The sequence below is a fragment of the Oratosquilla oratoria genome, chromosome 9 (genome assembly GCF_046742065.1).
Source record: "Oratosquilla oratoria isolate Oo_2021 chromosome 9, ASM4674206v1, whole genome shotgun sequence".
NCBI classification, from domain to species: Eukaryota; Metazoa; Arthropoda; class Malacostraca; order Stomatopoda; family Squillidae; genus Oratosquilla; species Oratosquilla oratoria.
This window is the reverse complement of record NC_134785.1, coordinates 61,777,802-61,849,890: the sequence shown is the minus strand read 5'-3', so window position 1 is coordinate 61,849,890 and position 72,089 is coordinate 61,777,802. Positions and strand designations below refer to the sequence as shown.

At 39.9% G+C, this 72,089-nt stretch overlaps 10 non-coding genes across 10 annotated transcripts; 3 read left to right on the top strand and 7 right to left on the bottom strand.

The window, feature by feature from the left end:
* Nucleotides 1–11,489: 11,489 nt before the first annotated feature.
* Nucleotides 11,490–11,573, bottom strand: TRNAP-UGG (transfer RNA proline (anticodon UGG)). The gene is given in 2 exon segments: nucleotides 11,490–11,525; nucleotides 11,537–11,573. It is a non-coding gene; the product is annotated as a tRNA-Pro (tRNA).
* A 9,926-nt stretch (nucleotides 11,574–21,499) lies between these two features.
* Nucleotides 21,500–21,583, bottom strand: TRNAP-UGG (transfer RNA proline (anticodon UGG)). The gene is given in 2 exon segments: nucleotides 21,500–21,535; nucleotides 21,547–21,583. It is a non-coding gene; the product is annotated as a tRNA-Pro (tRNA).
* Nucleotides 21,584–30,600: 9,017 nt separating this feature from the next.
* TRNAP-UGG (transfer RNA proline (anticodon UGG)) lies at nucleotides 30,601–30,684 on the bottom strand. Its single transcript is given in 2 exon segments — nucleotides 30,601–30,636; nucleotides 30,648–30,684. It is a non-coding gene; the product is annotated as a tRNA-Pro (tRNA).
* A 2,606-nt stretch (nucleotides 30,685–33,290) lies between these two features.
* TRNAS-UGA (transfer RNA serine (anticodon UGA)) lies at nucleotides 33,291–33,373 on the top strand. Its single transcript is given in 2 exon segments — nucleotides 33,291–33,327; nucleotides 33,338–33,373. It is a non-coding gene; the product is annotated as a tRNA-Ser (tRNA).
* Nucleotides 33,374–42,367: 8,994 nt separating this feature from the next.
* TRNAP-UGG (transfer RNA proline (anticodon UGG)) lies at nucleotides 42,368–42,451 on the bottom strand. Its single transcript is given in 2 exon segments — nucleotides 42,368–42,403; nucleotides 42,415–42,451. It is a non-coding gene; the product is annotated as a tRNA-Pro (tRNA).
* Nucleotides 42,452–44,932: 2,481 nt separating this feature from the next.
* On the top strand, nucleotides 44,933–45,015 carry TRNAS-UGA (transfer RNA serine (anticodon UGA)). The gene is given in 2 exon segments: nucleotides 44,933–44,969; nucleotides 44,980–45,015. It is a non-coding gene; the product is annotated as a tRNA-Ser (tRNA).
* A 2,702-nt stretch (nucleotides 45,016–47,717) lies between these two features.
* Nucleotides 47,718–47,802, bottom strand: TRNAQ-CUG (transfer RNA glutamine (anticodon CUG)). The gene is given in 2 exon segments: nucleotides 47,718–47,771; nucleotides 47,775–47,802. It is a non-coding gene; the product is annotated as a tRNA-Gln (tRNA).
* A 2,720-nt stretch (nucleotides 47,803–50,522) lies between these two features.
* TRNAP-UGG (transfer RNA proline (anticodon UGG)) lies at nucleotides 50,523–50,606 on the bottom strand. Its single transcript is given in 2 exon segments — nucleotides 50,523–50,558; nucleotides 50,570–50,606. It is a non-coding gene; the product is annotated as a tRNA-Pro (tRNA).
* Nucleotides 50,607–55,580: 4,974 nt separating this feature from the next.
* On the bottom strand, nucleotides 55,581–55,665 carry TRNAQ-CUG (transfer RNA glutamine (anticodon CUG)). The gene is given in 2 exon segments: nucleotides 55,581–55,634; nucleotides 55,638–55,665. It is a non-coding gene; the product is annotated as a tRNA-Gln (tRNA).
* A 15,598-nt stretch (nucleotides 55,666–71,263) lies between these two features.
* On the top strand, nucleotides 71,264–71,347 carry TRNAS-UGA (transfer RNA serine (anticodon UGA)). The gene is given in 2 exon segments: nucleotides 71,264–71,300; nucleotides 71,312–71,347. It is a non-coding gene; the product is annotated as a tRNA-Ser (tRNA).
* Nucleotides 71,348–72,089: the final 742 nt, after the last annotated feature.

Sequence of the window (72,089 nt, the reverse complement as noted above, 5' to 3'; positions counted from 1 at the left end):
GCAGTATATAATGTTTTTGTTTTGTTTTTTGTAATTTTTGTAAAATAAAAGATGCACAAAGTAATTTTCAGATATGTTGTGTATGAAACGTGGCGGGACTAAACCTTAGACTTCCCCCTGATAACTCGGTTTGTGTGTGTGTGAGTGTACGTGTATGTGTTTTATATATATCTCGGCTTGGCGTTCCCCCTAATTGAAGATCCAAACACCAGTCTCAACTGTGCCAGCCCAAGAGAACAAACTCTGTGATATTATAACGCCTTATAATTGACATTTTCTTATCGCCTCCTGGTTTGCCAGTACTCAAATGATAATTCACAACTTTTCTCTCATGCCTGTCTGAGAGAACTCGTGAGGGAGAAATAGATAAAAAGCATTTGGATAAGAGGGGTGAAAGACGGTGTGTCTGGGACTGAAATTACAGATACTATAAAAGCTAGAGAAAGAGAGCCAGGGCGTGAGGAGTTTCGAGAGTATGTATGACTAGTACTACTACTACTACTACTACTTGTACTACTGTTTTTATTTTCTTGTTTTTTGGAAACTACATCCATCCTCATGGAATTGTGTGCTGAAAGCAGTTAAGACCTGTCACCCACATAGTTCATTGACCCCTCCCTCTCCCACCAATGGCTGTGGTCGACTGCCCTATTATGTTTTTTCCATTTCACCTTAATGAATTCTAAGACAGAAATTGATTTATCCTACTTTCTACTACCGTCTGCTCAAAACCGGAGTTTTCTTTGTGTGTTGATTTAGCAGGTGGGGACCTGGTAACTTTTAGGCATAGGAGAGCTGATTTTACGAGTAAGAATGATAGTCTACATCTCATCCACGCCACTAAACTGCTCTTTGGTTATATATATATATATATATATATATATATATATATATATATATATATATATATATATATATATATATTTTTTTTTTTTTTTTTTTTTTTTTTTTTTCTGCCATCACGTCTGCAAGACAAGCGTTGAATGGTTTTGCGTTTGGACCAATTGCGACCGAAATTGCGAAGGTTATCGAAGTAGTGAATGAGCCTTGATCTACATTCTGTAAACGCTCATCGTACACGCTGATTTTTTTTTTTTTTTTTTTTTTTTTTTTTTTTTTTTTCATTCTCAGGAGTTAGGTCATTGTAACAAGGGGCCATTAGATCAGATATTCGTATGTCAAAGAAAGTCATTTGTCCCCGTCTCCAGAAACCTTCTCCTCCTCCTCTTTTTCTTACTATTATACTACCACTACTTCTACTACCATTACTACTACTACTACTACTACTATCATTTATGTGGTTGTTCACATATAAACGACCTACATCCGAGGGTTTTCATAATCATATAGTCATCCACTTCCAATTTTGTTTTCTTTTGTTTGGAATGTTCAATTCAATTTCATCTTATGTCTGGGGGTGGAACCGATAAGTCAGGCGTTTGGAATGTAGGCAGAGACGTTTACTCAATATTTGTTTTGCGACGGTTGTATCTAAAGAGACAATGTCGATGATTTGAAATGAAAAATGAATGGTGGGAAAGAATGATGTCGCTGTGGTGTCCTCGGTCCTGTCTTGGAGTGGGTGGTCTCGAGATCACTGATCGTAATAAATAAAGGATTATAGCTCGCACAGGACTCGAACCTGCGACCTTTGCGAATTCTGAAAGGGCCAAGTGCAACACTCTGCCAACTGAGCTAGCGAGCTAACATTATTGATGGTTACTTTATTTATATTTAAAGTAGTTTACACGTGAGGTCACGTACGGAGTGAGCCGAGGGTAGAGATATCTTCCCATGTTCCCCTTTCTTTTGTTAAGAGTACTACTTAAACAGCACGCTCTCTCTTAATTCTATCTACTGAAGAGGATTGCAGTTTGCAATCGAATATATAGATTCCCCGTTTCCAGTCTTTTCTACTCCAACAGTGGTTTCGACGTGATTGACAAATGTGTGATTACATTTTTCACCTGTAATATATATACATATATATATATACATATATATATATATATACATATACATATATATACATATATATATATATATATATATGTCTGAATAAAAATATTCTTCTAAAAAACGCTGTGGAAGTCGGGGGCAGGTGGTATTACGGTGACACTTTGTCTTAAAAATATTCTTGAAAAAGCGCTTCGGTAAGTCGGGGTCAGGTGCTATTCTTCTTCCTCTTCCTCTTCTTCATCTTCGCGTTCTTCTTCTTCCTCTTCTTCTTGTTCTTGTTCCTCTTCTTCTTCTCCTTCGTCTTCTTCTTCTTCTTCTTCTTCTTCTTCTTCGCGTTCTTCTTCATCCTCTTCTTTGCGTTCTTCTTCTTCGCGTTCTTCTTCTTCGCGTTCTTCTTCGCGTTTTTCTTCACGTTCTTCTTCGCATTCTTCTTCGCGTTCTTCTTCCTCGCGTTCTTCTTCCTCGCGTTCTTCTTCCTCGCGTTCTTCTTCGCGTTCTTCTTCGTATTCTACTTCGTGTTCTTCGGGTTCTTCTTCGCGTTCTTCTTCGTGCTGGGGATCCTGTGTTGGGGTTCCGCCCCAAGGCCGAAGGGGAAAACGAGGGATTGCTGTTTGCGCAGCCAAGCCCCCGGCGAAGCCCGCGGCTTATATATATATATATATGTATATATAATATATATATATACATATATATATATATATATATGTATATATAATATATATATAATATATATATATATATATATATATACAGACATGGCAGAATTGAACAGACACAAAGAAAATGCATTTCTGCTCTTATTTAATGCTTAATGTTAAAATTTACCTAATATGTTATATTCACCTAGATTTATGTTTCAGATTACATACAAGATTAATCAAGCATGTCACAAACCCAAGGACCAGTAGACCTATCTGAATTTCAGCGAGGTCATATTGTGGGTCAACATGAAGGTGGACTTAACGCAAAATATCTGGAAATCTGTCAATACCCCTTTCTACTGTTAATAGAGTAATCGTACAATTCACCAAAGGGGGGCAGGAATGGCACAAAACCTCATTCACGTCGTCCCGGGCCCTCAGAATGAACCTTGCATCTCGTCAAAAGAAATGTCGAAGAGGATCCACGTTGCAAGGCCTCTGACTTAGCAGTACGAGCTGATGTTAGTCCCAGAACACCCGTCAGGTATCTCCATAAGCTGGGTTACTACGGCAGAGCTGGAAGAAGGAAACAACTCCTTCGTCCAGCCAATATCAAGCGCAGAAAGGATTGGGCTGTTGAGTTGGTGGAGAGACCTGTGGCTTTTTGGAGCACTGTCATTTTCTCTGATGAGTCACAATTCGCATTATTTTCTGACAGTGGAAGATTGTGGGTCTGGAGACTCTGTAGTCAAGAGTTTGACCTCAAAAGACTGCAGCCAACAGTGAAACATGGGGGCATTTCAATAATGGTGTGGGGTGCAATTTGGAGTGATGGTCGATCAGAGCTTGTGGAGTGTCAAGGAAGCATCAATTCAGGCATATATGTTTCTATATAAGAGGAAGGACTCATTCCAATATTCTCCAGTGGTAGAATGAGTAAAAATGTCTTTCTATTTATGGATGATGGACTTCCTTGTCAAACTGCTCAAGCAACACAAAATTGGTTGAGCCAAAATGGAATCAGGAAACTCCCATGGCCAAGTCAGTCCACGGATACGAACCCTATTGAACACCTCTGGGGCATATAAGACAGACAACTTCGCAAAATAAACAGGAAGCCATCTTCAAAGCCCGAACTCTTAGGATTACTACGGGAAACATGGCAAGAAATTCCTCAAGATGATATTCGTGAACTAATCACTAGCATGCCTAGAAGGGTCCTTGCATTGAAAAAAGCAAATGGGATGTCAACCAAGTATTAGTTATTCATATTGTGACCATTTATAAGCACTTTAACTATATCACTTGCTTATTTGATAAATTAAACGATTTCTCTTGGTGTCTATTCAATTCTGTCATGTCTGTGTATATATATGTATGTTTGTATATGTGTGTATATGTATGTGCATGTCTGTGTGTGTGTGTGTGTGTGTGTGTGTGTGTGTGTGTATGTGTGTGTGTGTGTGTGTGTAGATAGATCGATTTGGATGTAGGTGTCTGTAGACAGGCGGGGTTTATAAGCCCACTCACCCCAACACACACACCCTTCTGAAAGCATCGCCTCATCTTCGAATTTATGATACTTTTTCGTTGTCATCAGTCTATTGTATATTCCATTATTGTTTCAGATTATCCATTCTGGGTCGATACTTTTACATGTATTACCTCTTGTTTGCATCTATTATTAATCTTAGTTCGAACTTGTATAACACAGACACGGTGAAAGCTACTTTAAATATAATTGAATATCCTTCCTCAGGGAGAGCTCGCTAGCTCAGTAGGTAGAGCGTTGTAATTGAATCATTCAGTAATGCAAAGGTCGCAGGTTCGAGTCCTCTGCGAGCTACAAACCTTTATTTCTTTCAAATACCCATGTCGAGATTACCCACCTCAAGACAGGACCGAGAACATCACAGCAACGTCCACCCTACCCACCATTTATTTTCACTTAAAATTATCGACATTTTCTCTTTAGCTACAACAGTCGCAAAACAAATATACAGTAAAAGTTACTGTCTTCATTGCAAACGCCTGACTAATCGCTTCCTCCTCTAATGATGCAATATCCATCACCGATCATACCATAAGAGAAAATGGAATTCAACATTACTAGTTAAAGAAAACGGGATTGGAAGTGGATGACTATATGATTATTAAAACTCGGAAGTAGTCCTTTACATGTGAACAATCACGTAAAAGTTAATAGTAATAATAGAAGGAAGAGGTTTCTGGACACGAGGACAACTGGCCTTCTTTGATATATGTGATCCAATGGCTCCCTGTTACAATAATCTAACTGTTGAGGCGTCTCCTGAGAATGGAAAAGACAAAAAATAAAGATGTAGGAGGAGAATATACAGAATATGAACCAGGGCTCATTCACTCCGATAACCTTTGCGACTTGAGGTGAGATGGGTCCACGGGCAAAGGCATTCTACGCTTGACTGGCAGAGGTGATGGCAGTAGTGTAGAGTGGATAAGATGTAGACTATCATTCTTACTCCTAAGATCAGCTCTCATATGCCTAAGATGTATCAGGTCCCTACACCCTAAATCATTACACATACAAAACTCCGATTTTGAGCACACTCTAGTAGAAAGTAAGATAAAAGAACTGTGTTAGACTTCATTAAAGTGAAATAATGTAAAATATAAAGGATAGTCGACCTTAGTCATTGGCAAGAGCGGCGTCAATGAACTTTGTCTATGGAAGACAGATCCTGACTGCTCTCAACACACAATTCCACGAGGATAAAACTCGTAAAAAAAAAAAAAAAAAAAAAAAAAAAAAAAAAACACTAGTAGTAGTAGTAGTCATACTCATATACCCTTGAAACTCCTCACGCTCTGGCTCTCTTTCTCTAGCTGCCCCTCTCATAGTATCTGTGTAATTTCAGTCATGGGTATCTCCCTCTCTCGCCCCTCTTATCCAAATGCTTTTTAGCTCTTTCTCTTTTCCTCGTGTGTTCTATCAAACATGAGAGAAAAGTTGTGAGCTATCATTTGAAAATTGAGTACTGCCAAACTAGATGAACACAAAATGTTAATTGTAACGAATTATAATATCACAGAGGTTGTGCTCTAGGGCTGGCACACGTGGGGACTAGTGGTGTTAGCATCTTCAATTTAAGGAACGTAAGGACTAGGAATCTCACCCGAGGTGGCCAGCAAACCATGCTGCCTTTGCACGTCTGCGCAGCTAAATTGTAGACAATGCGCATGCGTCAATGCTGGAAGAAGGTCCACGAACTACAGAAAAAGAGAGGAGGGCAGAAATTGGAGGGAGCAACAACTTAGTTCTCGACCACAGTCTTGCATTGTCTACCAAAGGCTGAACAAGCTAAGCTGATCAGACTCAAGACATCTTCCCTGTTGTTCCAGCCCACACGTGGTTCAGAGCCGCAAGGTAGACAAAGCTATCGCCAGCATCCAGCTGTGAGCAAACACTGTGAGAAATAGATACGGGATCAAACGGGTTCTGATCTTGACAGAGGGACTTAGCTTCGCTGGGGTTTGCGACCAACCTTGCTCTTGTGTAGACCTCTACGGCGGCATCCAGGGTGTCTTGTAGTCCTTTGCCAGTGCAGCTGACAAGAGCATCAACATCAAAGTGCTGAAGATCCGTCACCATTGTCTGCGAAGTCCTCGTAATGGACTGAAGTCATGTCGCACGTTAAAGGCGCTACCATCCCCAAGGCGTGACGCTGTTACTCCCCAATACACACATATAAAAGTGCGGTGAAACCTCGTACCATGACCATACCCGATGGTCCTCCGAAGGTACTTTATACTAAAGACGTCAGAACGCCTCTCCAAGTCAGTTCATGTCTCATAGCCGTACAGAAAGACAAGGAGCAGAAACAAAAACACTGGGCAAGGAGCCAGTGAGTCAGCGTGAACAATGGAACCAGAGAAACACAATTAATAATTGGTCTGTGACGCCTGAAGCTAAACGGACAGTGTCGATAATTTGATATGAAGACAAATCATTGAAAGAGAGAATGACCTTCCTCTCGTGTCCCTCGCCCTCCCCTTGGCTGTATAATCTGGAAAAGGGGAGGAAAACTTTGCAAGAGGGAATGGCGAGGAAAAGGCAAATGGTCAAGAAAATGGTTATAGCTCGCACAGGACTCGAACCTGTGGCCTTTACGATTTTTCAGAGTCAGCATATGTAACGCTCTACCAACTGAGCTAGCGAGCTAACATATTGTGAGGTTAGTTGTATTATACTTACTCTAACTTGATTATGCATTGGCTGTGATATATATATATATATATGTATATATATGTATTATATATATATATATACATATATATATATATATATATATATATATATATATATATATGTATGTGTGTGTCTGTCTGTCTGTCTGTGTGTGTGTGTGCGTGTGTGTGTGTGTGTGAGAGAGAGAGAGAGAGAGAGAAAGAGTGTAGATTAATACTGCTGAGGGTTCTAAAATCAGATGATATTTATTAGATCATAATTACCCCCAGAAAAGGTGATCTCCAACTTTAGAACTCAGCAAAGCGTAATGACGGCGAAAAAGAACAGTTCCTTACACGTTATGGTGATAATACTGGTGAGGCAATCGACTTCCCACCACTCTTCCCCAATGCACGAGAAAACACACATGATCGGTCAAACAAATGCATCTATATCTATTCAGGCATGGTCGAACATAAACAATACGTCTATGCAGTCACGATCTATTTAGATTCGTTCAAATACACACGCGCACGCCCTCACACACATCCCCAGTAGGAGCCCGCACACACACGCACATTCAGACAAACAAACACGCTCATAATCAATACAAGCTTAGCAACTTTTGCCCTGTTATCATAACCCTCACGGGTTTCTACTCTTCGTGTGTGTGTGTGTGTGTGTGTGTGTGTGTGTGTGTGTGTGTGTGTGTGTGTGTGTGTGTGATTTAAAAAAGACAATAAGAAAAAGAAAACGACAATACGAAATGAACATCGCTGAGAAATCCAAAGAGAATCCCAAAGAATTCTATAGTTACATTAGAGATAAAAAGGTTGTTAGGAATCACATTGGTCCACTATTATCTGCTGACGGTCAACTTGAATATTCAAATGAAGGAATGTGTAATCTCTTAAACAATTATTTTAGCTCGGTATTCGTAAACGAAACACCTCAAAGTGAATTCCAAACTGAAACCTGTGAAAAGTCTGGGGTAAACTTACTCACTACGGTAAATATAACAAAAGAAACAATTAAAAGGTGTATAGACAAACTCAAAGTTAATAAAACACCAGGGCCTGACGGTTGGCATCCAAGAATCTTAAAGGAAATGAAAAATGAGATTGTTGTTCCATTAGAAATTATTTTCAAGAAATCCATCATATCCGGAGATGTCCCAAGAGAATGGAAGCTAGCTAACGTTACTCCCATATTCAAAAAAGGTGACAAAAAGAAACCAAATAACTATAGGCCTATTAATTTGACTTCGATCGTAGGAAAAATAATGGAAACTATCATCAGAGATGCTATCGAACATCATTTAGAAAGTAACCGTTTGATAAATGATAGCCAACATGGTTTCAGACGGAAACGTTCTTGCGTGACTAACTTACTCGAATTCTACAACACAGTTGTCTCGAATTATGACAAAAGAAACAATATAGATTTAATATATCTAGACTTTGCAAAAGCTTTTGATACCGTCCCACACGAAAGACTACTTACTAAATTAGCTTTGCATGGAATAAGTGGTAGCCTATTAGGTTGGACTAGTAATTGGTTGAAAGGTCGAAAACAGAGAGTTGTTTTAAATGGAAAAACTTCTGGATGGAAAAGTGTTGCAAGTGGAGTTCCTCAGGGTTCCGTTCTTGGGCCACTTTTATTCATAGTATATATAAATGATATAGACCATGGACTAAAATCTACTGTTTCCAAATTTGCTGATGATACAAAACTGTGCGGAGTGGCAAATGATCACTCAAACCAATTAGATATTCAAGAAGATTTAGATAAATTACAGCAATGGTCTGAAAAGTGGCTAATGAAATTTAACACAAGTAAATGCAAGGTAATGCACATAGGTAAAAATAACAGCAAGTACGATTACAAGTTATTTGGAAATTCGTTAACAAAAGTGGATAGTGAAAAAGATCTCGGCGTAATTATCAGTAACGACCTCAAATCATCCAAGCAGTGTATTTCAGCCTCTGAGAAAGCAAATAAGATTCTGGGATTGATTGCGCGATCTTTTGATTTCAAAAGTCCATCACTCATTAACAAGCTATATAAATCGTTAGTTCGTCCACATTTGGAATATGCTGTTTCCGTATGGTCACCGAATCTCATTAAAGACATTGACAGACTGGAAAAAGTACAACGGAGAGCCACAAAACTGATTCCAAATATCAAAAATAAATCATACGAAAATCGACTTAAGCACATGAATCTGTTTTCCCTAAAAAAGCGTAGACTCAGAGGTGACTTGATACAGGTCTTTAAGATTTTAAAGGGAATTGACAACATCAAAAGTGACCAAATTTTCACATTGAATGAGAATCAGACAAGAAACAATGGTCTCAAACTGTCCGGAAATAGATTCAATTTGGAAGTAGGTAGAAACAACTTTGCCAACCGTGTAGTTAATGAATGGAATAAACTTCCTGCACAGGTAGTGCAATGTAGTTCAGTTCGAAGCTTTAAGAATCATTTAGATAAATACCTAAGTAAGATGCTGTAATTATTATAATTTATGTTAAATTATTTGTTTTTGTTTTGTTATAATTTGTCTGTCTGATTTTCATTTATTATTAGTTATATGTCAATTTATTATCATTTACTATTTACCTGTTTGTTTGTTATTCAACTATACCAATGCATTTATTTATGTATTTTAATTGTTATTTACATTGTTATTGTTTTAATTTATTGTTAATATTATTTTTTGTTTTTTTTTTTTTGTTTTTTTTTTTTTTGCATCCGACCTAGATATGGATCAAAAGGTCTCCTGTCGGCATGCTTTGCCTTTGTAATCCTTTGTGTGTGTGTGTGTGTGTGTGTGTGTGTGTGTGTGTGTGTGTGTGTGTGTGCGCGCGTATATTCTGGTTGTTCGACATCTCTGTTGAATTTGGAAAGCAAGTGCGCTTCCCATACGTTAAACCCCGCTTAAGTCGGAACCAACTACTTCAAATATCGGATAAGTTGCACAATTTCGTGCCCTCTAATACACAACTGATATATCGGATCTATGGGAAAAGTTGGGCTCTGGGATAGATATCGGATACGTATCCGATATAGAGCATCGCATCTAGTGTTATGATTATCCGAATAATGTTATTTCATTGTGCAGTATATAATGTTTTTTTATTTTGTAATTTTTGTGGAATAAAAGATGCACAAAGTAATTTTCATATATGTTGTGGATAAAACGTGGCGGGACTAAACCTTAGACTTTCCCCTGATAACTCGGTTTGTGTGTGTGAGTGTGCGTGTATGTGTTTTATATATATCTCGGCTTGGCGTTCCCCCTAATTGAAGATCCAAACACCAGTCTCAACTGTGCCAGCCCAAGAGAACAAACTCTGTGATATTATAACGCCTTATAATTGACATTTTCTTATCGCCTCCTGGTTTGCCAGTACTCAAATGATAATTCACAACTTTTCTCTCATGCCTGTCTGAGAGAACTCGTGAGGGAGAAATAGATAAAAAGCATTTGGATAAGAGGGGTGAAAGACGGTGTGTCTGGGACTGAAATTACAGATACTATAAAAGCTAGAGAAAGAGAGCCAGGGCGTGAGGAGTTTCGAGAGTATGTATGACTAGTACTACTACTACTACTACTACTTGTACTACTGTTTTTATTTTCTTATTTTTTTAACTACATCCATCCTCATGGAATTGTGTGCTGAAAGCAGTCAAGACCTGTCACCCACATAGTTCATTGACCCCTCCCTCTCCCACCAATGGCTGTGGTCGACTGCCCTATTATGTTTTTTCCATTTCACTTTAATGAATTCTAAGACAGAAATGAATTCATCCTACTTTCTACTACCGTCTGCTCAAAACCGGAGTTTTCTTTGTGTGTTGATTTAGCAGGTGGGGACCTGGTAACTTTTAGGCATAGGAGAGCTGATTTTACGAGTAAGAATGATAGTCTACATCTCATCCACGCCACTAAGCTGCTCTTTGGTTAAATATATGTATATATATATATATATATATATATATATATATTTTTTTTTTTTTTTCTTTTTTTTTTTCTGCCATCACGTCTGCAAGACGAGCGTTGAATGGCTTTGCGTTTGGACCAATTGCGACCGAAATTGCGAAGGTTATCGAAGTTTGAATGAGCCTTGATCTACATTCTGTAAACGCTCATCGTACATCCTGATTTTTTTTTTTTTTTTTTTTCCATTCTCAGGAGTTAGGTCAATGTAACAAGGGGCCATTAGATCAGATATTCGTATGTCAAAGAAAGACACTTGTCCCCCTCTCCAGAAACCTCCTCCTCCTCTTTTTCTTACTATTATACTACCACTACTTTTACTACCATTACTACTACTACTACTACTATCATTTATGTGGTTGTTCACATATAAACGACCTACATCCGAGGGTTTTCATAATCATATAGTCATCCACTTCCAATTTTGTTTTCTTTAGTTTGGAATGTTCAATTCAATTTTATCTTATGTCTGGGGGTGGAACCGATAAGTCAGGCGTTTGGAATGTAGACAGAGACGTTTACTCAATATTTGTTTTGCGACGGTTGTATCTAAAGAGACAATGTCGATGATTTGAAATGAAAAATGAATGGTGGGAAAGAATGATGTCGCTGTGGTGTCCTCGGTCCTGTCTTGGAGTGGGTGGTCTCGAGGTCAGTGATCGTAATAAATAAAGGATTATAGCTCGCACAGGACTCGAACCTGCGACCTTTGCGAATTCTGAAAGGGCCAAGTGCAACGCTCTGCCAACTGAGCTAGCGAGCTCACATTATTGATGGTTACTTTATTTATATTTAAAGTAGTTTACACGTGAGGTCACGTACGGAGTGAGCCGAGGGTAGAGATATCTTCCCATGTTCCCCTTTCTTTTGTTAAGGGTACTACTTAAACATCACGCTCTCTCTTAATTCTATCTACTGAAGAGGATTGCAGTTTGCAATCGAAATATATAGATTCCCCGTTTCCAGTCTTTTCTACTCCAACAGTGGTTTCGACGTGATTGACAAATGTGCCATTACATTTTTCACCTGTAATATATATATATACAGTATATATATATATATATATATATATATACATATTATACACATATACATACATATACCAAGGCTTTTTCCCCCTTCCAAGGGAGGTTGCCAAAAAGGGAAAGACATAAAAACACTCCCACCTATTTCATCCCTAAATACACTCCACACCCCTCCCACCCTTCCTCTCATCTGAGCACCTCCTGGATGACGGGTCATCCCTGCACCCTGCCCACCGCCCTGGGTCAGAAGCAGTGTCGCAAGACACAGTACATCCACAGCAAGGCCGCTTCATTTAATCGGCGACCCCCCCTCTCCGTCCCCCTTTGCATATAAGGCGAGGACGGGGAGAAATCCCTTCGGGCTGCGTCAAAATTTACTCACACATACTACCCCACCCCCTCTAAAAAACGGTGTGGAAGTCGGGGACCGGTGGTATTAAGGTGACACTTTGTCCTAAAAATATTCTTGAAAAAGCGCTTCGGTAAGTCGGGGTCAGTTGCTATTCTTCTTCTTCTTCCTCTTCTTCTTCCTCTTCTTCTTCGCGTTCTTCTTCCTCTTCTTCTTCTTCTTGTTCCTCTTCTACTTCGTGTTCTTCTTCGCGTTCTTCTTCTTCTTCGCGTTCATCTTCCTCTTCTCCGCGTTCTTCTTCTTTCTCTTCTTCTTTGCGTTCTTTGCGTTCTTCTTCGCGTTCTTCGCGTTTTTCTTCACGTTCTTCGCATTCTTCTTCGCGTTCTTCTTCCTCGCGTTCTTCTTTGCGTTCTTCTTCTTCTTCTTCGCATTCTACTTCGTGTTCTTCTTCTTCTTCTTCTTCTTCTTCGTGCTGGGGATCCCGTGTTGGGGTTCCGCCCCGAGGTCGAAGGGGAAAACGAGGGTTTGCTGTTTGCGCAGCCAAGCCCCCGGCGAAGCCGGGGAGGGCGAAGCCCACGGCTTATATATATATACATATATATATATATATATATAAATATATATATATATATATATATACATATGTACACAGACATGACAGAATTCAATAGACACCAAGAAAAATGTATTTCTACTCTTATTTAATGCTTAATGTTATTCAGATTTACCTAACATGTTATATTAACCTAGATTTATGTAATGATATTCGTGAACTAATCACTAGCATGCCTAGAAGGGTCCTTCCATCAAAAAAAAGCAAATGGGATGTCAACCAAGTATCAGTTATTCACATTGTGACCATTTATAAGCATCTTAACTGTATCACTTGCTTATTTGATCAATTAAACGATTTCTCCTGGTGTCTATTCAATTCTGTCATGTCTGTATATATATATGTATGTATGTTTGTGTGTGTATATGTTTTTCCTTTTCTGCGTGTGTGTGTGTGTATGTTTGTGTGTGTGTGTGTGTGTGTGTATGTATGTGTGTGTGTGTTTGTGTGTGTGTGTGTAGATAGATCGATTTGGATGTAGGTGTCTGTAGACAGGCGGGGTTTATAAGCCCACTCACCCCAACACACACACCCTTCTGAAAGTATCGCCTCATCTTCGAATTTATGACACTTTTTTGTTGTCATCAGTCTATTGTATTCTCCATTATTGTTTCAGATTATCCATTCTGGGTCGATACTTTTACATGTATTACCTCTTGTTTGCATCTATCATTAATCTTAGTTCGAACATGTATAACACAAACACAGTGAAAGCTACTTTAAATATAATTAAATTATCCTTCATAGGGAAGAGCTCGCTAGCTCAGTAGGTAGAGCGTTATTGAATCATTCAGTAATGCAAAGGTCGCAGATTCGAGTCCTCTGCGAGCTACAAACCTTTATTTCTTTCAAACACCTATGTCAAGACCACCCACCCCAAAACAGGGCCGAGAACATCACACCAACGTTCTCCTTACCCACCATTTATTTTCACTTCAAATTATCGACATTTTCTCTTTAGCTACAACAGACGCAAAACAAATATACAGTAAAAGTTACTGCCTTCATTGCAAACGCCTGACTAATCGCTTCCTCCTCTAATGATGCAATATCCATCACCAATCATACCATAAGAGAAAATGGAATTGAACATTACTAGTTAAAGAAAACGGGATTTGAAGTGGATGACTATATGATTATTAAAACTCTCGGAAGTAGTCCTTTACATGTGAACAATAACGTAAAAGATAGTAGTAGTAATAGGAGGAAGAGGTTTCTGGACACGAGGACAACTGGCCTTCTTTGATATATGTGATCCAATGGCTCCCTGTTACAGTAATCTAAATGTTGAGGCGTCTCCTGAGAATGGAAAAGACAAAAAATCAAGATGTACGAGGAGCATATACAGAATGTGGACTAGGGATCATTCGCTCCGATAACCGTCACGACTTTAGGCGGGATGGGTCCAAGGGCAAAGGCATTCTACGCTCGACTGGCAAAAGTGATGGCTGAAAAGAAATAACAAACAAACAGCAGTAGTGTAGCATCGATATGATGTAGACTATTATTGTCACTCCTAAGATCAGCTCCCCTATGACTAAGAAGTACCAGGTCCCCACACCCTAAATCAACGCACATACAAAACTCCCATTTTGAGCACTCTGTAGTAGAAAGTAGGATAAAAGAACTGTGTTAGGCTTCATTAAAGTGAAATCATGTAAAATATAAAGGATAGTCGACCTTAGTCATTGGCAAGAGCGGGGTCAATGGACTTTGTCTGTGGAAGACAGATCCTGACTGCTCTCACCACACAATTCCATACATACATACATACATATACCAAGGCTTTTTCCCCCTTCCAAGGGAGGTAGCCAAAAAGGGAAAGGCATAAAAACACTCGCACCCATTTCATCCCTAAATACACTCCACACCCCTCCCACCCTTCCTCTCATCTGAGCACCTCCTGGATGACGGGTCATCCCTGCACCCTGCCCACCGCCCTGGGTCAGAAGCAGTGTCGCAAGACACAGTACATCCACAGCGAGGCCGTTTCATTTAATCAGCGACCCCCCCTCTCCGTCCCCCTTTGCATATAAGGCGAGGACGGGGAGAAATCCCTTCGGGCTGCGTCAAAATTTACTCACACATACTACCCCACCCCCCACTTCCCCGCCCATTCCTCCTCATGCAGTCACAACATCATCCATATACAACCATTCTCCACTCACCTCTGTCTTCCATCCTCTCCCTTCCTTCCTCAACAGACATTCCCCTCTTCCCCAAAGCCCCCTTCACCCCATCCATCCACCTCATCCTAGGACGTCCCCTCATGTTCACTCCCTCCACATCAGCCTTCCATACCTCTTTTACTAGTCTTTCTTCACTCATTCTTTCCATGTGTCCAAACCATCCTAATATTCTTTCATCAACCCTATCTCCCAAATCCTTTTTCACCCCTGTTCTCCTCCTCACCTCCTCATTTCTCACTCTATCTAGCCTAGTAACCCCCACCATACTTCTCAGACACCTCATCTCAAACACATTCAAACTCCTTCTCTCTTCTTCTCTTATGTTCCACGTTTCTGCCCCATACAGTGCTGTTGGCACAATCACTCCTTCATACAGTCTCCTCTTCGCATCCATTCCCAAATGTCTATTCCTCATTACACTCTTTAAACCACCAAGGCATTTACTCGCTTCTCTCAATCTACATTCTACCTCCACCTTCACTCCACCTTTTCCTGCTACACTTGCACCCAAGTATCTAAAACTATCCACTTCCTCCAGTCGCTCTCCCTTAATGTTCACTTCCAGTCTACTGCCACTTTCACCCCTTGTACATCTCATCACCTTACTTTTACCCACATTTATCTTTAGCTTTCTTCTATCACATACTCTCCCAAACTCTGCCACCAGCTTCCTCAATCCCTCCTCTGACCCTGCCACAAGCGCAGTGTCGTCCGCAAACAACAGCTGGCTCACCTCCCACTTTTCTCCATTTTCTTTAACCATCTCCAATCCCTGACTCACTACCCTAGCATTCACCTCTCGCACCACCCCATCCATGTATAAGTTGAACAGCCAGGGCGACATAACGCATCCTTGACGAAGTCCCACCTTTACTTCAAACCACTCACTCTCTCCATTTCTAATCCTAACACATGCTCTACTACTCTCATAAAAACTCTTGACAGCTCCCAAAAGCTTTCCTCCTATCCCATAAATCTGCATAACCTCCCACAGTGCCTTTCTGTCTACCCTATCATAAGCCTTTTCCAGATCCATGAAAGCCCAAAAAACATCCTTCCCCTTTCCTATAGCTTTCTCACATATCTGTCTTACCACAAAGATCTGATCTACACAACCTCTACCCGTCCTAAATCCACACTGTTCCTCACCAATTACTCCCTCTGTTCCTCTCCTAATCCTCTCAATTAAGATCCTCCCATAAGCCTTCCCTACTACACTCAACAGGCTAATCCCTCTTAAATTACTACATTCACACTTGTCCCCTTTTCCCTTGTAAAGAGGAACTATACAGGCACTACTCCAGTCCTCCGGTACTCTACCCTCTCTCCAGCAAACATTAAATAACCTCACCAACCAGTCCACCATCACTGCACCTCCCTTTTTCAGACATTCTGCATGACATCCATCCAGACCAGGTGCCTTACCTGCTTTCATAATCTTTACAGCTGCCTTCACCTCATCCTTCCTTATTTCTCCTCCATTCTCCTCACTCATCACTCTCATTTTCTTCGCATTTCCAACTGCAGCTATCTTTCCTTCCCTATCCTCCTTCACATTCAGCAACTCCCTAAAATATTCTGCCCATCTTCCCCTCACTGCCATCTCTTCCATTATCAACTCTCCATCTGTACCTTTTACCTTTTCTTCCCTACTTGATTCGCCTCCTCTTCCTCTCTTAATTTCTTTCCAAAACATCTTTTTATTACTTTCAAAATTTTCTGTCATACTCCTACCCCATTTCACATCTGCTCTCCTCTTTGCCTCCTTTACCTTTTGCTTTACTTCTCTTTTCTTTTCTTTGTACGTCTCATATGACTCCCCTGTCCTCTTTTGTAACCAATCTGTGAATGCTCGCTTCTTCTCTTCTACAGCCTTCTTTGTTTCCTCATCCCACCATTCACTACCCTTTCTTCTATTTCCCCCTGTCCTTCTTGTTCCACACACCATCCTTGCACACTTTAAGACTCCCTCCTTGAACCATCCCCATTCCTCCTCCACACCCATCTCTGCTCTATCCTTTACTCCCTCCCACTCCTCCTTCAGCTTCTTTTCGTACTCCTTCTCCTTTTCCTTTTCATTCAAGGAGTTCACTCTAAGAACCTCCCTTCCTTTTGTCCCTTTCCTCCTTCTCCATCTATCCTCCACTCTCAGCTTACCTTCCACCAAAAAATGATCTGATATTCCCCCACCCTCTCCCCTTAGCACATGTACATCCTTAACTCTTCCTATCATAATCCTATTTACCACTACATAATCCATTAGCGCTCTATCTACCACCCTTCCCTCCACCACCCTCTCCCATGTGTACTTATGCTTGACTTTCTTCCGAAACACTGTATTTGCTATCATCAACTCTCTTTCTAGACACATTTCCACCATCAACTCTCCACTACGATTCTTTTCTGGAACTCCACACTTCCCAACCACTCCATCGATTGGACCATTTCCCACCCTAGCATTAAGGTCTCCCAGTACTATTACATTGACATTTCTTCCTAAACCCTCTATGCACTCATTTAAATCTATCCAAAAGGCCTCCCTTTCTTCCATGTTCTTCTCACTGCCCGGCCCATATGCACTTACAAAGACCCACATCTCCTTTCCCACACAATTCCACGAGGATAAAAGTCGTTAAAAAAAACTACTACTAGTAGTAGTAGTAGTAGTAGTAATCATACTCGTATACCCTCGAAACTCCTCACGCTCTGGCTCTCTTTCTCTAGCTGCCCCTCTCATAGTATCTGTGTAATTTCAGTCATGGGTATCTCCCTCTCTCGCCCCTCTTATCCAAATGCTTTTTAGCTCTTTCTCTTTCCCTCGTGTGTTCTATAAAACATGAGAGGAAAGTTGTAAGCTATCATTTGAAAATTGAGTACTGCCAAACCAGGTGACGAACAGAAAAGGTTAATTGTAAGGAATTATAATATCACAGAGGTTGTGCTCTAGGGCCATATCACGTGGGGACGGGTGGTGTTAGCATCTTCAATTTAAGGAACGTAAGGACTAGGAATCTCACCCGAGGTGGCCAGCAAACCATGCTGCCTTTGCACGTCTGCGCAGCTAAATTGTAGACAATGCGCATGCGTCAATGCTGGAAGAAGGTCCACGAACTACAGAAAAAGAGAGGAGGGCAGAAATTGGAGGGAGCAACAACCATAGTCTTGCATTGTCTACCAAAGGCTGAACAAGCTAAGCTGATCAGACTCAAGACATCTTCCCTGTTGTTCCAGCCCACACGTGGTTCAGAGCCGCAAGGTAGACAAAGCTATCGCCAGCATCCAGCTGTGAGCAAACACTGTGAGAAATAGATACGGGATCAAACGGGTTCTGATCTTGACAGAGGGACTTAGCTTCGCTGGGGTTTGCGACCAACCTTGCTCTTGTGTAGACCTCTACGGCGGCATCCAGGGTGTCTTGTAGTCCTTTGCCAGTGCAGCTGACAAGAGCATCAACATCAAAGTGCTGAAGATCCGTCACCATTGTCTGCGAAGTCCTCGTAAGAGCCTGAAGTCGTGTCGCAAGTTAAAGGCGCTACCATCCCCAAGTGCGTGACGCTGTTACTCCCCAATACACACATATAAAAGTGCGGTGAAACCTCGTACCATGACCATACCCGATGGTCCTCCGAAAGTACTTTGTACTAAAGACGTCAGAACGCCTCTCCAAGTCAGTTCATGTCTAATAGCCGCACAGAAAGACAAGGAGCAGAAACAAAAACACTGGGCAAGGAGCCAGTGAGTCAGCGTGAACAATGGAACCAGAGAAACACAATTGATAATTGGTCTGTGACGCCTGAAGCTAAACGGACAGTGTCGATAATTTGATATGAAGACAAATCATTGAAAGAGAGAATGACCTTCCTCTCGTGTCCCTCGCCCTCCCCTTGGCCGTATAATCTGAAAAGGGGAGGAAAATTTTGCAAGAGGGAATGGTGAGGAAAAGGCAAATGGTCAAGAAAATGGTTATAGTTCGCACAGGACTCGAACCTGTGGCCTTTACGATTTTTCAGAGTCAGCATATGTAACGCTCTACCAACTGAGCTAGCGAGCTAACTTATTGTGAGGTTAGTTGTATTATACTTACTCTAACTTGATTATGCATTGGCTGTGATATATATATATATATATATATATATATATATATATATATATGTATTTATATATATATATATATATACATGTGTGTGTGTGTGTGTGTGAGAGAGAGAGAGAGAGAGTGTAAATTAATACTGCTGAGGGTTCTAAAATCAGATGATATTTATTAGATCATAATTACCCCCAGAAAAGGTGATCTCCAACTTTAGAACTCAGCAAAGCGTAATGACGGCGAAAAAGTATAGTTCCTTGCAAGTTATGGTGATAATACTTGTGAGGCAATCGACTTCCCACCACTCTTCCCCAATGCACGAGGAAACACACATCATCGGTCAAACAAATGCATCTATATCTATTCAGGCATGGTCGAACATAAACAATACGTCTATGCAGTCACGATTTATTTAGATTCGTTCAAATACACACGCGCACGCCCTCACACACATCCCCAGTAGGTGCCCGCACACACACGCACATACAAACAAACAAACACGCTCATAATCAATACAAGCTTGGCAACTTTTGCCCTGTTATCATAACCCTCACGGGTTTCTACTCTTCGTGTGTGTGTGTGTGTGTGTGTGTGTGTGTGTGTGTGTGTGTGTGTGTGTGCGCGCGCGCGCGCGTATATTCAGGTTGTTCGACATCTCTGTTGAATTTGGAAAGCAAGTGCGCTTCCCATACGTTCAACCCCGCTTAAGTCGGAACCAAATACTTCAAATATCGGATAAGTTGCACAATTTCGTGCCCTCGAATACACACCTGATATATCGGATCGTTCTCTGAGATCTATGGGAAAAGTTGGGCTCTCGGATAGATATCGGATACGTATCCGATATAGAGCATCGTATCTAGTATTATAGTTATCCGAATAATGTTATTCCATTGAGCAGTATATAATGTGTTTTTTTTTTGTAATTTTTGTAGAATAAAAGATGCACAAAGTAATTTTCAGATATGTTGTGTATTAAACGTGGCGGGACTAAACCTTAGACTTCCCCCTGATAACTCGGTTTGTGTGTGCGAGTGTGCGTGTATGTGTTTTATATATATCTCGGCTTGGCGTTCCCCCTAATTGAAGATCCAAACACCAGTCCCAACTGTGCCAGCCCAAGAGAACAAACTCTGTGATATTATAACGCCTTATAATTGACATTTTCTTATCGCCTCCTCGTTTGCCAGTACTCAAATGATAATTCACAACTTTTCTCTCATGCCCGTCTGAGAGAACTCGTGAGGGAGAAATAGATAAAAAGCATTTGGATAAGAGGGGTGAGAGACGGGGTGTCCGGGACTGAAATTACAGATACTATAAAAGCTAGAGAAAGAGAGCCAGGGCGTGAGGAGTTTCGTGAGTATGTATGACTAGTACTACTACTACTACTACTAGTACTACTGTTTTTATTTTCTTGTTTTTTGGAAACTACATCCATCCTCATGGAATTGTGTGCTGAAAGCAGTTAAGACCTGTCACCCACATAGTTCATTGACCCCTCTCCCACCAATGGCTGTGGTCGACTGCCCTTTTATATTTTTTCCATTTCACTTTAATGAATTCTAAGACAGAAATTAATTTATCCTACTTTCTACTACCGTCTGCTCAAAACCGGAGTTTTCTTTGTGTGTTGATTTAGCAGGTGGGGACCTGGTAACTTTTAGGCATAGAAGAGCTGATTTTACGAGTAAGAATGATAGTCTACATCTCATCCACGCCACTAAATTGCTCTTTGGTTATATATATATTTTTTTTTCTGCCATCACGTCTGCAAGACAAGCGTTGAATGGCTTTGCGTTTGGACCAATTGCGACCGAAATTGCCAAGGTTATCGAAGTAGTGAATGAGCCTTGATCTACATTCTGTAAACGCTCATCGTACATCCTGATTTTTTTTTTTTTTTTTTTTCCATTCTCAGGAGTTAGGTCAATGTAACAAAGGGCCATTAGATCAGATATTCGTATGTCAAAGAAAGACACTTGTCCCCGTCTCCAGAAACCTCCTCCTCCTCTTTTTCTTACTATTATACTACCACTACTTTTACTACCATTACTACTACTGCTACTACTACTACTACCACTACTGCTACTATCATTTATGTGGTTGTTCACATATAAACGACCTACATCCGAGGGTTTTCATAATCATATAGTCATCCACTTCCAATTTTGTTTTCTTTAGTTAGGAATGTTCAATTCAATTTTATCTTATGTCTGGGGGTGGAACCGATAAGTCAGGCGTTTAGAATATAGGCAGAGACGTTTACTCAATATTTGCTTTGCGACGGTTGTATCTAAAGAGACAATGTCGATGATTTGAAATGAAAAATGAATGGTGGGAAAGAATGATGTCGCTGTGGTGTCCTCGGTCCTGTCTTGGAGTGGGTGGTCTCGAGGTCAGTGATCGTAATAAACAAAGGATTATAGCTCGCACAGGACTCGAACCTGCGACCTTTGCGAATTCTGAAAGGGCCAAGTGCAACGCTCTGCCAACTGAGCTAGCGAGCTCACATTATTGATGGTTACTTTATTTATATTTAAAGTAGTTTACACGTGAGGTCACGTACGGAGTGAGCCGAGGGTAGAGATATCTTCCCATGTTCCCCTTTCTTTTGTTAAGGGTACTACTAAAACAGCACGCTCTCTCTTAATTCTATCTACTGATGAGGATTGCAGTTTGCAATCGAAACATATAGATTCCCCGTTTCCAGTCTTTTCTACTCCAACAGTGGTTTCGACGTGATTGACAAATGTGTGATTACGTTTTTCTCCTGTAATATATATATATATATATATATTTATATGTATATGTATACATATATATATATGTATAAATAAGTCTAAATAAAAATATTCCTCTAAAAAACGATGTGGAAGTCGGGGACAGGTGGTATTACGGTGACACTTTGTCCTAAAAATATTCTTGAAAAAGCGCTTCGGTAAGTCGGGGTCAGGTGCTATTCTTCTTCTTCCTCTTCTTCTTCTTCGCGTTCTTCTTCTTCCTCTTCTTCTTCTTCTTCTTCTTTTTCCTCTTCTCCTTCGTGTTCTTCTTCTTCGCGTTCTTCTTCTTCTTCTTCTTCTTCTTCCTCTTCTTCTTTGCGTTCTTCTTATTTTTCCTCGCGTTCTTCTTCGCATTCTTCTTCGCGTTCTTCTTCCTCGCGTTCTTCTTCCTCGCGTTCTTCTTCGCGTTCTTCTTCGCATTCTACTTCGTGTTCTTCGGGTTCTTCTTCGCGTTCTTCTTTGCGTTCTTCTTCGTGCTGGGGATCCTGTGTTAGGGTTCCGCCCCGAGGCCGAGGAGGAAGAGGAAAACGAGCGATTGCTGTTTGCGCAGCCAAGCCCCCGGCGAAGCCGGGGAGGGCGAAGCCCGCGGCTTATATATATATATGTATATATAATATATATATATATAAATATGTATATATATAAATATATATATATATGTATATATATAATATATATATATATATACATATACAGACATGACAGAATTCAATAGACACCAAGAAAAACGCATTTCTGCTCTTATTTAATGCTTAATGTTAAAATTTATCTAATATGTTATATTTACCTAGATTTATGTTTCACATTACATACAAGATTAATCAAGCATGCCACAAACCCAAAGACCAGTAGACCTATCTGAATTTCAGCGAGGTCGTATTGTGGGTCAACATGAAGGTGGACTTAACGCAAAATATCTGGAAATCTGTCAATACCCCTTTCTACTGTTAATAGAGTAATCGTATAATTCACCAAAGGGGGGCAGGAATGGCACAAAACCTCATTCACGTCGTCCCGGGCCCTCAGAATGAACCTTGCAGCTCGTCAAAAGAAATGTCGAAGAGGATCCACGTTGCAAGGCCTCTGACATAGCAGCACAAGCTGATGTCAGTCCCAGAACACCTGTCAGGTATCTCCACAAGCTGGGTTACTATGGCAGAGCTGCAAGAAGGAAACCACTCCTTCGTCCAGCCAATATCAAGCGCAGAAAGGAATGGGGCTGTTGAGAAGGTGGAGATCTGTAGCCTTTTGGAGCACTGTCATTTTCTCTGATGAGTCACGATTCGCATTATTTTCTGACAGTGGAAGAGTGTGGGTCTGGAGACTCTGTAGTCAAGAGTTTGACCTCAAAAGACTGCAGCCAACAGTGAAACATAGGGACATTTCAATAATGGTGTGGGGTGCAATTTGGAGTGATGGTCGATCAGAGCTTGTGGAGTGTCAAGGAAACATCAATTCAGGCAAATATGTTTCTATATAAGAGGAAGGACTCGTTCCAATATTCTACAGTGGTAGAATGAGTAAAAATGTATTCTTGTTTATGGAAGATGAAGCTGCTTGTCACACTGCTCAAGCAACACAAAATTGGTTGAGCCAAAATGGGATCAGGAAACTTCCATGACCAAGTCAGTCCCCGGATATGAACCCTATTGAACACCTCTGGGGCATATTAGACCGACAACTTCGCAAAAAGAACAGGAAGCTATCTTCAAAGTTCTCTTAGGATTACTACGGGAAACATGGCAAGAAATCTCTCAAGATGATATTCGTGAACTAATCACTAGCATGCCTAGAAGGGACCTTGCATTGAAAAAAGCAAAGAGGATGTCAACCAAGTATCAGTTATTAACATTGTGACCATTCATAAGCACTTTAACTGTATCAACTTGTTTTTAATCAATTAAACCATTTCTCTTGGTGTCTATTCAATTCTGTCATGTCTGTGTATATATATGTTTTTGTCTATGTGTGTGTGTGTGTGTGTGTGTGTGTGTGTGTGTGTGTGTGTGAGTTTGTGGTACATCGATTTAGATGTAAGTGTCTGTAGTCAGGCGGGGTTTATAAGCCCACTCACCCCAACACACACACCCTTCTGAAAGCATCGCCTCATCTTCGAATTTATGACACTTTTTCGTTGCCATCAGTCTATTGTATTCTCCATTATTGTTTCAGATGATCCATTCTGGGTCGATACTTATACATATATTACCTCTTTGCATCTATCATTAATCTTAGTTCGAACTTGTATAACACGGTGAAAGCTACTGTAAATATAATTGAATTATCCCTTCATAGTATGAACTCGCTAGCTCAGTAGGTAGAGCGTTGTAATTGAATCATTGAGTAACGCAAAGGTCGCAGGTTCGAGTCCTGTGCGAGCTACAAACCTTTATTTCTTACAAGCACCAATGTCGAGACCACCCACCTCAAGACAGGGCCGAGAACATCACAGCAACGTTCTCCTTACCCACCATTTATTTTCACTTCAAATTATCGACATTTTCTCTTTAGCTACAACAGTCGCAAAACAAATATACAGTAAAAGTTGCTGCCTTCATTGCAAACGCCTGACTAATCGCTTCCTCCTCTAATGCAAGATCTAAGGATATAAGGTCTAACCACTTCCGACCGAATTTCGAGGGAGTTGGCGCAGCGGGCCCGTGAACGTCACCTGGCTGTTCAAAGTGGGGTTGGCGGGTCCTATAGCTGTCAGTTGAAGCTGGTCCGTCGTTCGAGAATGTCGTTGTCTTCGCTCGCACCGCTCCACGCAATTAGTTATATTCTGACAAATATTATATGAAATATATATATAAATATATATAAAATATTATAGTTCCTGTCTATATATATGAATATATAATATATATGATATATAATATATATAATATATAAAATATTATAGTTCCTGTCTTCCTTGGCGTTTCACAGTTTTCTTCAGTGTTTCACAAAGAGAAAACGGACCCAGCCTAATGACGTCAGAAGCTGCGCACAATAATTTAAACGGTCTGACCTGTATATTTAGACCTTGCTCTAATGATGCAATATCCATCACCGATCATACCATAAGAGAAAATGGAATTCAACATTACTAGTTAAACAAAACGGGATTTGAAGTGGATGACTATATGATTATTAAAACTCTCGGAAGTAGTCCTTTACATATGAACAATAACGTAAAAGATAGTAGTAGGAGGAGGAGGGGGAGTAAGAAGGGGAAGAGGAGGTTTCTGGACACGAGGACAACTGGCCTTCTTTGATATATGAATATGTGATCCAATGGCTCCCTGTTACAATAATCTAACCGTTGAGGCGTCTCCTGAGAAAGGAAAATACAAAAAATCAAGATGTACGAGGAGCGTACACAGAATGTGGACCAGGGCTCATTCGCTCCGATAACCTTCACGACTTTAGGCGGGATGGGTCCAAGGGCAAAGGCATTCTACGCTCGACTGCCAGAGGTGATGGCTGAAAAGAAATAACAAACAAACAGCAGTAGTGTAGCATCCATATGATGTAGACTATCGTTGTCACTCCTAAGATCAGCTCCCCTATGACTAAGAAGTACCAAGTCCCCACACCCTAAATCAACGCACATACAAAACTCCCATTTTGAGCACTGTAGTAGAAAGTAAGATAAAAGAACTGTGTTAGGCTTCATTAAAGTGAAATCATGTAAAATATAAAGGGTAGTCGACCTTAGTCATTGGCAAGAGCGGGGTCAATGAACTTTGTCTGTGGAAGACAGATCCTGACTGCTCTCATCACACAATTCCACGAGGATAAAAGTCGTTTTCAAAAAATAAGAAAAAAAAACCACTAGTAGTAGTAGTCATACTCACCCTCGAAACTCCTCACGCTCTGGCTCTCTTTCTCTAGCTGCCCCTCTCATAGTATCTGTGTAATTTCAGTCACGGACATCTCCCTCTCTCGCCCCTCTTTTCCAAATGCTTTTTAGCTCTTTCTCTTTTCCTCACGTGTTCTATCAGACAAACATGAGAGAAAAGTTGTGAGCTATCATTTGAGAATTTAGTGCTGGCAAAACAGGGGATGCACAGAAAATGTTAATTGTAAGGAATTATAATATCACAGAGGTTGTGCTCTAGGGCTGGCACACACACACACACACATACATACACACACACACATACACACACACACACACACACACACACACACACACACACACACACACACACACACACACACACACTCACGTACGTACGTCCACCAAGTGGAATGATATTGTTATTTTGATCAACAATTTGTAAGGATACCCTGTAGTTTTATTTATACATTTTGCTGTGCTATTCTTTTACATACACTCTCTAGTCTTTATCCTCCTTCATCTTTTTAATTAAGTCATTTCCCCTTTTATAATATAGTGGTGACCTTTACACGCTTCTACTCATTCCCAGTAGGCTATGTTGTACTTCTTCGTGCTGAGATACGTTCAAGTACCTTATATCAGCGAGAGAAAGGAATTATAAGTAAACGAACGAAGAGCTGTAGGAAACAAAGTTTACTATGCCCTGTCATCTATAATGAAGAGTGGGATTAATCGCAGAAGAACTAAGGTATAGTCTGTGCGCTTTAACTAGTCCGTTCAGGGTATAGCATAGGTCATACCAAATCTACCATAGTACATGCCTCTTATTCTGTTATTTCCCATCTATGTGCTATCTTATTTTCTTATAGTCTGCATATGATACAAGATGATGAATGCTATAAGTATCAATTTGTAGGATGTATATATATATATATATACATGTGTGTGTGTGTGTGTGTGTGTGTATGTGAGAGAGAGAGAGAGAGAGAGAGTGTAGATTAATACTGCTGAGGGTTCTAAAATCAGATGATATTTATTAGATCATAATTACCCCAGAAAAGGTGATCTCCAACTTTAGAACTCAGCAAAGCGTAATGACGGCGAAAAAGTACAGTTCCTTGCAAGTTATGGTGATAATACTGGTGAGGCAATCGACTTCCCACCACTCTTCCCCAATGCACGAGAAAACACACATCATCGGTCAAACAAATGCATCTATATCTATTCAGGCATGGTCGAACATGAACAATACGTCTATGCAGTCACGATTTATTTAGATTCGTTCAAATACACACGCGCACGCCCTCACACACATCCCCAGTAGGTGCCCGCACACACACGCACATTCAGACAAACAAACACGCTCATAATCAATACAAGCTTAGCAACTTTTGCCCTGTTATCATAACCCTTACGGGTTTCTACTCTTCGTGTGTGTGTGTGTGTGTGTGTGTGTGTGTGTGTGTGTGTGTGTGTGTGTGTGTGTGCGCGCGCGCGTATATTCTGGTTGTTCGACATCTCTGTTGAATTTGGAAAGCAAGTGCGCTTCCCATACGTTAAACCCCGCTTAAGTCGGAACCAAATACTTCAAATATCGGATAAGTTGCACAATTTCGTGCCCTCGGATACACAACTGAAATATCGGATCGTTCTCTGAGATCTATGGGAAAAGTTGGGCTCTCGGATAGATATCGGATACGTATCCGATATAGAGCATCGCATCTAGTGTTATAGTTATCCGAATAATGTTATTTCATTGTGCAGTATATAATGTTTCTTTTTTGTAATTTTTGTAAAATAAAAGATGCACAAAGTAATTTTCAGATATGTCGTGTATTAAACGTGGCGGGACTAAACATTAGACTTCCCCCTGATAACTCGGTTTGTGTGTGTGAGTGTGCGTGTATGTGTTTTATATATATCTCGGCTTGGCGTTCCTCCTAATTGAAGATCCAAACACCAGTCCCAACTGTGCCAGCCCAAGAGAACAAACTATGTGATATTATAACGCCTTATAATTGACTTTTTCTTATCGCCTCCTGGTTTGCCAGTACTCAAATGATAATTCACAACTTTTCTCTCATGCCTGTCTGAGAGAACTCGTGAGGGAGAAATAGATAAAAAGCATTTGAATAAGAGGGGTGAGAGACGGGGTGTTCGGGACTGAAATTACAGATACTATAAAAGCTAGAGAAAGAGAGCCAGGGCGTGAGGGGTTTCGTGAGTATGTATGACTAGTACTACTACTACTACTATTACTACTACTAAGGATTACAAAGGATTACAAAGGCGGAGCATGCCGACAGGAGACCTTTTGATCCATATCTAGGTCGGATGCGAAAAAAAAATCATATTAATAATAAAACAATAAATAAAAACTATAATAATGTAAATAACAAACAAAATACATAAATAAATGCATAGGTATAGTTAAATAATAAACAAACAGGTAAATAGTAAATAATAATAAATTGACATATAACTAATAATAAATGAAAATCAGACAGACAAATGATAACAAAACAAAAACAATATAAGATAAATTATAATCATTACAGCATCTTACTTAGGTATTTATCTAACTGATTCTTAAAGCTTCGAACTGAACTACATTGCACTACCTGTGCAGGAAGTTTATTCCATTCATTTACTACACGGTTGGCAAAGTTGTTTCTACCTACTTCTAAATTGAATCTATTTCCGGATAGTTTGAGACCATTGTTTCTTGTCTGATTCTCATTCAATGTGAAAATTTGGTCACTTTTGATGTTGTCAATTCCCTTTAAAATCTTAAAGACCTGTATCAAGTCACCTCTGAGTCTACGCTTTTTTAGGGAAAACAGATTCATGTGTTTTAGTCGATTTTCGTATGATTTATTTTTAATATTTGGAATCAGTTTTGTGGCTCGCCGTTGTACTTTTTTCAGTCTGTCAATGTCTTTAATGAGATTCGGTGACCATACAGAAACAGCATATTCCAAATGTGGACGAACTAACGATTTATATAGCTTGTTAATGAGTGATGGACTTTTGAAATCAAAAGATCGCGCAATCAGTCCCAGAATCTTATTTGCTTTCTCAGAGGCTGAAATACACTGCTTGGATGATTTGAGGTCGTTACTGATAATTACGCCGAGATCTTTTTCACTATCCACTTTTGTTAACGAATTACCAAATAACTTGTAATCGTACTTACTGTTATTTTTACCTATGTGCATTACCTTGCATTTACTTGTGTTAAATTTCATTAGCCACTTTTCAGACCATTGCTGTAATTTATCTAAATCTACTTGAATATCTAATTGGTTTGAGTGATCATTTGCCACTCCGCACAGTTTTGTATCATCAGCAAATTTGGAAACAGTAGATTTTAGTCCATGGTCTATATCATTTAAATATACTATGAATAGAAGTGGCCCAAGAACGGAACCCTGAGGAACTCCACTTGCAACACTTTTCCATCCAGAAGTTTTTCCATTTAAAACAACTCTCTGTTTTCGACCATTCAACCAATTACTAGTCCAACCTAATAGGCTACCACTTATTCCATGCAAAGCTAATTTAGTAAGTAGTCTTTCGTGTGGGACGGTATCAAAAGCTTTTGCAAAGTCTAGATATATTAAATCTATATTGTTTCTTTTGTCATAATTCGAGATAACTGTGTTGTAGAATTCGAGTAAGTTAGTCATGCAAGAACGTTTCCGTCTGAAACCATGCTGGCTATCATTTATCAAACGGTTACTTTCTAAATGATGTTCGATAGCATCTCTGATGATAGTTTCCATTATTTTTCCTACGATTGAAGTCAAACTTATAGGCCTATAGTTATTTGGTTTCTTTTTGTCACCTTTTTTGAATATGGGAGTAACGTTAGCTAGCTTCCATTCTCTTGGGACATCTCCGTTTTTATTTTCTTATTTTTTGGAAACTACATCCATCCTCATGGAATTGTGTGCTGAAAGCAGTCAAGACCTGTCACCCACATAGTTCATTGACCCCTCCCTCTCCCACCAATGGCTGTGGTCGACTGCCCTATTATGTTTTTTCCATTTCACTTTAATGAATTCTAAGACAGAAATTAATTTAGCCTACTTTCTACTACCGTCTGCTCAAAACCGGAGTTTTCTTTGTGTGTTGATTTAGCAGGTGGGGACCTGGTAACTTTTAGGCATAGGAGAGCTGATTTTACGAGTAAGAATGATAGTCTACATCTCATCCACGCCACTAAGCTGCTCTTTTTTTTTTTCTGCCATCACGTCTGCAAGACGAGCGTTGAATGGCTTTGCGTTTGGACCATTTGCGACCGAAATTGCGAAGGTTATCGAAGTAGTGAATGAGCCCTGATCTACATTCTGTAAACGCTCATCGTACACGCTGATTTTTTTTTTTTTTTTTTTTTTTTTTTTTCATTCTCAGGAGTTAGGTCATTGTAACAAGGGGCCATTAGATCAGATATTCGTATGTCAAAGAAAGACACTTGTCCCCGTCTCCAGAAACCTCCTCCTCCTCCTCCTCTTTTTCTTACTATTTTACTACCACTACTTCTACTACCATTACTACTACTACTACTACTACTACTACTACTATCATTTATGTGGTTGTTCACATATAAACGACCTACATCCGAGGGTTTTAATAATCATATAGTCATCCACTTCCAATTTTATTTTCTTTAGTTAGGAATGTTCAATTCAATTTTATCTTATGTCTGGGGGTGGAACCGATAAGTCAGGCGTTTGGAATGTAGGCAGAGACGTTTACTCAATATTTGTTTTGCGACGGTTGTATCTAAAGAGACAATGTCGATGATTTGAAATGAAAAATGAATGGTGGGAAAGAATGATGTCGCTGTGGTGTCCTCGGTCCTGTCTTGGAGTGGGTGGTCTCGAGATCAGTGATCGTAATAAATAAAGGATTATAGCTCGCACAGGACTCGAACCTGCGACCTTTGCGAATTCTGAAAGGGCCAAGTGCAACGCTCTGCCAACTGAGCTAGCGAGCTCACATTATTGATGGTTACTATATCTATATTTAAAGTAGTTTACACGTGAGGTCACGTACGGAGTGAGCCGAGGGTAGAGATATCTTCCCATGTTCCCCTTTCTTTTGTTAAGGGTACTACTTAAACAGCACGCTCTCTCTTAATTCTATCTACTGAAGAGGATTGCAGTTTGCAATCGAAATATATAGATTCCCCGTTTCCAGTCTTTTCTACTCCAACAGTGGTTTCGACGTGATTGACAAATGTGTCATTACATTTTTCACCTGTAATATATATATATATATATATATATATATATAAGTCTAAATAAGAATATTCCTCTAAAAAACGATGTGGAAGTCGGGGACAGGTGGTATTACGGTGATACTTTGTCCTAAAAATATTCTTGAAAAAGCGCTTCGGTAAGTCGGGGTCAGTTGCTATTCTTCTTCTTCTTCCTCTTCTTCTTCTTCCTCTTCTTCTTCGCGTTCTTCTTCCTCTTCTTCTTCTTCTTGTTCCTCTTCTTCTCCTTCGTGTTCTTCTTCTTCTTCTTCTTCTTCTTCTTCTTCTTCTTCGCGTTCATCTTCCTCTTCTTCTTCGCGTTCTTCTTCTTCCTCTTCTTCTTTGCGTTCTTCTTCGCGTTCTTCGCGTTTTTCTTCACGTTCTTTTTCGCGTTCTTCTTCCTCGCGTTCTTCTTCGCGTTCTTCTTCGCATTCTACTTCGTGTTCTTCGGGTTCTTCTTCGCGTTCTTCTTCGCGTTCTTCTTCGTGCTGGGGATCCTGTGTTGGGGTTCCGCCCCGAGGCCGAGGGGGAAGGGGAAAACGAGGGATTGCTGTTTGCGCAGCCAAGCCCCCGGCGAAGCCCGCGGCTTATATATATATATATATGTATATATAATATATATATATATATATATATATATATATATATATATATACAGACATGACAGAATTCAATAGACACCAAGAAAAACGCATTTCTGCTCTTGTATAATGCTTAATATTGAAATTTACCTAATATGTTATATTTACCTAGATTTATGTTTCAGATTACATACAAGATTAATCAAGCATGCCACAAACCCAAGGACCAGTAGACCTATCTGAATTTCAGCGAGGTCGTATTGTGGGTCAACATGAAGGTGGACTTAACGCAAAATATCTGGAAATCTGTCAATACCCCCTTTCTACTGTTAATAGAGTAATCGTACAATTCACCAAAGGGGGGCAGGAATGGCACAAAACCTTATTCACGTCGTCCCGGGCCCTCAGAATGAACCTTGCATCTTGTCAAAAGAAATGTCGAAGAGGATCCACGTTGCAATGCCTCTGACATAGCAGCACAAGCTGATGTCAGTCCCAGAACACCTGTCAGGTATCTCCACAAGTTGGGTTACTATGGCAGAGCTACAAGATGGGAACCACTCCTTCGTCCAATATCAAGCGCAGAAAGGAATTGGGCTGTTGAGATGCTGGAGAGACCTGTGGCCTTTTGGAGCACTGTCATTTTCTCTGATGAGTCACAATTCGCATTATTTTCTGCGAGTGGAAGATTGTGGGTCTGGAGACTCTGTAGTCAAGAGTTTGACCTCAAAAGACTGCAGCCAACAGTGAAATATAGGGCATTTCAATAATGGTGTGGGGTGCAATTTGGAGTGCTGGTCGATCAGAGCTTGTGGAGTGTCAAGGAAGCATCAATTCAGGCAAATATGTTTCTATATAAGAGGAAGGACTCATTCCAATATTCTCCAGTGGTAGAATGAGTAAAATTGTCTTCTTATTTATGGAATATGGAGTTCCTTGTCACACTGCTCAAGCAACACAAAATTGGTTGAGCCAAAATGGAATCAGGAAACTCCCAAGGCCAAGTCAGTCCCCGGATACGAACCCTATTGAACACCTCTGGGGCATATTAGACAGACAACTTCGCAAAAAGAACAGGAAGCCATCTTCAAAGCCCGAACTCTTAGGATTACTACGGGAAACATGGCAAGAAATTCCTCAAGATGATATTCGTGAACTAATCACTAGCATGCCTAGAAGGGTCCTTGCATTGAAAAAAGCAAAAGGTATGTCAACCAAGTATCAGTTATTCATATTGTGACCATTTATACGCACTTTAACTATATCACTTGCTTATTTGATCAATCAAACGATTTCTCTTGGTGTCTATTCAATTCTGTCATGTCTGTGTATATATATATGTATGTTTGTATGTGTATGTATATGTATGTGCATGTCTATGTGTGTGTGTAAGTGTGTGTGTGTGTGTGTGTGTGTGTGTGTGCGTCTAAGTGTGTGTGTGTGTGTGTGTGTGTGTATGTGTGTGTGTGTGTAGATAGATCGATTTGGATGTAGGTGTCTGTAGACAGGCGGGGTTTATAAGCCCACTCACCCCAACACACACACCCTTCTGAAAGCATCGACTCATCTTCGAATTTATGATACTTTTTCGTTGTCATCAGTCTATTGTATATTCCATTATTGTTTCAGATTATCCATTCTGGGTCGATACTTTTACATGTATTACCTCTTGTTTGCATCTATTATTAATCTTAGTTCGAACTTGTATAACACAGACACGGTGAAAGCTACTTTAAATATAATTGAATATTCTTTTTTAAGAAGAGCTCGCTAGCTCAGTAGGTAGAGCGTTGTAATTGAATCATTCAGTAATGCAAAGGTCGCAGGTTCGAGTCCTGTGCGAGCTACAAACCTTTATTTCTTTCAAGCACCTATGTCGAGATTACCCACCTCAAGACAGGACCGAGAACATCACAGCAACGTTCTCCTTACCCACCATTTATTTTCACTTCAAATTATCGACATTTTCTCTTTAGCTACAACAGTCGCAAAACAAATATACAGTAAAAGTTACTGTCTTCATTGCAAACGCCTGACTAATCGCTTCCTCCTCTAATGATGCAATATCCATCACAGATCATATCATATAAGAGAAAATGGAATTCAACATTACTAGTTAAAGAAAACGGGATTGGAAGTGGATGACTATATGATTATTAAAACTCTCGGAAGTAGTCCTTTACATGTGAACAATCACGTAAAAGATAGTAGTAGTAATAGGAGGAAGAGGTTTCTGGACACGAGGACAACTGGCCTTCTTGATATATGTGATCCAATGGCTCCCTGTTACAGTAATCTAACTGTTGAGGCGTCTCCTGAGAATGGAAAAGACAAACAATCAAGATGTACGAGGAGCGTATACAGAATGTGGACCAGGGCTCATTCGCTCCGATAACCTTCACGACTTTAGGCGGGATGGGTCCAAGGGCAAAGGCATTCTACGTTCGACTGGCAGAGGTGATGGCTGAAAAGAAATAATAAACAAACAGCAGTAGTGTAGCATCGATATGATGTAGACTATCGTTGTCACTCCTAAGATCAGCTCCCCTATGACTAAGAAGTACCAAGTCCCCACACCCTAAATCAACGCACATACAAAACTCCGATTTTGAGCACACTGTAGTAGAAAGTAAGATAAAAGAACTGTGTTAGGCTTCATTAAAGTGAAATCATGTAAAATATAAAGGGTAGTCGACCTTAGTCATTGGCAAGAGCGGGGTCAATGAACTTTGTCTGTGGAAGACAGATCCTGACTGCTCTCATCACACAATTCCACGAGGATAAAAGTCGTTTTCAAAAAATAAGAAAAAAAACTACTAGTAGTAGTAGTCATAGTCACATACCCTCGAAACTCCTCACGCTCTGGTTCTCTTTCTCTAGCTGCCCCTCTCATAGTATCTGTGTAATTTCAGTCACGGACATCTCCCTCTCTCGCCCCTCTTTTCCAAATGCTTTTTAGCTCTTTCTCTTTTCCTCACGTGTTCTATCAGACAAACATGAGAGAAAAGTTGTGAGCTATCATTTGAGAATTTAGTGCTGGCAAAACAGGTGATGAACAGAGAATGTTAATTGTAAGGAATTATAATATCACAGAGGTTGTGCTCTAGGGCTGGCACACGTGGGGACGGGTGGTGTTAGCATCGTCAATTTAAGGAACCCAAGGACTAGGAATCCCACCCGACGTGGCCAGCAAACCATGCTGCCTTTGCACGTCTGCGCAGCTAAATTGTAGACAATACGCATTCGTCGAAGGTGGAAGAAGGTCCATGAACTGCAGAAAAGGAGAGGAACGCAGAAATTGGAGGGAGCAACAACTTAGTTCTCGACCATTGTCTTGCATTGTCTACCAAAGGCTGAGCAAGCTAAGCCGATCAGACTCAAGACATCTTCCTTGTTGTTCCAGCCCACACGTAGTTCAGAGCCGCAAGGTAGACAGTTATCGCCATCATCCAGCTGTGAGCGAACAGTGTGGAAAATAGGTACGGGATCAAACGGGTTGTGATCTTGAGATCTTTGACAGAGGGACTTAGCTTTGCTGGGGTTTGCGACCAACCCTGCTCTTGTGTAGACCTCTACGGCGGCATGCAGGGTGTCTTGTAATCCTTTGCCAGTGCAGCTGACAAGAGCATCAACATCAACGTGCTGAAGACCCGTCACCATTGTCTGTGAAGTCCTCGTAATGGACTGAAGTCATGTCGCAGGTTAAAGGCGCTACCATCCCCAAGACGTGACACTGTCACTCCCCAACACACACATATAAAAGTGTGGTGAAACCTCGTACTATGACCATACCCAATGGTCCTCCGAAGGTACTTTATACTAAAGACGTCAGAACGCCTCTCCAAGTCAGTTCATGTCTCATAGCCGTACAAAAAGACAAGGAGCAGAAACAGAAACACTGGGCAAGGAGCCAGTGAGTCAGCGTAAACAGTGGAACCAGAGAAACACAATTAATATATAGTTGGTCTGTGACGCCTAAAGCTAAACGGACAGTGTCGATAATTTGATATGAAGACAAATCATTGAAAGAGAGAATGACCTTCCTCTCGTGTCCCTCGCCCTCCCCTTGGCCGTATAATCTGGAAAAGGGGAGGAAAACTTTGCAAGAGGGAATGGCGAGGAAAAGGCAAATGGTCAAGAAAATGGTGATAGCTCGCACAGGACTCGAACCTGTGGCCTTTACGATTTTTCAGAGTCAGCATATGTAACGCTCTACCAACTGAGCTAGCGAGCTAACATATTGTTAGGTTAGTTGTATTATACTTACTCTAACTTGATTATGCATTGGCTGTGATATATATATATATATATATGTATTATATATATATATATATATATATTTTTTATATATATATATATATACATGTGTGTGTGTGTGTGTGTGTGTGTGTGTGTGTGTGTGTGTGTGTGTATGTGAGAGAGAGAGAGAGAGAGAGAGTGTAGATTAATACTGCTGAGGGTTCTAAAATCAGATGATATTTATTAGATCATAATTACCCCAGAAAAGGTGATCTCCAACTTTAGAACTCAGCAAAGCGTAATGACGGCGAAAAAGTACAGTTCCTTGCAAGTTATGGTGATAATACTGGTGAGGCAATCGACTTCCCACCACTCTTCCCCAATGTACGAGAAAACACACATGATCGGTCAAACAAATGCGTCTATATCTATTCAGGCATGGTCGAACATGAACAAAACGTCTATACAGTCATGATTATATTTAGATTCGTTCACATACACACGCGCGCGCGCTCACACACATCCCCAGTAGGTGCCCGCACACACACGCACATACAAACAAACAAACACGCTCATAATCAATACAAGCTTAGCAACTTTTGCCCTGTTATCATAACCCTCACGGGTTTCTACTCTTCGTGTGTGTGTGTGTGTGTGTGTGTGTGTGTGTGTGTGTGTGTGTGTGTGTGTGTGTGTGTGTGTGTGTGTGTGTGTGTGTGCGCGCGCGTATATTCTGGTTGTTCGACATCTCTGTTGAATTTGGAAAGCAAGTGCGCTTCCCATACGTTAAACCCCGCTTAAGTCGGAACGAAATAATTCAAATATCGGATAAATTGCACACTTTGGTGCCCTCGGATACACAACTGAAATATCGGATCGTTCTCTGAGATCTATGGGAAAAGTTGGGCTCTCGGATAGATATCGGATACGTATCCGATATAGAGCATCGCATCTAGTGTTATAGTTATCCGAATAATGTTATTTCATTGTGCAGTATATAATGTTTCTTTTTTGTAATTTTTGTAAAATAAAAGATGCACAAAGTAATTTTCAGATATGTCGTGTATTAAACGTGGCGGGACTAAACATTAGACTTCCCCCTGATAACTCGGTTTGTGTGTGTGAGTGTGCGTGTATGTGTTTTATATATATCTCGGCTTGGCGTTCCTCCTAATTGAAGATCCAAACACCAGTCCCAACTGTGCCAGCCCAAGAGAACAAACTCTGTGATATTATAACGCCTTATAATTGACTTTTTCTTATCGCCTCCTGGTTTGCCAGTACTCAAATGATAATTCACAACTTTCTCTCATGCCTGTCTGAGAGAACTCGTGAGGGAGAAATAGATAAAAAGCATTTGAATAAGAGGGGTGAGAGACGGGGTGTTCGGGACTGAAATTACAGATACTATAAAAGCTAGAGAAAGAGAGCCAGGGCGTGAGGGGTTTCGTGAGTATGTATGACTAGTACTACTACTACTACTATTACTACTACTAAGGATTACAAAGGATTACAAAGGCGGAGCATGCCGACAGGAGACCTTTTGATCCATATCTAGGTCGGATGCGAAAAAAAAAATCATATTAATAATAAAACAATAAATAAAAACTATAATAATGTAAATAACAAACAAAATACATAAATAAATGCATAGGTATAGTTAAATAATAAACAAACAGGTAAATAGTAAATAATAATAAATTGACATATAACTAATAACACTGGGGAACACTCATTTTGTTGCATTTAAAAAAAGACTTTTCTATAGTCAACTTGAGTGTGCTGATTTCAAATCTGAAGTCGGGTTTTGTCTGCAAGCTACAGATTTTATGCAATTTGACATTTTTATTTTTTAAATTTTCGTTATTATAGGAAATTGCAATATCAGCCACAATTCTTTTGTTCACTTGAATCTTAAAACAGTATGAAAGCCATTTCTGTACATTTATTAAGGCAAAAGAAACAGAACATTAACAGAACATCTATCCCAAAGTTAGATTAGCATCCTTCAGAACATCACCACAGCTGATGGAAGCTTATCAATTTCTTTATGTATTTTTTTAGGCAGGAATTTGCGTTTGTAACTTTTGCGTTTGTACATTTCATCTGGGCAATTTCGTTTAATGCTCCAGCAGTAGTCAGCCATCATACTTTTGTCCCAGCGCCCTTGGTAGCGTTCTTCCATGATCTTTAGGTCTTGGTGGAATCGTTCTCCTTGTTCGTCACTCACAGCCCCCAGGTTGTCAGGGAAGTGATCAAGGTGGCTGTTCAAAAAATGAAGCTTGATGCTCATGTTGCACCCGAGATCACGAAAAGCGAGGAGCATTCTGTTCACAAGTTCACTGTAGTTCTCCGCCTTATTGTTTCCAAGGAAGTTCTGAACGACTGGCACAAAGGATAACCATGCTGCCCTTTCTAAAGCGGTCATCTTAGCAACAAACTGATCATCACGAATTAGGGTTCGAATCTGTGGGCCATCAAACACGCCTGCTTTGATCTTCTCAAATGATAACCCTGGTAAAGCTGTGAGGATGTGTTGGAAACATTCACCTTCGGTTTCCAGTGCCTTGACAAATTGTTTCATCAAACCTAATTTGATGTGAAGAGGAGGAAAGATGATCTTATCTCTGTTTACAATTGGGTCTTGTATGATATTTGGCATGCCTGCTTCAAGGGTGTCACGAATAGGCCAGTCCTTCTGGACCCAATGTTTGTCTCGTGCTCGGCTGTCCCACATACAGAGGAAACATGGAAACTAGGTGAAAGCTTTCTGTTGTCCAAGAAGAAAGTTGACCATCTTTAAGTCTACACAAATTATCCAATTGTGCTCATGATACTTTAATAAGTCCATGACCATTCTCATATCATCATAGTCTTCCCGCAAATGCACTGAGTGACCGACAGGTACTGCTCCATAAACATTGCCATTATGTAAAAGAACACACTTTAGACTGCGTTTTGAACTGTCTAAAAAGAGTCTCCATTCAGCAGGACTATAGTAAGGTACACCCAGTTCTTTGAGAAGCCCTGGGATGTCATGGCAGTAAACAAACTGTCTGTCTTTTGAAAAGAAGGTCACAAAAAGCTGGTCACGCTTTCTGAAATATGATACTTTAACAGAGTGATCAACAAGATTTCTGCCTTGTAATCTTGATGCCAAAAGCTCTGCTGCTTTCTTTGAAAGACCTAAATCCCGCACTAAATCATTCAGTTCAGCCTGGGGAAGAGGCTTAGGGACGGGGAAAGGTTCAGTGTCTGAAGAACAGTCCTCCGATTGTGAACACTTTTCTGACAATTCACTGTCACAACTGTCTTGCTGGCTTGTATCATGTCCAATGTCTTTATCGTCCAATGAAGGCAAGCCTTTGAAAACTGGAACAGGTACTTCTTCAGAGTGCGGAACAGGCCGAATAGCTGAGGGAATGTTCGGATACGTAATCTTATGTCGGTTTTTCTTCCCAACACCCGTTGTGTTTACCATGCAGAAATAACAGTTAGTTACATGGTTGGTGGGTTCGCGCCAAATCATTGGAACTCCAAAAGGCAGACCTTTGCGTTTTCCTTTGGTCCAGTCTCGAAGCATTTCCTCACAATTGTGGCACACAACATGAGGAGCCCATTGCTTGTCTTGATCACCAAGATGAACTTCAAAATATGCCTTGTAGGCACGCTTGACGAACGAGGATATGTTACGTCTCTGACGATTGAGTGTGTAGCATCCACATATGTAGCAGAAGGCATCAGGCTTGTTTCTCCAATGATGTCTCATTCTGGAAGCCATGTTTGAACTGAAACAAAAGAAGAATGATCAAAATATTAGAAGCTATCTATATATATGGACGTTAAAATGCTTATACATGGTTTACGCAAGTTCACATATGTACAATTTCATTAACCTCAAATTGCATACAAACTAGAGCTTGTAGAGAAAAACTAATTTCAGATTTGAAATCAGCGCCTAAAACTCTTTCAAAATCCGTTAAAATATCCAATGCAACTCAAAGTTACTGAAAAAGTGTTCCCCTGTGTAATAAATGAAAATCAGACAGACAAATGATAACAAAACAAAAACAATATAAGATAAATTATAATCATTACAGCATCTTACTTAGGTATTTATCTAACTGATTCTTAAAGCTTCGAACTGAACTACATTGCACTACCTGTGCAGGAAGTTTATTCCATTCATTTACTACACGGTTGGCAAAGTTGTTTCTACCTACTTCTAAATTGAATCTATTTCCGGATAGTTTGAGACCATTGTTTCTTGTCTGATTCTCATTCAATGTGAAAATTTGGTCACTTTTGATGTTGTCAATTCCCTTTAAAATCTTAAAGACCTGTATCAAGTCACCTCTGAGTCTACGCTTATTTAGGGAAAACAGATTCATGTGTTTTAGTCGATTTTCGTATGATTTATTTTTAATATTTGGAATCAGTTTTGTGGCTCGCCGTTGTACTTTTTCCAGTCTGTCAATGTCTTTAATGAGATTCGGTGACCATACAGAAACAGCATATTCCAAATGTGGACGAACTAACGATTTATATAGCTTGTTAATGAGTGATGGACTTTTGAAATCAAAAGATCGCGCAATCAGTCCCAGAATCTTATTTGCTTTCTCAGAGGCTGAAATACACTGCTTGGATGATTTGAGGTCGTTACTGATAATTACGCCGAGATCTTTTTCACTATCCACTTTTGTTAACGAATTACCAAATAACTTGTAATCGTACTTACTGTTATTTTTACCTATGTGCATTACCTTGCATTTACTTGTGTTAGATTTTATTAGCCACTTTTCAGACCATTGCTGTAATTTATCTAAATCTACTTGAATATCTAATTGGTTTGAGTGATCATTTGCCACTCCCCACAGTTTTGTATCATCAGCAAATTTGGAAACAGTAGATTTTAGTCCATGGTCTATATCATTTATATATACTATGAATAGAAGTGGCCCAAGAACGGAACCCTGAGGAACTCCACTTGCAACACTTTTCCATCCAGAAGTTTTTCCATTTAAAACAACTCTCTGTTTTCGACCATTCAACCAATTACTAGTCCAACCTAATAGGCTACCACTTATTCCATGCAAAGCTAATTTAGTAAGTAGTCTTTCGTGTGGGACGGTATCAAAAGCTTTTGCAAAGTCTAGATATATTAAATCTATATTGTTTCTTTTGTCATAATTCGAGATAACTGTGTTGTAGAATTCGAGTAAGTTAGTCATGCAAGAACGTTTCCGTCTGAAACCATGCTGGCTATCATTTATCAAACGGTTACTTTCTAAATGATGTTCGATAGCATCTCTGATGATAGTTTCCATTATTTTTCCTACGATTGAAGTCAAACTTATAGGCCTATAGTTATTTGGTTTCTTTTTGTCACCTTTTTTGAATATGGGAGTAACGTTAGCTAGCTTCCATTCTCTTGGGACATCTCCGTTTTTATTTTCTTATTTTTTGGAAACTACATCCATCCTCATGGAATTGTGTGCTGAAAGCAGTCAAGACCTGTCACCCACATAGTTCATTGACCCCTCCCTCTCCCACCAATGGCTGTGGTCGACTGCCCTATTATGTTTTTTCCATTTCACTTTAATGAATTCTAAGACAGAAATTAATTTATCCTACTTTCTACTACCGTCTGCTCAAAACCGGAGTTTTCTTTGTGTGTTGATTTAGCAGGTAGGGACCTGGTAACTTTTAGGCATAGGAGAGCTGATTTTATGAATAAGAATGATAGTCTACATCTCATCCACGCCACTAAACTGCTCTTTGGTTATATATATAATATATATACTATATATATATATAAAATATGTATATATTTAATATATATACTATATATATATAATATGTATATATATAATATATATATATATATATAATTTTTTTTTTTTTTTTTTTTTTTTTTTTTTTTTTTTCTGCCATCACGTCTGCAAGACGAGCGTTGAATGGCTTTGCGTTTGGACCATTTGCGACCGAAATTGCGAAGGTTATCGAAGTAGTGGATGAGCCTTGATCTACATTCTGTAAACGCTCATCGTACACGCTGATTTTTTTTTTTTTTTTTTTTTTTTTTTTTCATTCTCAGGAGTTAGGTCAATGTAACAAGGGGCCATTAGATCAGATATTCGTATGTCAAAGAAAGACACTTGTCCCCGTGTCCAGAAACCTCCTCCTCCTCCTCCTCCTCCTCCTCTTTTTCTTACTATTATACTACCACTACTTTTACTACCATTACTACTACTACTACTACTACTACTATCATTTATGTGGTTGTTCACATATAAACGACCTACATCCGAGGGTTTTCATAATCATATACTCATCCACTTCCAATTTTGTTTTCTTTAGTTAGGAATGTTCAATTCAATTTTATCTTATGTCTGGGGGTGGAACCGATAAGTCAGGCGTTTGGAATGTAGGCAGAGACATTTACTCAATATTTGTTTTGCGACGGTTGTATCTAAAGAGACAATGTCGATGATTTGAAATGAAAAATGAATGGTGGGAAAGAATGATGTCGCTGTGGTGTCCTCGGTCCTGTCTTGGAGTGGGTGGTCTCGAGGTCAGTGATCGTAATAAATAAAGGATTATAGCTCGCACAGGACTCGAACCTGCGACCTTTGCGAATTCTGAAAGGGCCAAGTGCAACGCTCTGCCAACTGAGCTAGCGAGCTCACATTATTGATGGTTACTTTATTTATATTTAAAGTAGTTTACACGTGAGGTCACGTACGGAGTGAGCCGAGGGTAGAGATATCTTCCCATGTTCCCCTTTCTTTTGTTAAGGGTACTACTTAAACAGCACGCTCTCTCTTAATTCTATCTACTGAAGAGGATTGCAGTTTGCAATCGAAATATATAGATTCCCCGTTTCCAGTCTTTTCTACTCCAACAGTGGTTTCGACGTGATTGACAAATGTGTCATTACATTTTTACCTGTAATATATATATATATATATATATATATATACATATATATTTATATATATATATCTATATATATACATAAGTCTAAATAAAAATATTCCTCTAAAAAACGATGTGGAAGTCGGGGGCAGGTGGTATTACGGTGACACTTTGTCCTAAAAATATTCTTGAAAAAGCGCTTCGGTAAGTCGGGGTCAGGTGCTATTCTTCTTCTTCTTCCTCTTCTTCTTCTTCTTCGCGTTCTTCTTCTTCCTCTTCTTCTTGTTCTTGTTCCTCTTCTTCTCCTTCATGTTCTTCTTCTTCTTCTTCGCGTTCTTCTTCCTCTTCTTTGCGTTCTTCTTCGCGTTCTTCTTCGCATTCTACTTCGTGTTCTTCGGGTTCTTCTTCGCGTTCTTCTTCGTGCTGGGGATCCTATGTTGGGGTTCCGCCCCGAGGCCGAGGGGGAAGGGGAAAACGAGGGATTGCTGTTTGCGCAGCCAAGCCCCCGGCGAAGCCCGCGGCTTATATATATATATATGTATATATAATATATATATAATATATATACATATATATATATATATATACAGACATGACAGAATTCAATAGACACCAAGAAAAACGCATTTCTGCTCTTATTTAATGCTTAATGTTAAAATTTACCTAATATGTTATATTTACCTAGATTTATGTTTCAGATTACATACAAGATTAATCAAGCATGTCACAAACCCAAGGACCAGTAGACCTATCTGAATTTCAGCTAGGTCATATTGTGGGTCAACATGAAGGTGGACTTAACGCAAAATATCTGGAAATCTGTCAATACCCCTTTCTACTGTTAATAGAGTAATCGTACAATTCACCAAAGGGGGGCAGGAATGGCATAAAACCTCATTCACGTCGTCCCGGGCCCTCAGAATGAACCTTGCATCTCGTCAAAAGAAATGTCGAAGAGGATCCACGTTGCAAGGCCTTTGACATAGCAGCACAAGCTGATGTTAGTCCCAGAACAACTGTCAGGTATCTCCATAAGCTGGGTTACTATGGCAGAGCTGCAAGATGGAAACCACTCCTTCGTCCAGCCAATATCAAGCGCAGAAAGGAATGGGGTTGTTGAGATGCTGGAGAGACCTGTGGCCTTTTGGAGCACTGTCATTTTTTCTGATGAGTCACAATTCGCATTATTTTCTGAGAGTGGAAGATTGTGGGTCTGGAGACTCTGTAGTCAAGAGTTTGACCTCAAAAGACTGCAGCCAACAGTGAAACATGGGGGCATTTCAATAATGGTGTGGGGTGCAATTTGGAGTGATGGTCGATCAGAGCTTGTGGAGTGTCAAGGAAGCATCAATTCAGGCATATATGTTTCTATATAAGAGGAAGGACTCATTCCAATATTCTCCAGTGGTAGAATGAGTAAAAATGTCTTTCTATTTATGGAAGATTGACTTCCTTGTCAAACTGCTCAAGCAACACAAAATTGGTTGAGCCAAAATGGAATCAGGAAACTCCCATGGCCAAGTCAGTCCACGGATACGAACCCTATTGAACACCTCTGGGGCATATAAGACAGACAACTTCGCAAAATAAACAGGAAGCCATCTTCAAAGCCCGAACTCTTAGGATTACTACGGGAAACATGGCAAGAAATTCTTCTAGATGATATTCGTGAACTAATCACTAGCATGCCTAGAAGGGTCCTTGCATTGAAAAAAGCAAATGGGATGTCAACCAAGTATTAGTTATTCATATTGTGACCATTTATAAGCACTTTAACTATATCACTTGCTTATTTGATAAATTAAACGATTTCTCTTGGTGTCTATTCAATTCTGTCATGTCTGTGTATATATACTGTATGTATGTTTGTATATGTGTGTATATGTATGTGCATGTCTGTGTGTGTGTGTGTGCGTGTGTGTGTGTGTGTGTAAGTGTGTGTGTGTGTGTGTGTGTAGATAGATCGATTTGGATGTAGGTGTCTGTAGACAGGCGGGGTTTATAAGCCCACTCACCCCAACACACACACCCTTCTGAAAGCATCGCCTCATCTTCGAATTTATGATACCTTTTTCGTTGTCATCAGTCTATTGTATATTCCATTATTGTTTCAAATTATCCATTCTGGGTCGATACTTTTACATGTATTACCTCTTGTTTGCATCTATTATTAATCTTAGTTCGAACTTGTATAACACAGACACGGTGAAAGCTACTTTAAATATAATTGAATATCCTTCCTCAGGGAGAGCTCGCTAGCTCAGTAGGTAGAGCGTTGTAATTGAATCATTCAGTAATGCAAAGGTCGCAGGTTCGAGTCCTGTGCGAGCTACAAACCTTTATTTCTCTCAAATACCTATGTCGAGATTACCCACCTCAAGACAGGACCGAGAACATCACAGCAACGTTCTCCCTACCCACCATTTTTTTTACTTCAAATTATCGACATTTTCTCTTTAGCTACAACAGTCGCAAAACAAATATACAGTAAAAGTTACTGCCTTCATTGCAAACGCCTGACTAATCGCTTCCTCCTCTAATGATGCAATATCCATCACCGATCATACCATAAGAGAAAATGGAATTCAACATTACTAGTTAAAGAAAACGGGATTTGAAGTGGATGACTATATGATTATTAAAACTCTCGGAAGTAGTCCTTTACATGTGAACAATCACGTAAAAGATAGTAGTAGTAATAGGAGGAAGAGGTTTCTGGACACGAGGACAACTGGCCTTCTTTGATATATGTGATCCAATGGCTCCCTGTTACAATAATCTAACTGTTGGGGCGTCTCCTGAGAATGGAAAAGACAAAAAATCAAGATGTACGAGGAGTGTATAAAGAATGTGGACCAGGGCTCATTCGCTCCGATAACCTTCACGACTTTAGGCGGGATGGGTCCAAGGGCAAAGGCATTCTACGCTCGACTGGCAGAGGTGATGGCTGAAAAGAAATAACAAACAAACAGCAGAAGTGTAGCGTCGATATCATGTAGACTATCGTTGTCACTCCTAAGATCAGCTCCCCTATGACTAAGAAGTACCAGGTCCCCACACCCTAAATCAACGCACATACAAAACTCCCATTTTGAGCACACTGTAGTAGAAAGTAAGATAAAAGAACTGTGTTAGGCTTCATTAAAGTGAAATCATGTAAAATATAAAGGGTAGTCGACCTTAGTCATTGGCAAGAGCGGGGTCAATGAACTTTGTCTGTGGAAGACAGATCCTGACTGCTCTCATCACACAATTCCACGAGGATAAAAGTCGTTTTCAAAATATAAGAAAAAAAAACTAGTACCCTCGAAACTCCTCACGCTCTGGCTCTCTTTCTCTAGCTGCCCCTCTCATAGTATCTGTGTAATTTCAGTCATGGGTATCTCCCTCTCTCGCCCCTCTTATCCAAATGCTTTTTATCTCTTTCTCTTTTCCTCACGTGTTCTATTAGACCACTGGTTCTCAAACTGTGTTCCGCGGAACCCCAGGGTTCCATGAAGACCTTTCAAAGGTTCCGTGGCAAAGTAAGATATAATTATTTATTTGAACAGGAATGAATAAAATGAAATATGAAAGTGATGAAATCTTTTGCATTTTAGAAGAGAGACTGCACGAGTATATACTGTGCGTGTTGGCGACGGTTAGGCTTTAAATATTTTACGTCTGTCAAAAAAGTCTGTTAAAAAGGTAAAAATTGTGATGCTGAGTACTGTACCAATTTTTGCACTTTCATTTTGTCGTGTGTGTGTGTGTGTTGGGGAGAGTTCTATCTATATGGGAGTGGGTTCATCTATATTTGATGAGGAGGGGGTCGTTGGGGGTTCCGCCGAGTACCAGCAAATGTTAAGGGGTTCCGTTAGATAGAAAAGTTTGAGAACCACTGTATTAGACAAACATGAGAGAAAAGTTGTGAGCTATCATTTGAGAATTTAGTGCTGGCAAAACAGGTGATGAACAGAAAATGTTAATTGTAACGAATTATAATATCACAGAGGTTGTGCTCTAGGGCCATCACACGTGGGGTTGGGTGGTGTTAGCATCGTCAATTTAAGGAAGCCAAGGACTAGGAATCCCACCCGACGTGGCCAGCAAACCATGCTGCCTTTGCACGTCTGCGCAGCTAAATTGTAGACAGTACGCATTCGTCAATGCTGGAAGAAGGTCCACGAACTGCAGAAAAGGAGAGGAACACAGAAATCGGAGGGAACAACAACTTAGTTCTCGACCACTGTCTTCCATTGTCTACCAAAGGCTGAGAAAACTAAGCCGATCAGACTCAAGACATCTTCCTTGTTGTTCCAGCCCACACGTAGTTCAGAGCCGCAAGGTAGACAGTTATCGCCAGCATCCAGCTGTGAGCGAACAGTGTGGATAATAGGTACGGGATCAAACGGGTTGTCATCTTGACAGAGGGACTTAGCTTTGCTGGCGTTCGCGACCAACCCTGTTCTTGTGTAGACCTCCACGGCGGCATGCAGGGTGTCTTGTAATCCTTTGCCAGTGCAGCTGACAAGAGCATCAGCATCAACGTGCTGAAGGCCCGTCACCATTGTCTGCGAAGTCCTCGTAATGGACTGAAGTCATGTCGCACGTTAAAGGCGCTACCATCCCCAAGGCGTGACGCTGTCACTCCCCAACACACACATATAAAAGTGTGGTGAAACCTCGTACTATGACCATACCCGATGGTCCTCCGAAAGTACTTTGTACTAAAGACGTCAGAACGCCTCTCCAAGTCAGTTCATGTCTAATAGCCGCACAGAAAGACAAGGAGCAGAAACAAAAACACTGGGCAAGGAGCCAGTGAGTCAGCGTGAACAATGGAACCAGAGAAACACAATTGATAATTGGTCTGTGACGCCTGAAGCTAAACGGACAGTGTCGATAATTTGATATGAAGACAAATCATTGAAAGAGAGAATGACCTTCCTCTCGTGTCCCTCGCCCTCCCCTTGGCCGTATAATCTGAAAAGGGGAGGAAAATTTTGCAAGAGGGAATGGTGAGGAAAAGACAAATGGTCAAGAAAAAGGTTATAGCTCGCACAGGACTCGAACCTGTGGCCTTTACGATTGTTCAGAGTCGGCATATGTAACGCTCTACCAACTGAGCTAGCGAGCTAACATATTGTGTGGTTAGTTGTATTATACTTACTCTAACTTGATTATGCATTGGCTGTGATGTATATTATATACATATATATTATATATGTACTCCTTGATAATGTGAATATATCACGAAAGCGCTCGGACTACGTGTGTTTTTCCTTTTCCTAGTGGACTCTGCATATTTGTGATTCGCGTGTGACTTGTGAAATTTGTGCATATATATATATATATATATATATATATATATATATATATATATATATATATATATATATATATATATATATATATATACATGTGTGTGTGTGTGTGTGTGTGTGTGTGTGTGTGTGTGAGAGAGAGAGAGAGAGAGAGAGAGAGAGAGAGAGAGTAGATTAATAATGCTGAGGGTTCTAAAATCAGATGATATTTATTAGATCATAATTACCCCAGAAAAGGTGACCTCCAACTTTAGAACTCAGCAAAGCGTAATGACGGCGAAAAAGTACAGTTCCTTGCAAGTTATGGTGATAATACTGGTGAGGCAATCGACTTCCCACCACTCTTCCCCAATGCACGAGAAAACACACATCATCGGTCAAACAAATGCATCTATATCTATTCAGGCATGGTCGAACATAAACAATACGTCTATGCAGTCACGATTTATTTAGATTCATTCTCATACACACGCGCACGCCCTCACACACATCCCCAATAGGTGCCCGCACACACACGCACATACAAACTAACAAACACGCTCATAATCAATACAAGCTTAGCAACTTTTGCCCTGTTATCATAACCCTCCCGGGTTTCTACTCTTCGTGTGTGTGTGTGTGTGTGTGTGTGTGTGTGTGTGTGTGTGCGCGCGCATATATTCTGGTTGTTCGACATCTCTGTTGAATTTGGAAAGCAAGTGCGCTTCCCATACGTTCAACCCCGCTTAAGTCGGAACCAAATACTTCAAATATCGGATAAATTCCACAATTTCATGCCCTCGAATACACAACTGATATATCGGATCGTTCTCTGAGATTTATGGGAAAAGTTGGGCTCTCGGATAGATATCGGATACGTATCCGATATAGAGCATCGCATCTAGTGCTATAGTTATCCGAATAATGTTATTTCATTGTGCAGTATATAATGTTTTTTTTTTTTTTTTTTTTTGTAATATTTGGTAGAATAAAAGATGCACAAAGTAATTTTCAGATATGTTGTGTATGAAACGTGGCGGGACTAAACCTTAGACTTCCCCCGGATAACTCGGTTTGTGTGTGTGAGTGTGCGTGTATATGTTTTATATATATCTCGGCTTGGCGTTCCCCCTAATTGAAGATCCAAACACCAGTCCCAACTGTGCCAGCCCAAGAGAACAAACTCTGTGATATTATAACGCCTTATAATTGACATTTTCTTATCGCCTCCTGGTTTGCCAGTACTCAAATGATAATTCACAACTTTTCTCTCATGCCTGTCTGAGAGAACTCGTGAGGGAGAAATAGATAAAAAGCATTTGGATAAGAGGGGTGAAAGACGGTGTGTCTGGGACTGAAATTACAGATACTATAAAAGCTAGAGAAAGAGAGCCAGGGCGTGAGGAGTTTCGAGAGTATGTATGACTAGTACTACTACTACTACTACTACTTGTACTACTGTTTTTATTTTCTTGTTTTTTTAACTACATCCATCCTCATGGAATTGTGTGCTGAAAGCAGTTAAGACCTGTCACCCACATAGTTCATTGACCCCTCCCTCTCCCACCAATGGCTGTGGTCGACTGCCCAATTAATGTTTTTTCCATTTCACTTTAATGAATTCTAAGACAGAAATTAATTTAGCCTACTTTCTACTACCGTCTGCTCAAAACCGGAGTTTTCTTTGTGTGTTGATTTAGCAGGTGGGGACCTGGTAACTTTTAGGCATAGGAGAGCTGATTTTACGAGTAAGAATGATAGTCTACATCTCATCCACGCCACTAAGCTGCTCTTCGGTTATATATATTTATATATATATATATATATATGTCTATATATATATATATATATATATATATATATATAGATATAATATATATATATATTTTTTTTTTTTTTTTTTTTTTTCTTCTGCCATCACGTCTGCAAGACGAGCGTTGAATGGCTTTGCGTTTGGACCATTTGCGACCGAAATTGCGAAGGTTATCGAAGTAGTGAATGAGCCTTGATCTACATTCTGTAAACGCTCATCGTACATCCTGATTTTTTTTTTTTTTTTTTTTCCATTCTCAGGAGTTAGGTCAATGTAACAAAGGGCCATTAGATCAGATATTCGTATGTCAAAGAAAGACACTTGTCCCCGTCTCCAGAAACCTCCTCCTCCTCTTTTTCTTACTATTATACTACCACTACTTTTACTACCATTACTACTACTGCTACTATCATTTATGTGGTTATTCACATATAAACGACCTACATCCGAGGGTTTTCATAATCATATAGTCATCCACTTCCAATTTTGTTTTCTTTAGTTAGGAATGTTCAATTCAATTTTATCTTATGTCTGGGGGTGGAACCGATAAGTCAGGCGTTTGGAATGTAGGCAGAGACGTTTACTCAATATTTGTTTTGCGACGGTTGTATCTAAAGAGACAATGTCGATGATTTGAAATGAAAAATGAATGGTGGGAAAGAATGATGTCGCTGTGGTGTCCTCGGTCCTGTCTTGGAGTGGGTGGTCTCGAGGTCAGTGATCGTAATAAATAAAGGATTATAGCTCGCACAGGACTCGAACCTGCGACCTTTGCGAATTCTGAAAGGGCCAAGTGCAACGCTCTGCCAACTGAGCTAGCGAGCTCACATTATTGATGGTTACTTTATATTTAAAGTACTTTACACGTGAGGTCACGTACGGAGTGAGCCGAGGGTAGAGACATCTTCCCATGTTCCCCTTTCTTTTGTTAAGGGTACTACTTAAACAGCACGCTCTCTCTTAATTCTATCTACTGAAGAGGATTACAGTTTGCAATCGAAATATATAGAGTCCCCGTTTCCAGTCTTTTCTACTCCCACAGTGGTTTCTACTTGATTGACAAATGTGTGATTACATTTTTCACCTGTAATATATATATATATATATATATACATATGTATATATATATACTGTATATATATATATATATATATATATATACTGTATATATATATATATATATATATATATATATATATATATATAAGTCTAAATAAAAATATTCCTCTAAAAACGATCTGGAAGTCGGGGACAGATGGTATTACGGTGACACTTTGTCCTAAAAATATTCTTGAAAAAGCGCTTCGGTAAGTCGGGGTCAGGTGGTATTCTTCTTCTTCTTCTTCTTCTTCTTCCTCTTCTTCTTCGCGTTCTTCTTCTTCCTCTTCTTCTTCTTCCTCTTCTTCTTCCTCTTCTTCTTCTTCCTCTTCTTCTTCTTCCTCTTATTCGCGTTCTTCTTCTTCTTAGCGTTCTTCTTCTTCTTCTTCCTCGCGTTCTTCTTCGCCTTCTTCTTCCTCGCGTTCTTCTTCCTCGCATTCTTCTTCCTCGCGTTCTTCTTCGCAGTCTACTTCGTGTTCTTCTTCCTCGCGTTCTTCTTCGCGTTCTTCTTCGCGCTGGGGATCCCGTGTTGGGGTTCCGCCCCGAGGCCGAGGCCGAAGGGGAAAACGAGGGATTGCTGTTTGCGCAGCCAAGCCCCCGGCTAAGTCCGCGGCTTATATATATATATATGTATATATAATATATATATATATATATATATATATATATATATATATATAATATACAGACATGACAGAATTCAATAGACACCAAGAAAAACGCATTTCTGCTCTTATTTAATGTTTAATGTTAAAATTTACCTAATAAGTTATATTTACCTAGATTTATGTTTCAGATTACATACAAGATTAATCAAGCATGCCATGGACCAAAGAACCAGTAGACCTATCTGAATTTCAGCGAGATCGTATTGTGGGTCAACATGAAGGTGGACTTAACGCAAAATATCTGGAAATCTGTCAATACCCCTTTCTACTGTTAATAGAGTAATCGTACAATTCACCAAAGGGGGGCAAGATTGGTACAAAACCTCACTCAGGTCGTCCCGGGCCCTCAGAATGAACCTTGCATCTTGTCAAAAGAAATGTCGAAGAGGACCCACGTTGAAAGACCTCTGACATAGCAGCACAAGCTGTTGTCAGTCCCAGAAGAGCTGTCAAGTATCTCCACAAGATGGGTTACTATGGCATAGCTGCAAGAATGAAACCACTCCTTCGTCCAGCCAATACCAAGCGCAGAAAGAATTTGGCTGTAGAGATGGTGGAGAGACCTGTGGCCTTGGAGCACTGTCATTTTCTCTGACGAGTCATGATTCGTATTATTTTTTGACAGTGGAAATTTGTGGGTCTGGAGACTCTGTAGTCAAGAGTTTGACCTCAAAAGATTGCAGCCAACAGTGAAACATGGGGGCATTTCAATAATGATGTGGGGTGCAATTTGGAGTGATAGTTGATCAGAGCTTGTGGAGTGTCAAGGAAACATCAATTCAGGCAAATATGTTTCTGTATTACAGGAAGGACTCATTCCAGTATTCTCCAGTGGTAGAATGAGTAAAAATGTCTTCCTATTTATGCAATATTGAGCTCTTAGTCACACTACTCAAGCAACATAAAATTGGTTGAGCCAAAATGGGATTCTGGAAACATTCATGGCCAAATCAGTCCCCGGATATGAACCCTATTGAACACCTCTGGGGTATATTAGAAAGACAACTTTACAAAAAGAACAGGAAGCCATCTTCAAAGCCCGAACTCTTAGGATTACCACGGTAAACATGGCAAGAAATCCCTCAAGATGATACTCGTGAACTAATCACTAGCATGCCTAGAATAGTCCTTGCAATGAAAAAAGCAAAGGTGATGTCAACCAAGTATTAGTTATTCATATTGTGACTATTTATAAACATTTTAACTGTAGCAATTGTTTGTTTCATAAATTAAACGATTTCTCTTGGTGTCTATTCAATTCTGTCATCTCTGTATATATATATGTATGTGTATGTAGGTGTATATGTATGTGCATGTGTGTGCGTATGTGTGTATGCGTGTGTATGTGTATGTGTGTGTGTGGTAGATCGATTTGGATGTAGGTGTCTGTATACAGGCGGGGTTTATAATCCCACTTACCCCAACACACACACCCTTCTGAAAGTATCGCCTCATCTTCGAATTTATGACACTTTTTCGTTGTTATCAGTCTATTGTATTCTCCATTATTGCTTCAGATTATCCATTCTGGGTCGATACTTATACATGTATTACCTCTTGTTTGCATCTATCATTAATCTTAGTTCGAACATGTATAACACATACACAGTGAAAGCTACTTTAAATATAATTGAATTATCCTGAATTAGTAAGAGCTCGCTAGCTCAGTAAGTAGAGCGTTGTAATTGAATCATTCAGTAATGCAAAGGTCGCAGGTTCGAGTCCTGTGCGAGCTACAAACCTTTATTTCTTTCAAACACCTATGTCGAGACCCCACCCCAAGACAGGACCGAGAACATCACAGCAACGTTCTCCTTACCCACCATTTATTTTCACTTCAAAGTATCGACATTTTCTCTGTAGCTACAACAGTCGCAAAACAAATATACAGTCAAAGTTACTGCCTTCATTGCAAACGCCTGATTAATCGCTTCCTCCTCAAATGTTGCAATATCCGTCACCAATCATAACATAAGAGAAAATGGAATTCAACATTACTAGTTAAAGAAAACGGGATTTGAAGTGGATGACTATATGATTATTAAAACTCTTGGAAGTGGTCATTTACATGTGAACAATCACGTAAAAGATAGTACTAGTAGTAGGAGGAGGAGGGGGAGAAAGAAGAGGAGGAGGAGGTTTCTGGACACGAGGACAACTGGCCTTCTTTGATATATGAATATGTGATCCAATGGTTCCCTGTTACAATAATCTAACCGTTGAGGCGTCTCCTGAGAAAGGAAAATACAAAAAATCAGGATGTACGAGGAATGTATACAGAGTATGGACCAGGGCTCATTCATTCCGATAACCTTCACGACTTTAGGGTCGATGGATCCAAGGGGCATTCTACGCTCGTCTGGTAGAGATGATGGCAGAAAACAAACAACAACCAAAGAGCGGTATTGCAGCGTGGATGAGGTGTAGACTATCATTCTCACTCTTAAGATCAGCTCCCCTATGACTAAGAAGTACCAGGTCCCCACACCCTAAATCAACACACATACAAAACATCGATTTTGAGCACAATGTAGTAGAAAGTAGGATATATGAACTATTATATTAGGCTTCATTAAAGTGAAATCATGTAAAATGTAAAGGGTAGTCGACCTTAGTCATTGGCAAGAGCGGGGTCAATGAACTTTGTGGAAGACAGATCCTGAATGCTCTCACCACACAATTCCACGAGGATAAAAGTCGTTTTCAAAATATAAGAAAAAAAACTACTAGTAGTAGTGGTCATACTCACATACCCTCGAAACTTCCCACGCCCTGGCTCTCTTTCCCTAACTGCCCCTCTCATAATACCTGTGTAATCTCAACCCCGGGCACCCCCTCCCCCTCATCCCTCTTATTCAATTTTTTTTATCTCTTTCTCCCCCACGTGTTCTCTCAGACAAGCACAAGAGAAAGCCTGTGATCTATCGTCTGAGAATTGAGTGCTGGCAAACCAGGGGATGAAAAGATTTGTAAGGAATTATAACATCACATAGGTTGTGCTCTGAGGCTGACATAGGTGGGGACTGGCGGTGTTAGCATCGTCAATTTAAGGAACCCAAGGACTAGGAATCCCACCCGAGATGGATAACAATCTATGCTGCGTTTGCACGTCTGCGCTACAAAATAGCAAACAGTGGGCATGCATCAGTAGTGGAGGAAGGTGCACGAACTGCAGAAGAGAAGGGGAATGCAGAAATTGGAGGGAGCAACAACTTAGTTCTCGACCATTGTCTTGCATTGTCTACCAAAGGCTGAGCAAGCTAAGCCGATCAGACTCAAGACATCTTCCTTGTTGTTCCAGCCCACACGTAGTTCAGAGCCGCAAGGTAGACAGTTATCGCCATCATCCAGCTGTGAGCGAACAGTGTGGAAAATAGGTACGGGATCAAACGGGTTGTGATCTTGACAGAGGGACTTAGCTTTGCTGGGGTTTGTGACCATACCTGTTCTTGTGTAGACCTCTACGGCGGCATCCAGGGTGTCTTGTAATCCTTTGCCAGTGCAGCTGACAAGAGCATCAACATCAACGTGCTGAAGACCCGTCACCATTGTCTGCGAAGTCCTCGTAATGGACTGAAGTCATGTCGCACGTTAAAGGCGCTACCATCCCTAAGGCGTGACACTGTCACTCCCCAACACACACATATAAAAGTGTGGTGAAACCTCGTACCATGACCATACCCGATGGTCCTCCGAAGGTACTTTGTACTAAAGACGTCAGAACGCCTCTCCAAGTCAGTTCATGTCTCATAGCCGTACAAAAGACAAGGAGCAGAAACAGAAACACTGGGCAAGGAGCCAGTGAGTCAGCGTGAACAGTGGAACCAGAGAAACACAATTAATAATTGGTCTGTGACGCCTGAAGCTAAACGGACAGTGTCGATGTTTTGAGATGAAGACAAATCATTAAAAGAGAGGATGACCTTCCTCTCGTGTCCCTCGCCCTCCCCTTGGCCTTATAATCTGGAAAAGGGGAGGAAAACTTTGCAAGAGGGAATGGCGAGGAAAAGACAAATGGTCAAGAAAAGAGTTATAGCTCGCACAGGACTCGAACCTGTGGCCTTTACGATTGTTCAGAGTCGGCATATGTAACGCTCTACCAACTGAGCTAGCGAGCTAACATATTGTAAGGTTAGTTGTATTATACTTACTCTAACTTGATTATGGATTGGCTGTGATATATATTATATACATATATTATATATATATGTATATATATATTTATATGTATATATATATATATATATATATATACATATGTATATGCCTGTGTATATATATATGTATATATATATATATATATACATGTGTGTGTGTGTGTGTGTGTGTGTGTGTGTGTGTGTGTGTGTGTGTGTGTGTGTGTGTGTGTGTGTGTGTGTGTGTGAGACAGAGTGTAGATTAATACTGCTGAGGGTTCTAAAATCAGATGATATTTATTAGATCATAATTACCCCAGAAAAGGTGACCTCCAACTTTAGAACTCAGCAAAGCGTAATGACGGCGAAAAAGTATAGTTCCTTGCAAGTTATGGTGATAATACTGGTGAGGCAATCGACTTCCCACCACTCTTCCCCAATGCACGAGAAAACACACATCATCGGTCAAACAAATGCGTCTATATCTATTCAGGCATGGTCGAACATAATCAATATGTCTATGCAGTCACGATTTATTTAGATTCGTTCACATACACACGCGCACGCCCTCACACACATCCCCAGTAGGTGCCCGCACACACACGCACATACAAACTAACAAACACGCTCATAATCAATACAAGCTTAGCAACTTTTGCCCTGTTATCATAACCCTCCCGGGTTTCTACTCTTCGTGTGTGTGTGTGTGTGTGTGTGTGTGTGTGTGTGTGTGTGTGTGTGTGTGTGTGTGTGTGTGTGAGTGAGTGAATATTCTGGTTGTTCGACATCTCTGTTGAATTTGGAAAGCAAGTGCGCTTCCCATACGTTAAACCCCGCTTAAGTCGGAACCAAATACTTCAAATATCGGATAAGTTGCACAATTTCGTGCCCTCGGATACACAACTGAAATATCGGATCGTTCTCTGAGATCTATGGGAAAAGTTAGGCTCTCGGATAGTTATCGGATACGTATCCGATATAGAGCATCGCATCTAGTGTTATAGTTATCCGAATAATGTTATTTCATTGTGCAGTATATAACGTTTTTTTGTTGTTGCAAATTTTGTAGACTAAAAGATGCACAAAGTAATTTTCAGATATGTTGTGTATTAAACGTGGCGGGACTAAACCTTAGACTTCCCCCTGATAACTCGGTTTGTGTGTGTGAGTGTGCGTGTGTGTTTTATATATATCTCGGCTTGGCGTTCCCCCTAATTGAAGATCCAAACACCAGTCTCAACTGTGCCAGCCCAAGAGAACAAACTCTGTGATATTATAACGCCTTATAATTGACATTTTCTTATCGCCTCCTGGTTTGCCAGTACTCAAATGATAATTCACAACTTTTCTCTCATGCCTGTCTGAGAGAACTCGTGAGGGAGAAATAGATAAAAAGCATTTGGATAAGAGGGGTGAGAGACTGAAATTACGGATACTATAAAAGCTAGAGAAAGAGAGCCAGGGCGTGAGGAGTTTCGAGAGTATGTATGACTAGTACTACTACTACTACTAGTACTAGTACTGTTTTTATTTTCTTATTTTTTGGAAACTGAATCCATCCTCATGGAATTGTGTTCTGAAAGCAGTCAAGACCTGTCACCCACAAAGTTCATTGACCCCTCCCTCTCCCACCAATGGCTGTGGTCGACTGCCCTGTTATATTTTTTCCATTTCACTTTAATGAATTCTAAGACAGAAATTAATTTATCCTACTTTCTACTACCGTCTGCTCAAAACCGGAGTTTTCTTTGTGTGTTGATTTAGCAGGTGGGGACCTGGTAACTTTTAGGCATAGAAGAGCTGATTTTACGAGTAAGAATGATAGTCTACATCTCATCCACGCCACTAAGCTGCTCTTTTTTTTTTTTTTTTTCTGCCATCACGTCTGCAAGACGAGCGTTGAATGGCTTTGCGTTTGGACCATTTGCGACCGAAATTGCGAAGGTTATCGAAGTAGTGAATGAGCCTTGATCTACATTCTGTAAACGCTCATCGTACATCGTGATTTTTTTTTTTTTTTTTTTTTTTTCATTCTCAGGAGTTAGGTCAATGTAACAAGGGGCCATTAGATAAGATATTCGTATGTCAAAGAAAGACACTTGTCCCCCTCTCCAGAAACCTCCTCCTCCTCCTCCACCTCCTCCTCTTTTTCTTACTATTATACTACCACTACTTTTACTACCATTACTACTACTACTACTACTACTACTACTACTACTACTACTATCATTTATGTGGTTGTTCACATATAAACGACCTACATCCGAGGGTTTTCATAATCATATAGTCATCCACTTCCAATTATGTTTTCTTTAGTTAGGAATGTTCAATTCAATTTTATCTTATGTCTGGGGGTGGAACCGATAAGTCAGGCGTTTGGAATGTAGGCAGAGACGTTTACTCAATATTTGTTTTGCGACGGTTGTATCTAAAGAGACAATGTCGATGATTTGAAATGAAAAATGAATGGTGGAAAAGAATGATGTCGCTGTGGTGTCCTCGGCCCTGTCTTGGAGTTGGTGGTCTCGAGATCAGTGATCGTAATGAATAAAGGATTATAGCTCGCACAGGACTCGAACCTGCAACCTTTGCGAATTCTGAAAGGGCCAAGTGCAACGCTCTGCCAACTGAGCTAGCGAGCTAACATTATTGATGGTTACTTTATTTATATTTAAAGTAGTTTACACGTGAGGTCACGTACGGAGTGAGCCGAGGGTAGAGATATCTTCCCATGTTCCCCTTTCTTTTGTTAAGGGTACTACTTAAACAGCACGCTCTCTCTTAATTCTATCTACTGAAGAGGATTGTAGTTTGCAATCGAAATATATAGATTCCCCGTTTCCAGTCTTTTCTACTCCAACAGTGGTTTCGACGTGATTGACAAATGTGTGATTACATTTTCACCTGTAATATATATATATATATATATATATATATATATATATATATATATATATATAAGTCTAAATAAAAATATTCCTCTAAAAAATGATGTGGAAGTCGGGGGCAGGTGGTATTACGGTGACACTTTGTCCTAAAAATATTCTTGAAAAAGCGCTTCGGTAAGTCGGGGTCAGGTGCTATTCTTCTTCTTCTTCTTCTTCTTCTTCGCGTTCTTCTTCTTCCTCTTCTTGTTCTTGTTCCTCTTCTTCTTCTCCTTCGTCTTCTTCTTCTTCTTCTTCGCGTTCTTCTTCTTCTTCACGTTCTTCTTCTTCCTCTTCTTCTTTGCGTTCTTCTTCGCGTTCTTCTTCCTCTTCTTCAAGTTCTTCTTCGCGTTTTTCTTCACGTTCTTCTTCGCATTCTTCTTCGCGTTCTTCTTCCTCGCGTTCTTCTTCCTCGCGTTCTTCTTCGCGTTCTTCTTCGCATTCTACTTCGTGTTCTTCGCATTCTTCTTCGCGTTCTTCTTCGTGCTGGGGATCCCGTGTTGGGGTTCCGCCCCGAGGCCGAAGGGGAAAACGAGGGATTGCTGTTTGCGCAGCCAAGCCCCCGGCGAAGCCCGCGGCTTATATATATATATATATGTATATATAATATATATATATACATATATATAAATATATATATATATGTATATATATAATATATATATATATATACATATACAGACATGACAGAATTCAATAGACACCAAGAAAAACGCATTTCTGCTCTTATTTAATGCTTAATGTTAAAATTTACCTAATATGTTATATTCACCTAGATTTATGTTTCAGATTACATACAAGATTAATCAAGCATGTCACAAACCCAAGGACCAGTAGACCTATCTGAATTTCAGCGAGGTCATATTGTGGGTCAACATGAAGGTGGACTTAACGCAAAATATCTGGAAATCTGTCAATACCCCTTTCTACTGTTAATAGAGTAATCGTACAATTCACCAAAGGGGGGCAGGAATGGCACAAAACCTCATTCACGTCGTCCCGGGCCCTCAGAATGAACCTTGCATCTCGTCAAAAGAAATGTCGAAGAGGATCCACGTTGCAAGGCCTCTGACATAGCAGCACAAGCTGATGTTAGTCCCAGAACAACTGTTAGATATCTCCATAAGCTGGGTTACTATGGCAGAGCTGCAAGATGGAAACCACTCCTTCGTCCAGCCAATATCAAGCGCAGAAAGGAATGGGGTTGTTGAGATGCTGGAGAGACCTGTGGCCTTTTGGAGCACTGTCATTTTCTCTGATGAGTCACAATTCGCATTATTTTCTGACAGTGGAAGAATGTGGGTCTGGAGACTCTGTAGTCAAGAGTTTGACCTCAAAAGACTGCAGCCAACAGTGAAACATGGGGGCATTTCAATAACGGTGTGGGGTTCAATTTGGAGTAATGGTCGATCAGAGATTGTGGAGTGCCAAGGAAACATCAATTCAGGCAAATATGTTTCTATATTAAAGTAAGGGCTCATTCCAATATTCTACAGTGGTAGAATGAGTGAAAATGTCTTTCTATTTATGGATGATGGACTTCCTTGTCAAACTGCTCAAGCAACACAAAATTGGTTGAGCCAAAATGGAATCAGGAAACTCCCATGGCCAAGTCAGTCCACGGATACGAACCCTATTGAACACCTCTGGGGCATATAAGACAGACAACTTCGCAAAATAAACAGGAAGCCATCTTCAAAGCCCGAACTCTTAGGATTACTACGGGAAACATGGCAAGAAATTCTTCTAGATGATATTCGTGAACTAATCACTAGCATGCCTAGAAGGGTCCTTGCATTGAAAAAAGCAAATGGGATGTCAACCAAGTATTAGTTATTCATATTGTGACCATTTATAAGCACTTTAACTATATCACTTGCTTATTTGATAAATTAAACGATTTCTCTTGGTTTCTATTCAATTCTGTCATGTCTGTGTATATATATGTATGTATGTTTGTGTGTGTATATGTATGTGCATCTCTGCGTGTGTGTGTGTATGTATGTGTGTGTGTGTGTGTGTGTGTGTGTGTGTAGATAGATCGATTTGGATGTAGGTGTCTGTAGACAGGCGGGGTTTATAAGCCCACTCACCCCAACACACACACCCTTCTGAAAGCATCGCCTCATCTTCGAATTTATGATACTTTTTCGTTGTCATCAGTCTATTGTATATTCCATTATTGTTTCAGATTATCCATTCTGGGTCGATACTTTTACATGTATTACCTCTTGTTTGCATCTATTATTAATCTTAGTTCGAACTTGTATAACACAGACACGGTGAAAGCTACTTTAAATATAATTAAATTATCCTCTATCATTAGGAGCTCGCTAGCTCAGTAGGTAGAGCGTTGTAATTGAATCATTCAGTAATGCAAAGGTCGCAGGTTCGAGTCCTCTGCGAGCTACAAACCTTTATTTCTTTCAAGCACCTATGTCGAGATTACCCACCTCAAGACAGGACCGAGAACATCAAAGCAACGTTCTCCTTACCCACCATTTATTTTCACTTCAAATTATCGACATTTTCTCTTTAGCTACAACAGACGCAAAACAAATATACATTAAAAGTTACTGCCTTCATTGCAAACGCCTGACTAATCGCTTCCTCCTCTAATGATGCAATATCCATCACCGATCATACCATAAGAGAAAATGGAATTCAACATTACTAGTTAAAGAAAACGGGATTGGAAGTGGATGACTATATGATTATTAAAACTCGGAAGTAGTCCTTTACATGTGAACAATCACGTAAAAGATAGTAGTAGTAATAGGAGGAAGAGGTTTCTGGACACGAGGACAACTGGCCTTCTTTGATATATGTGATCCAATGGCTCCCTGTTACAGTAATCTAACCGTTGAGGCGTCTCCTGAGAATGGAAAATACAAAAAATCAAGATGTACGAGGAGCGTATACAGAGTGTGGACCAGGGCTCATTCACTCCGATAACCTTCACGACTTTAGGCGGGATGGGTCCAAGGGCAAAGGCATTCTACGCTCGACTGCCAGAGGTGATGGCTGAAAAGAAATAACAAACAAACAGCAGTAGTGTAGCATCCATATGATGTAGACTATCGTTGTCACTCCTAAGATCAGCTCCCCTATGTGCAAGAAGTACCAGTTCCCCACTTCCTAAATCATTACACATACAAAACTCCCATTTTGAGCACTCTGTAGTAGAAAGTAGGATAAAAGAACTGTGTTAGGCTTCATTAAAGTGAAATCATGTAAAATATAAAGGATAGTCGACCTTAGTCATTGGCAAGAGCGGGGTCAATGGACTTTGTCTGTGGAAGACAGATCCTGACTGCTCTCACCACACAATTCCACGAGGACAAAAGTCGTTTTCAAAAAATAAGAAAAAAAAACCACTAGTAGTAGTAGTCATACTCACCCTCGAAACTCCTCACGCTCTGGCTCTCTTTCTCTAGCTGCCCCTCTCATAGTATCTGTGTAATTTCAGTCCCGGGATATCCCTCTGTTCCCCCTCTTATCCAAATGCTTTTTATCTCTTTCTCTTTTCCTCACGTGTTCAATCAGACAAACATGAGAGAAAAGTTGTGAGCTATCACCTGAGAATTTAGTGCTGGCAAAACAGGTGATGAACAGAACATGTTAATTGTAACGAATTATAATATCACAGAGGTTGTACTTTAGAGCTGGCACACGTGGGGACGGGTGGTGTTAGCATCGTCAATTTAAGGAACCCAAGGACTAGGAATCCCACCCGACGTGGCCAGCAAACCATGCTGCCTTTGCACGTCTACGCAGCTAAATTGTAGACAATACGCATTCGTCAAAGGTGGAAGAAGGTCCACGAACTGCAGAAAAGGAGAGGAACGCAGAAATTGGAGGGAGCAACAACTTAGTTCTCGACCTCAGTCTTGCATTGTCTACCAGAGGCTGAGGAAGCTAAGCCGATCAGACGCAAGACATCTTCCTTGTTGTTCCAGCCCACACGTAGTTCAGAGCCGCAAGGTAGACAGTTATCGCCAGCATCCAGCTGTGAGCGAACAGTGTGGAAAATAGGTACGGGATCAAAAGGGTTGTCATCTTGACAGAGGGACTTAGCTTTGCTGGGGGTTTGCGACCAACCCTATTCTTGTGTAGACCTCTACGGCGGCATGCAGGGTGTCTTGTAATCCTTTGCCAGTGCAGCTGACAAGAGCATCAACATCAACGTGCTGAAGGCCCGTCACCATTGTGAAGTCCTCGTAATGGACTGAAGTCATGTCGCAGGTTAAAGGCGCTACCATACACAAGGCGTGACACTGTCACTCCCCAACACACACATATAAAAGTGTGGTGAAACCTCGTTCTATGACCATACCCAATGGTCCTCCGAAGGTACTTTATACTAAAGACGTCAGAACGCCTCTCCAAGTCAGTTCATGTCTCATAGCCGTACAAAAAGACAAGGAGCAGAAACAAAAACACTGGGCAAGGAGCCAGTGAGTCAGCGTGAACAGTGGAACCAGAGAAACACAATTAATAATTGGTCTATGACGCCTGAAGCTAAACGGACAGTGTCGATAATTTGATATGAAGACAAATCATTGAAAGAGAGAATGACCTTCCTCTCGTGTCCCTCGCCCTCCCCTTGGCTGTATAATCTGGAAAAGGGGAGGAAAACTTTGCAAGAGGGAATGGCGAGGAAAAGGCAAATGGTCAAGAAAAGAGTTATAGCTCGCACAGGACTCGAACCTGTGGCCTTTACGATTTTTCAGAGTCAGCATATGTAACGCTCTACCAACTGAGCTAGCGAGCTGGCATAAAGAGATGTTAGTTGTATTATACTTAATCTAACTTGGTTATACATTGGCTGTGATATAGATATATATATATATATATATATTATATATATATATATATATATATATATATATATATATATACATGTGTGTGTGTATGTGTGTGTGTGTGTGTGTGTGTGTGTGAGAGAGAGAGAGAGAGAGAGAGAGAGAGAGAGAGAGAGTGTAGATTAATAAATCTGAGTGTTCTAAAAACAGATTATATTTATTAGATCATAATTAACCCAGAAAAAGTGACCTCCAACTTTAGAACTCAGCAAAGCGTAATGACGGCGAAAAAGTACAGTTCCTTGCAAGTTATGGAGATAATACTGGTGAGGCAATCGACTTCCCACCACTCTTCCCCAATGCACGAGAAAACATACATGATCGGTCAAACAAATGCGTCTATATCTATTCAGGCATGGTCGAACATGAACAATACGTCTATGCAGTCATGATTATATTTAGATTCGTTCACATACACACGCGCGCGCGCTCACACACATCCCCAGTAGGTGCCCGCATACACACGCACATACAAACTAACAAACACGCTCATAATCAATACAAGCTTAGCAACTTTTGCCCTGTTATCATAACCCTCCCGGGTTTCTACTCTTCGTGTGTGTATTTACCTAGTTGTATTTACCTAGTTGTATTTTACGGGAAGGGGAGCTATGCTCGTGAGGTCCCGTCTTCATATCTCATTTTATCTAAACTATTTTTAAATTCATGTATTGTTTTTGCACACACCACTTTCTCATCTAACTTGTTCCAACTGTCTATTGCTCTGTGAGGAAAGCTGTTCTTTTTCAAATCTCTTCTATAGTTGTCTTTTTTTATTTTCTTTCCGTGTCCTCTTGTATTTCTGTCATCCCATTTTATCAGATTCTCTCTATCAGTAATTTCTATGCCTTTCATGATTCTGTAAATAGCTATCAAATCTCCTCTCTCTCTTCTTTGCTCTAGTGTCTGTAGTTTAAGTTTTTGTAGTCTCTCTTCATATGATAGTTTTGAGAGTGTTGGTGCCAGTTTAGTAATTGCTCTTTGTATTCTTTCAAGTTTTTTTATACATTTTTTTGTACTTGGTGACCATATCGTTGCTGCATATTCCAATCTTGGTCTTATCAGGGTGATTAGGATTTTCCTCACCATTTCTTCATCCAGGTATGTAAATGCCACTTTGATTGTTCTTATTAAATTATAAGTTTCTCCAAAAATCTTATTTATATGTTTCTCAGGTGACATATTATTCATAACAATGACTCCCAGGTCCCTCTCATTTTCTACTCTTTTTATTCCTTCTTCTCCCAAATTATATGATCCTGTTATTCTGTTTTTGCTTTTTCCAAATTCCATTATACTACACTTTTTTGTATTGAACTCCATCTCCCACTTCCTACTCCATTCTTGTACTTTATTTAGATCTCTCTGTAGTGATTCACAATCCTCTTCAGTTTTCACTCTTTTCAGTAATTTTGCATCATCTGCAAAGAAGCTCATATAGCTTTCAATTCCTTCATCCATATCATTAATATATATAGCAAACATTATTGGGGCCAGAACTGTTCCCTGCGGGACACCGCTTATTACTTCATTCCATTTTGAGTGCTGATCTCTTATCACTACTCTCATTTTTCTTTCTTGCAAAAAGTCTTCCATCCAATTTAGCAATTTACCTTGTATTCCTCCTTCATATTCTAATTTCTTAAGCAACTTCTTATGTGGTACTTTGTCAAAAGCTTTTTTTAGGTCTAGAAATGCACAATCAGCCCATCCATCTCTTTCTTGTATTATATCTATTAGTCTTGAATAGAAACATATTAAATTGGTGACGCATGATCGTCCTTGTCTGAATCCAAATTGCCTTGGATTTAGTACGTTGTTTTTTTCCAAGTATTTTACCCATCTACTTTTGATAATTCTTTCACATATTTTTGCTATTGTACTTGTTAGAGAGACTGGTCTATAGTTGGTAGGTTCTTCTTTATTTCCTCCTTTATATATAGGTACTATATTTGCTTTTTTCCAATCTTCTGGAACTTTTCCTTCTTTTAAGGAACTGCTTATTATGCTATGTATTTTGTCTGCCAGTTCATTCCTACATTCTTTCAGAATCCAGTTTGCTATTTCATCTGGCCCATGCGATTTTCTGACATCAAAATTACCCAAGTGTGTCAATATTTCATTCTTCGTTACTTCTATTTCTTCCATAGGGGGGACTTTTTCCTTCCACTCAATCTCTTCAGGTTGTATATTTTCCCTTGTAAACACTGATTTAAAATGTTTGTTCATAATTTCTGCCATTTCCATTTCCTCAGTGTATTCAACTCCTCCTTGTCTTAATTTCTCCAAGTCTTGTTTGTTTTTCAGTTTATTGTTTACAAATCTGTAGAATAGTTTTGGTTGATCTTTACACTTTTCTATAACATCTTTTTCATATTTTCTTTTTTCCTCTCTGCACTTTTGTACATATTCATTTCTATAACCAGTATATATTTTCCATTTTTCAGGTCTTCTGTCTTTTTTCCATCCGGTCCAGGCTTTGTCTCTTTTGTCTTTTAACTCCCTACAACTTTTGTTGTACCAGCATTTTACATATTCTTTTTCTTGTTTTTGTCTTGGGACATACTTTTCCACTCCTTCTTTGTAAATTTTTGTCAAAATATTCCATTTCTCTTCCACTGATGTTTCTTCTTTGTATATTTCTTCCCAGTTTTCTTGTTGGAAGAATTCTCTTATTTTATCAAAGTTTGTTTTTTCATACATCATTCTTCCTTTTCTATATTGTTCATTTCTTTTCATATATTTTTCTTCATTAAGTTCCAGTTCAATCAATATGTGGTCACTTTTACCTATTGGTGTTTTATATTCAATCTTGTCCACTATTCTAGGTTCAGATGTAATTATTAAGTCTAGCCTCGATGGTTCTTCTTCATTTCTATACCTAGTGTTCTCTTGTATCCATTGTGTCATTGAATGGTCAGTAATCATCTCAAGTAGAGCATTTCCCCATGAGTCATCACCACTCTTTACTGTCATTTCTTCCCAGCAGATTTCTTTGCAATTAAAGTCGCCCATCATAACTATTCTTCCTCCGTCTTCCATTATTTTAGTTAATGCTATCTTTGTGTCCTCTAACATACTTTTATGTTCACTCTCCTCCCATGAGGCTGTTTTCGGAGGCACATAATTGATCACAAATTTTCTGCTCTTCTTATCTCGGTCTTCCACTTCTATCATAATCATCTCTACTGTATTCTTTCCATATATGACACCTTTCACGTTTATATCCTTCTTTGTCAGGAACATAACTCCACCCCCTTGTTTTTTCTCTCTGTTTCTAATCCAATAATTGTATGTATCATGTCCTACACTGTTGGGTGGTAGTGGGCCTTTTAATTTTGTTTCTACAATTCCCATTATGTCCGGTTCTTTTTCTTTCAAATAATCATTCAGTTCATTCAATCCTGTTATCAATCCATCTATATTTGTGTAAGACACTCTTAGTTTTTCTGCCACTTCCATTGTGTTCTCTGTTTCCCTTATGTTTTTCTTTAGTATGTCGAACTGCTTTATTTTCATGTTCACTACTCTCCAATAGAATCTCTCTTTCTCTGACTCCGTTCTTTCCTCGTTTTTTGCCTTAGCTTCAATTCTTTTCTGCTTTTCTGCCTCTCTTTCCTCCTTATTCATTTCTCTTTTTATCCATACCTTTTTATATTGATCATTTGTTGCTAGTTTCCCTGTCTTGGATAGAATTTTCTCTGCCGTTGTTTGTGACCTGAATTTAATCTTAATTGGTCTGGTCTTATCTGTACTATATTTTCCGAGTCTGAATTTTTCCTCAATTTCCTTTATAATTTCTGGTTCATCTTCCTGGACTAATTTTAATAAACTGCTTACCCTTTCATTTTCCTCCTTGATTCTTGCGGTTCTATCTGGGTTATGTTTCTCTTCCATTCCTAATATAATTATACATTTCTTTTTGTCAGCTAATTCTCTTACTATATTCTCCTTCTGTCTCATCACTTTAATAACTGAGTCTTCATTATGTTCTTTCAATTGCTGTTTGACTATGTCAGTGAATGAAACCTTATTCCCTTCTTGAGTTATTCTCCAATTTTTAGCTTCTGTAGCTATTTTCTCACTGTTTTCATTACTATTCTTCTTCAATTTCTCATTCTCCTCCTTTACATTTCCTAACTGTCTTTTTAGGTCCTCTACTTCTTCAGTTAAGTTTCTGTTAGCCTTCTCTAGTTGTTCCAATCTTTCAATTCTCTGGAAGATGGAGTCTACCTTACCTAACTTACGTTCCAAGTCCTCGATCACCTTATCAACTCTCTCCTCTAGTCTTATCAGTCGGGGGGGGGGGTTGTGTCCCCCCCACCCTCTTTAAATCCCTGGAACATATTCTCGTCACTTTCTACTGTATTTCTCCTCTCTATACTTCTAATCTTTACATTTTTATTTGCCATTTCGTCATCCGGTGGTCGTTTCATGTTGACCTTACGCCCGTCTGCCTGGGCCAAGTCCTCCACATCCTCATTTCCTTCCATTTCCCCAGCAATCCCTCCCCTTCTCCTCTTTTCCTACTTACCTACTGCCTCACGAGCAATTTCCCCCCCCCCCTGCAAATACAAAAAGGCACTTCTCTTTGCGTTGGTATCCACAATCTGCACTTTTCTTCAGAGCGTTCGTCAAGCCGTCCGTTCGTTGAAAGTGTGTGTGTGTGTGTGTGTGTGTGTGTGTGTGTGTGTGTGTGTGTGTGTGTGTGTGTGTGTGTGTGCGTGCGTGCATATTCAGGTTGTTCGACATCTCTGTTGAATTTGGAAAGCAAGTGCGCTTCCCATACGTTAAACCCCGCTTAACTCGGAACCAAATACTTCAAATATCGGATAAATTCCACACTTTGGTGCCCCCGGATACTCAACTGAAATATCGGATCGTTCTCTGAGATCTATGGGAAAAGTTGGGCTCTCGGATAGATATCGGATACGTATCCAATATAGAGCATCGCATCTAGTGTTATAGAGAGTTATTCGAATAATGCTATTTCTTTGAGCAGTGTATAATGTTTTTTTTTTTTTTGTAATTTTTTGTGGAATAAAAGATGCACAAAACAATATCAGACATGTTGTGTATGAAAACGTGGCGGGACTATACCTTAGACTTTCCCCCTGATAACTCGGTTTGTTTATGTAGGTGTGCGTTTGTGTTTTATATATATATATATATATATATATATATATATATATATATTATATATATATATATATATATATATATATATATCGGCTTGGCGTTCCCCCTAACTGAAGATCCTAATACCCCCAGTCCCCAACTGTGCCAGCCCAAGAGAATAACCTCTGTCATATTATAATTCCTTGTAATTGGCATTTAATGTTCGTCAACTGTTTTTTTGGCCACCACTCAATTCTCAAATGATAGTTCACAACTTTTCTCTCATGCCTGTCTGAGAGAACTCGTGAGGGAGAAATAGATAAAAAGCATTTGGATAAGAGGGGTGAGAGACGGGGTGCCCGGGACTGAAATTACAGATACTATAAGATGAGCAGCTAGAGAAAGAGAGCCAGGGCGTGAGGAGTTTCGAGAGTATGTATGACTAGTACTACTAGTACTACTACTACTTTTTTTTCTTTTTTTTTAACTACATCCATCCTCTTGGAATTGTGTGCTGGAAGCAGTCAACCTCCTCCTCCCACTCCTCCTCCTCCTCCTCCTCCTACCTCCTCCTCCTCCTCTTTTTCCTACTATTATACTACCACTACTATTACTACTACTACTACTACTATCTTTTATGTGGTTGTTCACATATAAACGACCTACATCCGAGGGTTTTCATAATCATATAGTCATCCACTTCCAATTTTGTTTTCTTTAGTTAGGAATGTTCAATTCAATTTTCTCTTATGTCTGGGGGTGGAACAGATGACTCAGGCGTTTGGAATGTAGGCAGAGACGTTTACTCAATATTTGTTTTGCGACGTTTGTATCTAAAGAGACGATGTCAATGATATGAAATGAAAAATAAATGGTGGAAAAGAAGGACGTCGCTGTCTTGGCAATGGTGGTCTCGAGATCGGTGATCGTAAGAAATAAAACTTGTAGCTCGCACAGGACTCGAACCTGCGACCTTTGCGAATATGAAAGAATCATGGACAACGCTCTGCCGACTGAGCTTGCGAGCACATATTGTTGGTAGTTACTTTACTTAGATTTACAGTAACTTACACCGTGTCTGAGTTATACAGGTTCAGACTAAGATATATGATAGATACAAACAAGACGTTATACATGCTAAAGTATCGTCCTAGAATGGATGAACTGAAACAATAATGAAGAACATAACAGCCTGATGACAACGAAAAAATTGAATAAATTGGAAATTGAGGTGACATTTTAGGAGGGTGGGGGTGGGGGTTTATAACCCCCACCTGTCTACTGAAAACTACATCCAAATCTATACACACACACACACACACACACACACACACACACACACACACACACACACACACACACGTACGTCCACCAAGTGTAATTATATTTTTATGTTGATCAACTATTATTAAGGATACCCTGTAGTTTTATTTATATATTTAGCTGTGCTATTCCTTTACATACACTCCCTAGTATTTATCCTCCTTCAGGTTTCTGATATAGTCATTTCCCATTTAAAAGTATAGTGGTGACCTTTCCACGCTCGTCCTCATTCCCAATATGTTGTACTGTACTTCTTTGTGCTGATAATATGTTCAATTACCTTATCTCAAGCTCAAGTACCTGGGAACCATTGTCAGAGAGAGAAATTAATTAAGATTAGAAGTAAACAAACGAATTTCTGTAGAAAACAAAGTCCACTATGCCCCGTCATCTGTAATGAAGAGTGGGGCTATTAGCAGAAGAACTAAACTATAGTCTGCGCGCTCCAAGGAGTCCGTTTAGGGTGTTGCATTCGTCGTACCAAATCAACTTTAGTGCCTCTTTCTCTATTATTTCCCATCTATGTTCTTATCTATTTTCTTATATCCTGCATATAATAAAAAATTTGAATGGTATAATGAGTATAAATTTCTAGGATTAAACAGAAAAACTAAGCTATAGTCACTAAGTTTAATTTGGTATAACGTACGCCACACTCTGAACGGACTCGTTGTAGCGCACAGACTATAGCTTAGTTCTTCTAACAATCCCACTCTTCATTATAAATGACAGGGCATAGTAGACTTTTTGTTTCCTACAGATATTCGTGCGTTTACTTCTAATTCCTTTCTATCGCTGACAGTGGTTCCCAGGTACTTGACCTTGAGATATGGTATCTCAGCACAAAGAAGTACAACATACTGGGAATGAGTAGAAGCGTGTAAAGGTCACCACTATACTATAAAATGGGAAATGACTGAATTAAAATGTTGAAGGAGGATGAAGACTTAGGAGTGTTGGTAAGAGAACAAAACTGCAAAATATATAAATAAAACTACAGGGGATCCTTACAAAATTGTTGATCATCATAAGAACATAGTTCCATTTGGTAGATGTACGTGTGTGTGTGTGTGTGTGTGTGTGTGTGTGTGTGTGTGTGGATTTGGATGTAGTTGTCTGTAAACAGGCGGGGGTTATAAGCTCCCAACCCTCCCAAAGTGTCACCTCATCTTCGAATTTATTGCATTTTTTCGTTGTCGTCAGGCTGTTATATTCTGCTTTATTCTAGGACGATACTTTTACATGTATTACGTCTTGTTTGTATCTATCATATATCTTAATCTGAACCTGTATAACTCAGACACAGCGTAAGCTAGTTTAAATATAAATAAAATATCCCTCTTGACCGTGAGCTCGCTAGCTCAGTAGGCAGAGCGTTGTGCTTGAATCATTCCAACTACGCAAAGGTCGCAGGTTCGAGTCCTGTGCGAGCTACATATCTTTACTTCTTACGAGTACCGATCTCAAGACTACCCACTTTAAGACAGAGCCGAGATATCGTTTCTTTAGCTATAACCGTTGCAAAACAAATATTGAGTATAAAAGTCTTTGTTTGCATTCCAAACGCCTGACTCATCCCTTCCTCCCCAGACGCTGCAAGAACCGTCAATTATCATGACATAAGAGAAAACGGAATTGAACTTTCCTAGTTAAAGAACACGAGATTGGAAGTGGATGACTATATGATTATTAAAAACTATCGGAAGTAGGTCGTTTATATGTGAACAATCACGTAAAAAATAGTAGTAGTAGTAGGAGGAAGAGGAGGAGGAGGAAAAGGAGGAAAAAGAACAGGTCTCTCGACACGGGGACAACTGGCCTTCTTTGACATACGAATATTTGATCCAATGGCCCCCTGTTACAGCGTCTCACTACTGAGAATTGAGAATACAAAAAATCAGGATGTACAAGGAGCGTATACAGAATGTGGACCAGGGCTAAATCACTCCGATAACCTTCACGACTTTAGGAGGGATGGATCCAAGGGCAAAGGCATTCTACGCTCGGCTGGCAAAGTCGATGGCAGAAAGGAAACAACTACCAAATAGCAGTAATGTAGCGTGGATAAGATATAGACTATCATTCTCACTCCTAAGATCAGCTTTCCTATGCCTAAGAAGTACCAGGTCCCCACCCCCTAAATCAACACAATACAAAACTCCGATTTTGAGCACAC